A 72,089-nucleotide genomic window follows, 5' to 3' on the forward strand; every position below is an offset into this window, starting at 1 on the left:
ATGTTTTTTGTTGCAATGTAAGATATGTAAATAGGTGTTAAAATAATAATATATGATGGTGAGATATCCTTGTAAAATTCTGTAAATGTGTACATTTGTAAATGTAATGACTGGATATTTTTATGCATAATAAAATAAACCATAAAGAAATTGAATACTGCTGTGTGTATATTCCTTCAAACTCAGGGGAAAGCCTTCCTGATGCATGACAGCAATTTTTTTTCGCGTACTTCTCATCTGTGAAAACTGACATCTGTTGTGATTATTTATTTATTTATTTTTTGTCTAACTTGCACCTTGATTGGATGCAGGTGGAACATATGCTTTGCATGCTTCCTTAAGAGGTTGACCTCAGCTACTCTCTTGAGTGAAATAAAGCTAATCCACCCTGGTGTTTTCTGTCTGCATGTGGCTCACGTTAATGTCTCTATAAGCACCTCTGCAGCGGCCCACAACAATCTTTTTAAATCAATGTCTTGCTTGGTTTACTATATCCAGCGTTATAGTTTTTTTATTTTGTACTACAATGTCATCGCACATCTGCAGTCAGCTCCTATTCTAGTCTATAGTATTATAATAATCTGTTCAACTGTTTCGATTTGATTTTTTTTTTCAATTTTCTTTTCAGCCCAAGGGTTACCTGCCCCCTCTGTTTCAACCCTCCCACCCTCATTTAAAGAGCTTGACAAGGGGAAGGAGACCCTGGTCTGCCTGTCCAATAAGCTGTCCAAGGTGTTTGCTGGCATGAGCTGGACAGCGTGTGGGGCCACCTTGACTGGGGGAAGCCTCCCGTCCAAGGAGAGTGACGGCACCTTCAGCCTGAGCAGCTACCAGTGTCCAGGCTTCAGAATCTGGTAAACTATGATAATAAATCTGGCAGCAATAAGTTCAAAGCCATTTATTGTCATTTATTTTCACTCCACATAGTAACGTCGGCACTCAGATATACAATTTAAAACTCAAAGTCATATAGACCAATGTGGACCCCCCAAAATATTAAAACAAACAATACAAATAGCCAATACCATCCTCTAATGTTTACCTTCAGAACACTTCCAAAACAAAGAAACCTTTATTCAAAACATGCCAACTGGTTCTAAACACACAAATAAACATGTGTCATGTATTTATTAGGCTTCCTCAAATCAGACAACTCAGGTGTCGAGATGGGGAGAACACAGGCAAGTGCACCTCGCAGATACAAATTGTGAAGGTCTTTCAGCTCTGATCAGTAACCCTGGAGTGCAAGGGAGAGCTGCCATACTGCAAGCTACTTCAGACAAATTAAATCAGTAAGAAATTAAAAATATATATGTTTTTTTTTTAATTGAGATGCAGCAGCCTTTGTTGCCATAGTTACAGAGACAACCAGTCCAATATTCTCATTCCATAAAATATATTTTTTTAAAAATCTGGATGTAATGTTCTCTGCTGGTTGCACTTAACCCACGCTAGAGTGTCCCTTTTGATAAATAGTCAATAAGGCAATATATATGCATCAGGAATTTGAAATGTTGGTTTTGGTTACTGGAGATAGAGGGTAGACAGTCACTCCATGCCACTGGCCATATTGAGCAGTTTGTTAAATAGTTGATGTAAAACTGTTTTCTGTGATGTTATTTCCTCAGGGAGTGCATTGCTTTTACACCCATAGCCAGTCTGCACAGGATGCAACCCCTATTCTATATATACTGTAGGATATCCCACCCTACTGAGTAAATAAATGGATTAGGAAAAATAATCCACTCATGACTAGGAGCATTGCCCATAGTACAGCCTACCCTCGATTTCACTGCTACATCCACACACACCCCCCCACCTTCCCACCCCCCCACACAGCTAAACCACGAGTCTGCTTTGCAACACCTGGCCCAGTGTCTCCACAAGCAAGCCCCATGTCACATCCTGCCTGCTATTCATCCTTCTGCTGTGAAACTGAATACCATGACAGACGCTGAACCAATCAAGGACTGGTAGAATGCAATCACACGCTGACACAACTGCAATGTCATTTCGCTCAAAATAAGTTAAACACACAAATAAAATATAATAAATAACAGTAGATTCTATGTATGATTCTTGGTCAAATCAAACAGATGTCTGCTCAATTAAAAAATGGAAAGGTTTGCAGATGACCCTGTAAACAGGATGCCGAGACGAGAAACCCAGAGCACGTTTTTCGTTACTAATCTTAGGACTGGGGAAATGACTTTTGTAGGTAAAGAGCCCTCTTTATACAGCAGTAAGCATGCAGTTTAAAAGAAGCCTGATTAATCAGCTGGTATACATGCCCAACAGCAATATCTGCTGGTGACTTAAACACAACGCATCTACCACATGTCTTAGTGCTATATACAGCGTATACATATATACACATAGATATACAGCCATACATCCAAAACTACTTCAGTAAACTGTTACACAATACAAATACAAATCTATTAAAATTACAAAACAGGTTCTGTGAAAAATGGAACACAAGTCAATCATGCAATTCGCTTAAATTAATAAGATAGGACTGCAGCATTGCCTTAGTCATGTAAGCGAAGGAGCAAGGACTTTCATAGAAACAATTACCCTAGTCTTAAACTTAGCAGTTAAAAAAGCAAAACGCTCCTCTTAACAAAACCCACAGTCAGTGTATATAATTTCAGAGAGAGGCTCAAACTATCACTTAAAGTAACAGATAAAAGACTGTTCTTCAGATAGAGGCAGACCAGCACCCCATCTCACTTCTGCAATGTAAAAGCTATGGAAAGAAAGATATATATATATATATATATATTCTTTCTTAATGGAACAGAACAGTAATGTCCATCTTTTAGTTAAAATAAATGAATCAGGAGTCATGGTAACACTTCATTTTGACGAGACCATTTTAAAATATATCAAGAGCATAGAGCAAACTTTTTACAGTAAACCAAAACAGAGTACATTGTAAAGAAAACATCTAAAAAAAAAAAAAAAACACTAGAAGTAATCCAATATATCAAGTGAAATTGTGTAATTTTAGTTCATTCTTCCCTCTGATCAAAAAGTCTAATATTTTGGGTTTGATAAAGATATAAAGTGATGAACTAAAGCAGTAGTAATATAGCAGTCCTCTTATGCAGTGGTTTTGACAAAACCCTTACAATACCTGTGATTGTCCACTAGATGGCGAACTTGCTCTAACTCATTTTAACAGTGCGTCTACTACAGTAAACAGATACTTCTAAATAGCAAAATGTACTAAATAACACAGAATTAAATCATCACCATCATAATAATAATAATAATAATAATAATAATAATAATAAATTCGCCATGGCCAGGTTCTCCATTGGTCTCAAGGTAAATTTCCCCCCATTCGACCCTTGTAGCCTCTAACCATGGGCAAGGGATTATCATTTTCATCACTTGTTTAAAACACTGTTGTCAGATGCTTCTGGTTTGTGCCGTCTAAACGTTTTAGCAGTAAAAGCATTTTTTAAAATCACGGCAGGCAAGTAAAGATTTAAAAAGGAACGCTCTGAATATTTACGAGGTAGATCCACAGTAATGATGTTAGTGTCGGGGTGCACGAAACATTCTAATGCCAGCGAATGAAACAAGGACAGAAACAGGACGGAAACACGTGGATCACAGCCCTTCCCTTTGCCAGAGGTTCATTTCACTGAGTACAGCAAGGATCTAAAAACACCGGGACCTGGGATACTAGCTTGCGGGTTTCAATACATTCCAGTCTCTTTCTAACCGGGCCCCTTTGTTATGTTATTTAAAACGTTGAGAATGGATCTTGGTTTCTTTTAGTTTTACTACAGTTTTAAAATGCATATGGAACAATGATTTCATTTAATACTTTCAGGACGTGGAGTGGAATGGTCAGCCACAAGCCAGCCCCTGTGGGGAGTCCAGGATCTGTCAGATGGGCACAGCCTTCCCTGCAGAGTGTGTTGGGTGTTGTTCTGCTTGCTTGTGACAGGGGCTGGGTGCTGCTGCTCCTGACGGCAGAGCCTCACATCATGGTCTCGCTGTTGCGGTGTTTCTGGGTGTCGTTGTCCTGGCAGATCAGCTGATAAGGCTTCTCGTTCTCCTCGATGACCGAGTTGCCGATCTCGGTGTCCTGGGTCTGCAGTTCTTGCCGGGAGAGGTGCTCTACAATGCCGGCGCCGAGCGAGTCCCCCAGGACGTTAGTGGTGGTCCTCAGGCGGTCCCTACAATCCCAATGGACACAGCTTTAGGATGAAGCACTTTTTTGTGGGATTCATTTAATAATGAACAGGAGCATATCCATTGAAATTAAAACAGACTGCAAATTTATAATGCATATCACCGCTGTGCCTTCATTAGGGTCCTTTTGTGTGAAACTAGTTGTTTTTTGATAGTGTAAAAATTGTCAGAATAAGGATTAAGTCTGGTGAAAATAAAACAAGATTTTGTAATTTTTTTTTTGTTTTTTTACAGTAACCCAGCTGATTTAGAGGGCTTGGGTAAAAACACAGTGTGTCAGCTGTAAGTATTTTACACAGAATTGAACTATCCCCTGCAAGAAGGATTCTAAGGAGCTTTTAAATAATGAAATCTATTCAGGTTGGATGCTATATGCCTGGTCGGGAGGCTACTTCCTGATGTAAAACTGTTGAAGTATTTCAAATCAATAAAGCTCACATGGGCATCGTTACCCTTTAAGAGAGTATGTCGACCAGCAGCAAGCTGAGGCCACAGTGGCATCAAGAGAACTTACAGGAACCAATCCACCGCGAGGATCAGGGTGATGTCCTCAGTAGGCAGTCCCACCGATGTCAATACGATCACCATGGTTACCAGACCAGCTTGAGGGATCCCCGCGGCCCCAATGCTGGCTGCTGTTGCCGTGATACTAAAAAAATAAAAATAAAATCTGCTGAATACAATATATTGGTGATGAAATGCACCAGACTTTCCCCACTGGAGGCTACACTAAGAATAAAGCTTTAAAAAGTGTTTTTCACTTAGCTTTCTTCCTCTAAAAACAACCTGCAATCACTCTGGTGGCCTGATCACTAGTAGAATCTTTTTTTCTGGCGATGTCATATTGAAGAGTGATGTCACATTGAAGAGTGATCGCCTCATTGGACGGTTGAAGGGGTAGCCAGTAGAGCTACAGTACAAGACTACAGCTATGGCCAAAGGTTTTTCAAAATCTAACATGAAATGCTGTGCTACTGTTATGGCTTCTGGTAAACTTTTGCAGCCTCATTTAGTAGTTTCTTTAATTACGTGATGTTAAATAAAAGATCTAAATTAATGTTCCTATAGCTTTTTAAATTTTTTTTAATTACGTCTCAATCCTAAAATTCTGTCGGTATTGCAAAACGTTTGGCCCTAGCTGTGCAAGATGCTGATTTCCACAGTGCTTCTGGGTTACCTGATGGTTATGATCTGTCCGAAGTTAAGCTCCATGTGATTGACCTGAGCGATGAAGATGGCGGCCACGGCCTCATAGAGCGCGGTGCCGTCCATGTTGATGGTCGCGCCCACGGGCAGGACGAACCTCGTCACGCGCTTGTCCACTTTGTTATTCTCCTCCAGGCACCGGAAAGTGATGGGGAGCGTCGCTGAGCTGGAACACACACAACACACCTGGGTTTACAAGGAGCCTATAGCCACACTTCGACAGACCGGACTGATCGAAAGAGGGCTGAAAATAGCTTTCAAAAAGCCAGATTAAGTAGCGTCGAATGCACTCAGAAATGTGTCATTTGGTGTAAGCCTCGGACGCATTTCAGGAATGCATTGGGCGTCAATTTTAGCAGTCTCCCCCCTGAAAGAAAGAAAACGACAGTTTAAACAGAGTATTCCCAAATCTCACTCATTCGGACCCTCTGACTTCGGCATCTCTGCTTACTGCAATGTGTTTAAATTATAAACTGGATCTCAAAAAAGATCTCAATGACAGTCTCATTTTCATCATTGCATGGACCTGCATGTCTCTCTGCGTACAAGAGGAGAAAGAATCAAGTGTTTGCCGACAAGAAGCTGAATGAACTTCGAAATGAGTCGAGGAGCATACAGCTATGGCAAAAAGCCTATTGAAATGTTACCAAAGCACTAATGTGTGCTATTGTGTTTATTTTAAGGTGGTAGCAGAAGCTCTGAGAGCCCGCAGTGTGAGGGTTCAGGGCTGTTTTACCTTGATGATGTCCCCAGGGCGGTGATGAGTGCTTGCAGTAGCCCCCCGATGAACAGGTAGGGGTTCTTGCGTGTGACGATGAAGTAGAGCAGTGGAAGCACAAACAAGGCGTGGATCAGCAGCCCCACGATCACCGTGACTGTGTACATCCCCAGCTGCCCGCCCATCTGAGCCAAATCCTTCATCTCCAGGACCTTCCCAGAGATCAGGAACATGATCCCCACAGGAGCGTACCTGAGAGGAGCCATGCAAGTCACAACCAAATCAAAAGCAATTCAATCAATCTTTATATAGCGCCTTTCATAGTGCACCACCCTCGCAAAGCACTTTACAAGATAACAACAAGAAAATCCATAATACTTTAAATTCAGAGAAATTCATAATACAGGCTATACAATTTTTAAAAATTGCATAATACATTAAATGCAGTGGTAAGTGCAGAATACATGATAGTAACATAATACGTGAGACAATAGCAGCAACACAGCAGATATTAGGCTTAAACTACAAAGTGGTGTGTAACTCGATATGTTAACTTAACACTGTTCAGCAGGTTTTCATTCGACTTTATGAAGCAAAACTAGTTAATTCTATATGGTGATGCGAAACTTGTGACCAGAGCTGTACTAACCCTGTTTCAACCTAAATATCCGTTAACCAGGTAGAGCTCATTGAAATCTCAATTGTTAAGATTCTCCCACAAACAGCTTCATTCTGCACAGCGGGCCTTATTTTCAAAGCGTTTCTTACAGTCTTTAATTAACTCCTATTTTTTGAATAAAAAAAATAAAACATCTGCTAACTTCTAACTTTACAAAACTAGAACCTAACAACTAAGTAAAGTAATCCATAGCCGGAGTAAAGACCGGGAGGGAACGCTTTGAACGTAGGTCCCAGCGGACTCTTCCGTGTCTAGGTAGATAAGCTGAAGAAGGCGTACCATATGATGATTGCCACCAGTCTCATAATGGCCTCATTGAGACAGTCAAAGAACTCCAGCAGTGCCTGGCCTTTCTGTTTCATTTTCCCAATTACCAGGCCGAAGCACATGGAGAACGCCACCAGTCCCAGCGCATTCACCCCATTGGAGGAGCCTGGCCCAGGCACCGCCTCCTCCATTGTGATGGTCTCCTGCAGGGTCTGGATGGCTTGGCTGATATTAGCCAGAACGGACGACTCAGTGGCGTTTGTGTCATCGGTGAAATTTGCTGCTGTCGTGACGTTCCTCTTGACAAGCCTCTTGGTATACTGGGTCTTGTACTGAAACAGACGCAGAGATATAGTTTAGCTTTCTTCTAGACGAGGCAAACTGGTGCTTCTACAGACGTGTTAAGATTCTTACCTGTTTGAAGCAAGCTTCCACCAGGTTTGGAGGGAACATATTCCTGTAAGGGGGGGGGGGGGGGGGGGGGGTGGAGCAGGGACAGAAAAATCGTCAAATAGCAGTCTGTGTTTACATTGTACTGTTTTCTGTAGATATTTCACCTCTGTACAGGTTTATAACCATCCTGGGCTATTCTGCTCATCATTGTGACTTATATGGAGTGGCTGGTTTGAAGCTCTCTAGGGGTAATAAATAAGTACCCTCTAGGGGTATTTCTGCTCTTAGATCTCAGACTGTTCCAAGTCTTTCTGTTCCTAGTGTTCGTATTTGGAAAAAAAGGCTTTCAGTTGACGTCTGTGGAGTTTTAGCATGTTTTTGTTTTGGTGCTCCTAAATCGTTTCCTACAATTTAATGATCTTGTTTGTATTGGTTGTGCTCATTTGGGTGTGTGTGTGTGTGTGTGTGTGTGTGTGTGTTTGTTTATTATATGCTACCTTCTCGACCAGGTCTCCCTTGAAAAACCTCAACAGGACTTTCCTGACTAAATAAAGGTTTAATAAATGGGTGCATTGCGACTGTTTGCAAAGAACATGCCACACATGTCTTAAAAGAAAGCACAAAGCCACTGCTGACCGGATGAGGTCCAGGAAGGCGTCCACAGCTTGGATCTGCTCTATCTTGCTCTCCGTCGGGACAGGGCTGTCCCTGTGCCCCCCTCCAGGCCGGATAATCATCACCATGACGATGCCAATGAACACGGCGATGAAGGTGGTCACCATGTAGTAAACCACGGCTTGCATCCCCATCTTCCCCGACGCCCTGCTGTCCAGAGAAGACATCCCTGGAGGACAGACAGACTGCATTAGTGCAAGGGAGTACAATCCCAGACCTGGAGGGCCATTCCACTCCAGGTTTAACAGGGTAAAATGAGATTACAGGGAAAAGGGCTGAAATACAAGGGCCAGCTTTGGACACCCCTGCATTAGAGGAACTAGAAGTGTCCCATTAACATCAAATTGACATCCAAAGGCAACTTCATTCATATTAAATACAATGTTTACTGCAGTAAAAACAACCTCTGTAGACAACTATAGCAAAGCCATAAATGAAATTGCATAAAGGCTGTGTTTATGGCTTTATTAACTGCTTAATTGACTGAGAAACCTCACTCCGTCTCCACTGGAAATAACACTTGATCTAAAATAATTCCAGCCTCACCGGTCACAAGGCTGGAAACAATGAGAGGCAGGACCAGCATTTTCAGCATCCTCATGAGCAGCTCTCCGGGGAAGGAGAAATACTTAATCTCCCTTAGGGACATGTCGTACCGGCGCAGACCAAAGCCTAACGCCACGCCTAAAAATAAATCAATAAATCAATAAATCAAGCAAACATAGAAAAGTCCAGTTACTTCATTGATTTGTTGGCACTAAGCTTGTTTTTCATGGCCAGGAAACCCCACTTTGGTTGCACTAAAACACTTTAAAAATTCTTTCCTTGTTCAGAAAATTCAAAAGGTTCCTGATGTTTCTTCTGCTCTTATGAAGAGCTGTTTAACCCCCCCCCCCTCCACCACGAACATCACACAGGCTCCCATTACCCAACACCACGGCCGCCACCGTGAGGAGCACGAAGGCGTTCCTCTTGAGAAAGTTCCTGACGCTCTCTCTCGTGACGAAGCTCATCCTCTTCTGAGCTCGGCTCGCCTGCTTCTGCATGGCTTTCTGGAAGCGCTGCACGCGACTCTCTGGGATCCGGCACTTGCCTGCGTCTTCGTCTAGGAAAAGGCTGTTGGAGTGGGTCTGACTCTCATTCATAATCAGATCCAGCACTTGGTCCAGTAGACACGACTCGTGCGAGACTGAGGAGAGAGGAGCACACAGGCAGACAAACAAGCAGCCCCCTTGAGTCTGGGTTTTCAACTGAGGTTGGATTTATACAGCTGCGGCCAAAGGTTTTGCATCACCTAGAATTTTAGGATTGCGACATAATAAACTAACAAAAATATAGCAACATAATTTAGATCTTTTTATTAAACATCATGTAATCAAAGAAACTGCAAAATGATATCGCTAAAGTCTACTGGAAGCCATAATAGCAGTACAGTATTTCATGTTAGATTTATGGAAAACTACAAAGTGGTGTGTAATTCAATATGTTAACGTAACATTATTCAGCAGGTTTAATTCGCCTGTATGAAGCGTCGATTCTATAGGGTGATGCAAAACTTTTGGTCCTAGTTGGAATGTCTACATTATTACTAGAGGTGTTCAATAAGGGTGATTATAGGAGTGCCCAAGCCAAATCAAACAGCTGGGCTGATTTGAATATCTTTGTTCAGGATAGCCTCTTTCGGGACCCATTACAATACAAACGAGAGAGACCGAGCCTTAGAAAACAGATATTCAGAGAATACCGTATTCCTTCGAATTTAAGATGCACTTTTTAAACATTTTTTCTTCTCAAAAATAGCCTGCATTTTAAATTTGAGTACAGTACAGTGTTTTAAAATCGCCAACAAAAGACGTGACAAAAGAGTACACAAACAGCAACGTGACTGACTGCCGAGGAAAGACGAACCAAAACGTCACTGCCTGATCTCGAATCATCCATGACATACAGGCAGCCATTCTCAACAGTACCAGCTAAGACAGAGCGGAAATGTTGATCAGACCCCCATTTTTTTTGACATGTTGGGAGAAAAACAGATGTGAGTAATCACCACTAGAAATGAGAAACAGCGCATAACTGCAATGCTCTGTGTGATAGCGACTGTGAATTTGAGCAATTCAATGCAAGAAAAGACATTGTTTATAATAACTGCAGCGGTGGTTGGAATCAAAAGCCATTCCCTACCAATTACAAAATATTTCATGCAGCTCGATAGCTTATCTAGCACTGGTGGGGGTCCAATTAATGATTCAGTGAGGTACACTGTGTTCCTATGGTGGAGAAAAAAACACACTGACAGTCATTCGAAATTCTGTTTCATGCATTCAGGGGTGGTATTAAATATGCATCAATATCTCAGCCACAGACACGCTGGTGAGCTGCGGTAACAGCAGAAAATGCATTGAAAATGAATTCAAAACAGAACAAAATGCCGGGACCACCAAATTCATGTCACTTGTGACCTGAGACAGGTTGGAACCCAGGCTGTGGGAACGAGAACAGAGTGGTTTGAGATGCCAGCTGAAGGCGGGCAAACACAGGCAGAAGAGCGTTTCATTGTGATCCTTTGCAGATAACAAGCGTTGACCTGCCAGTGCAGCAAATAGGGTTCCTGCCTATTTGTAACAGGTGGCCTGTGAGGGTGTTCTCCTCAATGTGGCTGGAACAGTATTTGGGTTGCATTTAGCAGCTCTGCCATGATAGGTTAAAATGATGGTCTACAGTTTTCACGTATCTATTTTTGACGGTCGGCTGTGCTTGTGATTCCAGTTCCTTTGGAACCACTGAATGAGCTTTGAGCCATCAGCAAACCTGATTTAATAAATCAAAATGGGCATTAAAAAACCTTAACAAAATTCCTTAAAACATTCCTTAAAAAGTTCCTTAAAACAGTCCTTAAAGTTTTCTGAATTGGGCCTTAAAACATTGATCGATCGTGCTATAGTGATGCCAGCTCCCAAGCCCTGGGTACTCACCACTCATGGTCCCAGTTTCCTGTGCTCCCCAGCTCCCACTGAACTCTAATAATCCTGCACTGGTTTCCTTCAGTCAGAGGGACTTGAGCCAAACTGAGAACTGACGCTTCAGCTCAGCCCTGATAGCCTGCCAGACATGAAAGGACTCTCGCATCGCTCTCCCCTGACCTTCAAGAGTGCCATCCAGCTCCTCTCCTGGAGAGCACACGCTGGGCACAAGACAACAAAGTAACTGGGCTGCGGCTCAGACGCCGCTGCCCCCCCCCCCCCCAAAACATCAAGCCCTGCAGCTTACCCAGCACCCCCCTGACACTACCACACTGTTTCAGATGAAGAATACAGAGCTATTGAATGTGCTATTTCCCAATTCTTTGGGCGGCATTCAATCTGTATTTTGTATGGAAATTGGGCGCCATAGACTCGCACGCTACAAAGGACATATTGTGTGCGATGTTTCCCCTCAGCACTCAAACATTTGAAATGTCGATACGTTTTCAGGACAGATCAAGTGGGGAACATCTTGAACACATTTCATCTTTGATTAGGAATCGATAAGCAATATTAATTAAGCAAGATCAAAATCACGAAAAGTGCTCTATAATTGTTGTTAAAGAAGCCATTGACAGTCTAGAGCAGTTTCACGAATATGAAAAATGAAATACTTAACCTTTTGGACAGAGCGATAGATAACTATTTACTAACTTGTTATTACAAGTACTATACAGTAAATTCAATTTAGTGACCTTTCTTATGAGTTATTCCACAAGAAGTATGAAAGACCTCTGTTTCCATCTACTGGCAGGAATGGTTAATGGTAACTCAGTAAAATACTACATGGCAAATCACAGGTTAAAAAAACACACACGCACGCACACACACACACATGCACACACACACACACACGAGCACACAAAGTCCACGGTAAATAAAGCCCTGTAAATGCATAGGTCACAAACTGTAAAGCCAGGTACTGCAGATGGCCAGGTATCCCAATCACAAACACTACATAGGGACCTACTGTACATTAAGCACTGTGTAGACCTCTGGGAATGAATAGGAACCCTGCTGGAGGGAAGTCCCTCAGTGTGGGGTCACTCACTCTGTGACTGAAGGTTCAAGGACTGGTGAGGTGGCAATGTGCTGTACATTGCATCCTCAACACTTCAGATTTACCAGGCATTCTTTGGAGTTTACTGTCAATCCACATATGGTTGCACTGATACAATAAGGTAATTGAGAAGTTATTTCACATGCAAATTCCCCTTAGTAAACCTGACCGTGGTAAAAGCATAGTAAAGTGTAGTAAAGCATGGAGAAGCAGGTAAAGGCAAGCATGGTAAATAATAATAATAATAATAATAATAATAATAATAATATAATAATAATAATAATAATAATAATAATAATAATGGCAAACGTTTTGTAAATGCATAACTTAAGGGAAACTGCAAAATGAACGTGCAAATATGGTAAACTGGCCCAAAATGTTCAATTACGTTATCAGCATTTCAATAGACAGCAAATTACTTTTAGATCAATCAGTGCAGCGTTATCTTGTTGGTTGAGTGAGTTTCGTTGTCCAGGTCTAGTGGTTTATTCTTTATGCAATTCCCTATTTTACTATAGGTTTCTTTGTTCAAGTACTTGGCTGAAAGATTATATCACTATTTCTGCATCTACTGCTATATATATAAAATAAAAACATTGTATTTGCTTACCGTCTCTAACAAAACGTACCAGAAGCAGTCTGACGGGATCTGGTTTAGTTCTGGTTTTCTTTTCTTAGAAAATCCTTCTCCAACTCCCCAAAAAACGTCCAGTAATTGTTTATAATAATATTAAAAATAAAGTATTTCTGAGTTTTGTATCTTTTTGAAAGAAGATTACGTACCCCAGCTCTCGATTGAAAACGTCTCGTAAAGAAGCGGCGCGTACAAAGAGAATTTGAAGAAACCCTTTAGAATCTCCGCGCAGGGAAAGGATTGAGACAACTGCCGTCTCAACGTTGTTCCAGTCTTGTAGGAGGTTAGTATGCGATAATGACGTGATACAGAGCAACATTTATAATCACATACTCAAATAACCGCTTCAATCTGGTTAGTATTCATCCCAGCCCGACTTCACAATTAGAATACATTTACAGATGACTACATCATTTGCCTGCATTTTCAACGTGCATTTTCAAAAAGTGGTTCCTTACTGCTTCAGGATATTACATTACATATATGCGTGTATAGACCATATTAGTCTGTTTTCATGAATAAAATACAGTTTGCCATTCATGAAAGGACTCTCTAGAAAGGATTTATGAATACTATGGTTTATTAACTGAAGCCTTTGCTGTAATGTTAGGAACCCATTCATTTGATGTCACAATCAGCCCTTACAGATTTTTTTGAACAATATGTAAAAGCTGCATCTCCCTGCTGCAAGTCAGATATAGTCAAGATAGTAAATCAGTTGACTAAACCAAATACTGTACTTATTCTTGAATAATTAGCCATTCTAGAGAACTCTGCTGCAACCTCTAGACAGGTGGACACCTAGAATCCGAGCTGCCCTGGCTGTCAAGACAACAACCGATTGACAGTGATGTGGCAGGTGTTTCTAATTTGATGGCCCGCTTGCATTAAGCTAGCACACGGCTGAACTGAGTGGGAAGAGAGCGGGGGGCCAGGAGGTGAAAGGCTCCATATTCCATTCCCATTCCCATGGCAACCTCAGGCACATATGGATTTTTTTTTTTGCGTGGAATGGTTCAAGTCATGGCTTTGCCGTTGCTTCTCTGGGGGAAACTGTATCGCTCTCTCTATGCATATCTGCCCACGCATCCTCCTACAGCTCTTCTCCAAATCACGATTGCTGGTGATCAATCTGCATAACAGATTGGTGCATTATCTTCCATTAAAGTTCTGAAAGCGTTTCCAACTGCTTTCCACGAGAGCAAAGGCGACCAAAATTGCACATTGTCCAGGAGGATTGGATTTTTCCCAAGCAGTGGTAAACATTAACACAACGTTAAAAGGATTACCTGGCGCTAACTTTTCATACAGTTTTATAATGGGATAATATCCAGCATTTATTTTAATAATCCAAACAGGTGCGCTCTATTTATTAATCCGGCATATGTTGGTATTGATCCTCTTATTAACATCGCTAAATGCATTACAAACCTGTGGGTAAACAAGCCTGCAATGTTGCAAGCTAGCCAGTTGTAGGGTGGCGTTATTGAGACTATTCCCGTCCTGACCTGAGTTTGAACGTATATTAATCGCAGTGTTTCCCATTCATTCCCCAGGCTGTGTATAAAGCAGCTGCAGGGTTAAAGCACTGTCGTTGTTTCTTAGTGACAGGATTCTCTTCCACAGCAGGTTGCCTTTTAATGAAGCGTGGGTGCCAAACGAGGCACTGTCAGTAAAACCCACAGCCCTTCATTTAAGAGAACAAGACTGATCAACACAGACCACCCACACACAAAAACACATTCACCAAACCTGCTGGATAATTGCATTTAACATGCTCTCCTCATTCTGCCTGTCTATCTGCCAAGCTGTCTATCTGTCTATATGTATTTCTCCCCCCTCTCTCTCTATTTCTCTGTTTGTCCATCTATCCATCTAGATCTTGTAAATGCTGCCCTTTATTACAGCATTGCTGAACTAAAAATCCTATAATTCTCCAACTGCAAACCATTATTACCATGGCGACCTAGCAACCATTCCTGCCCTCTCCCCCAACCTTTGAAGCGAGTTAATCCTGTGCTTCTGCTTCTGAGATTGTACAGTAGTTATCTATCGCTCTGTCCATCTAAATGTCATCTTCATTGACACTGACTGCATACATGTTCATTTTCAATGCTACTACTAATAATGAAATACCTGCCTGTTCTGGATGAAGCTTCCGTTGATCCACTTCACTGCACGGCGCCTCTTGGTTAAGCGATGCCCAGCAGAATGCACTGAGGGTCATGCAAAGTTCTGTGGTGACAGTGGTAAGCCAGCTTCTGATAGAAGCTCAGAGCTCCACATGTTGCAATTGGCATGCTGCATAGTTTATGGCCTGGCGGTATAGTCTGGCTGCCTACCAATGAATAAGACAGTTGCTATTCGCTTGAACTACTGTAATGGCAAAACTGAGACACGGTCTTAGTTTCTTTTGGCTCAACAGCAGCTGTGTATGGTGAGTGTCCATCAACAACTCATACTGTACAACGCCTAGTCTTAAGTTTAGTCATAAACATCAACTGCTGTTCCCTACGGGCTTTCTGCCATGCCTGAAATAACAATTGTGTAATTTTATTTATAGAATTGCATGCTGTAGCCTAAGCCAATAAGCAAAAGGGCAAAAGAGGAGGACCATGAGGAGGCAGTAGCTGGGGAGGGGAGTGAGGAGGGAGTAGCTGGGGAGGGGAGTGAGGAGGGAGTAGCTGGGGAGGGGAGTGAGGAGGGAGTAGCTGGGGAGGGGAGTGAGGAGGGTGTAGCTGGGGAGGGGAGTGAGGAGGGAGTAGCTGGGGAGGGGAGTGAGGAAGCAGTACTCAGCACCTGATCTGTGCACCAAACCTGACGTTGAATTCACTGCTTGGTTAGTTCAAGTGCACAAACATTAATAGGCACTGGATATTTTCATTTCAGATTTCGTTAAAGTTGTGGCTTATTTGCGACAAGCCCATTCGTCAGCTAGAAGGATAGTAGAGTCTGCATCACGGAATATGCAGGGATCATGCATCAGTCTGTAGCTGTTGTATCAGAGATAAGCTTGATGAATATTATCACTGGGACTCCTGGACTCATTAGCACCATGAAGTAAATGAGGAATCAGGATGTTGCATATACATACAGCAAATGGTTAACTTAATGTAAAAATGAAGATATTATTAAAAGGTGGTTTTATTTAAGGCAGTGGCGGGTCACATAAATGCCAGACCACACTGCAGTAATATGCACATGCAGTTATATGGTATTTACTGTGTAGTTTCAAACCGCGTTTGCAATTTCAACGGTTTTTTGGACACGGGCACATTTGTGTTTTTTGCAAATTTAAACGACAAATAAAATGCAGATGCATCACATGGCAAGAGTACAAGCAGTAGTAGATTGTAAGTAAGTTTACTATTACTTCAGCATTGCAGATGATGTCAGATGGACACACATTTGCCCACATGCACAGTTTGAGGAGTGTTGGTATAGAAGCTGGTGAGCCAACTGAGTTCAAAGGTCAATGTGATTTTTTTCTGGGCTCAAGAAGCACAGACACTAACAAATGATCAGCTGTCAGCACTGGAGCACTAGAACTCAGAGCAATCAAATCAAATCAGTGAGCCAGGGGTTAAAAAGGGCTCATCCCAGCATCCCTAGAGATCTTTCCCAGCAGTTCAGCCTGTGGATTGAAGCATGCCTCCCTATGGAGCTCCAGCTGGTAACATCCTTCACATTCACACACTACTCTCAGGGATAGGGTCCAAAGTGAGCTGCTGTTTTGTCTTCAGTTTTTGAATGGCTGTAATTAGGCAACTATAACCAAGATAAAAGAGACTCAATTAAGGTATTCAGCAGGGATAGCTGTGCATTTTATTTAAAAAGGCGTCTAATTAAATGTCTCCCTAATTAAAGATGCCACAGCGAAACTCTTCTGCTTCTTTCATTCCAGCTGTTCATGTCTTGAAAAGGTGAGAAAGGGAGGGTCAAATATAAAAGTCATTCCAGCAATAGAAATGAAGACATTTAACCAATTCAAAAGGCCTCTCAGAATTGGAAGCTCTTTCTTGTCCATTCCATTGTTGCCTTGGTGGCTGACAGGATTACAGGACTGTAATCACAGCTGCCTCATTCATTCATCTGACTGGTCCAGGAATGTCATGTGATGAGACTCTTAATGCCACTGTTCCCTGTGATTATACACCTGCTTGGGCAAGGCTGTGGGTGGGTAACACTGGCTGTGCATCATTTTGAAGGCACTGCATGGCCAGAGGTCGTCCAACAGAGCCTATGAATATGCATTAGTGGCCCTACTCACAAAACATGTGAGCTGTTTAAAGAAAGTATGAATAAAATATACAGTTTCATGAATATCAAACTGTATTTCATTAATAACAACAGACTGTGAAAACTGTTTTTTTGGTTTTATTTTAATAACCCATACAGTTATAACTTTGTAAACAGGGCCCTATAACACAAAACAAAATGACACAGGCAAATAAGCTTCTTATAAATACACAGACAGACAGGCTCATAGTCAAAGCTCTGGTCTAATTGACCTGACGGTAGGTAAGGTTTATTAACACAAACAGCCAGACAGGCAGACAGACAAGCCATCACCAGAGTGCTGGTGTTACTGACCTTGTAATGATGCTGATGAATACAGACACCAAAAAGACAGAAAGATGGATAGAACCCTGGTATAATAATAACACACATCGGCACACCTGTGACCTTTCTGGTGTAGGGCTGTGTCCCTTTGATCTGCCCTGAAATCCCCTCTGCCCACAGTCTCCCTGATCCGACCGGCTTCAAAGGGAGTTCACTTCTTCTAATAAAGAAAAAACACACAGACACACACAGACACATGCACACACACACACACACACACTCTAAAACTAGCAGATTGGAGGAAAGGTCAGTTTATTTTTTTTAGGTCAGGACAAACAGTATATATATATATATATATATATATATATATATATATATATATATGTATGTGTGTGTGTGTGTGTGTGTGTGTGTGTGTGTGTGTGTATATATATGTTTATTAATTATTTATCAAAAGGGACACTTTAGCGTGGGTTTAGCACAACCAGCAGGGAACATTACATCCATTTTTTTTTTTTTAAATTCATTTATGGAATGAGAATATTGGACCTGTTGTCTCTGTAACTATGGCAACAAAGGCTGCTGCATCTCTATTAAAAAAAAACATATATTTTTTTAATTTCTTACTGGCAGTATGGCAGCTCTCCCTTGCACTCCAGGGTTACTGTTTAGAGCTGAAAGACCTTCACAATTTGTATCTGCGAGGTTCACTTGCCTGTGTTCTCCCCATCTCAACACCTGAGTTGTCTGTTTTGAGGAAGCTTAATAAATACATGAAAGCCAAGAATTTCTTTAAACAAAAATCACTGAAGCACAAAAAAAGAAGGTCAAGTAATAGATTCTCTGGGCTTTGATATTTGACCTGATTATTAGTTCAAAGGCAATGAGAGAAATGCCATTTTATCTGAAATGTAAATAATAAATTACTAGATTTCTGTTTACCAGCTAGTTTACCATAAACACAATAAAAGGAGGCCATTCAGCCCTGTGTAAAAATATAAAATGCTCATGGAATTAAGCATCACCAATACATATTATTATTATTACTATTATTATTATTATTAGTAGTAGTAGTAGTAGTAGTATTACTACCAGTACTATGACTACTATTACTACAAGAAGAGGAAGAAGAAGAAGGATCTCCACTATTCCAATACAGGATTATCAGTTTTAGCAGAATGAGGATCTGTCGCATTTTGAAAAATCACTGTATGAAGGGTTTTATTGCTAGTCTGTGACCCCCATTGCATGTGGGGCTATGGGACTTGGTTATCTTTCCCAGGATAAAGTCGATTGAGTTGATTATAGTTGGATGTAATTTTCTCACTTTGCCGTCTCTGTTTGAGTGTAATTAGCAGCTCCGAATCTGTGATCACCACCTGCTCTGGCAGGCTTCCTTATACAGTGTGTGTGTGTGTTTGGAAGTAGAGTGAGAAGTGCGTCATCCTCACAATACATCTGTTCACTCTGACTTCATTCTTCGAGCCTGCGTTTTAAGTAACCACTGGGAATAAATACTACTTACTTTACTTGAAAAAAAAAAAAACACATTCAGTTTTATGCTTAAAAATAATTGCTTTGTGTCTCTGCACAGGACTGCGATTAAGACTCCTGTTGCATTGTTGTGCTTTACCAGAATCATGCTTCTATGCTCCTGTGCTTTAATATAATTTCACAAGCATGTCATATCAGACATGTGTGTGTGTGTGTATGTATGTATGTGTGTGTATGTTTGTGTGTGTTGTTCTATGTGTGTATGTGTGTGTCCCTGTGTGAATGGGTTTTCAGAGTTTCAAAGTTCATTTCTTTAATGCTTCTTATAAATGATATTAACGATCTATTATCAAGTCAAACAGACACGCTGTAACTGGACAGCAATGTCTTTTTCTGCGGTATCCATCACTTGGAAGGAATGTGCATGGCATTCGGTAGCACTGGGGTTTGGATGACAGACAAAAGAAGGATTTTACAGGTACAGGTACAGAAACACACTCCCAAAAGAGTCTGCTGAAGAAGACGGGGCTTCTTGACAAAAGTCACCAAGCCCCTGTGAGGCGTTTGTGAAATTATAAGCAGAATATTGAGTCCCAGTTGAAAGTTATCAACCGGGTGCAAACGTAACAACAACAACACTAATAATAATAATAATAATAATAATAATAATAATAATAATAATAATAATAATAATATTTAAAAGTCAAAAATCCAAAAAGCGAGAGACGTGGCTGATGTGCTATGTACGCAGAACTCCTTTACAATGTAAATAATAAACATTACAGCGTCAAACTCAACACTCACAACCACGTTTACTGTCCTAACGATCAGCAATACTGATATTTATATTTGTGACAGTTTTTAAGTCGGTGGGGGCACCTCCACAGCCCCCGCTCCCTTGAAATAACACGCATGCGTGGCGCGGGGGGTTGTGGGGTGAGCGAGGGAGTAAAATGGCGGACCTGGCAAACGAAGGTAAGCACTCCCGGAGAAGTGACGAAAACAAAGCGGATTAATGGGGAGAAAAGCGCAACTTAACGTGTGATAACCGAGGGAACGACAGTGCGGCGCCGGGGGTGAGGGGGGAAGCAAGTCCCGGGGCTAGAGAGAGCCAGAGCGGGCGAAGGGAGGGAAGGATGCGGAGACGAAGCTTCCCGGCCTTTCTAATCTCCTCCCGAAGGGGAGGAGGCGGGGGGGCAAGCCGAGGCCCAGCCGAAAGGGAGCGGGACGGTTTGGGTTCGTAAACCGAGCACGCCAGCAGTCTCGTTGCCTGGGTTAACGAAAAGTAGCGCCCTTGGCTTGAAACATCTCGGTGCTTTTGATTTCAGAGCTTGTAATGTAAACAGTCCAGGCAGTACATATTGAGCGATTTGCAATCGCACTGCCAGACAGCGAGGGCGAGGTGCATCACCAGTGTCTGGCTGCTACAATGCACGTTGCGATGGCGACACACATTGTGAAATAACTATATCCCTGGTAACATTTCCAAACTGACGGTTAAGTTTAGATACCGGATTCTCTAACCAGCAGTGATCGATGATAATAATAATAATAATAATAATAATAATAATCATAGAAATAGCGACAGACGCTGTGACAGCCGCTGGCAGTGGCCCCTGATATTTGCCTTGCTTTTATTAATAATAGCGGTGGTCGTTATTTTTAAATCGCCCCAATAATGTACCTGGTAGCATGTGGAAGGCGTTACTTGTTTGTTCATTATTCCATACCTGTTTTGCAAAATTCATATCATCCATAATATCATCCAATATCATCAACTTATGTGGAAGATTGTCATAATTAAAGTTTGTGAAACCAGCGCAGTGAGTTATAAGCAAGGGCCATTCGGGTATTGTGTGAGGAGGTAAGGCTTTGTTCACAGTGCTACAGGTTTCCATTGCGGGAAACCGATTTGAATGCTGATTTTTTTTTTTTTTTTTTTTTTGCAACCAGGTATGTGCTGAATAGATCTGATTTGCTTGCAGACAGTAAACGGATCTAAAGGGAATGTTGTAAATATATAACATTAGACAAACAACATTTCCATTCAAAACCAAATAGAAGCTAATGACGTGTAAAATTATTTTGAGATTCTGCAAGGTTTAACTCGTGAGGTGTTTTTCCAGTTGGATTTTTAACTGTTCGTCAGCAGCAGTAATTGAGGTCATACAAAAGGCAGACAGGGGTGAAAAGGCAGCCCCCATACATCAACGTGGTTTACTTCTAATTTAAAGCAAAAAATAAATTAATAAACAACAAAACATTGTTGTTATTACTTAAACAGTTCTGTATTAAAGTATTATCTATTTTAAAAAATGCTACAAACACATGACTACGAAAAAAAGCACATTACATAGTACTTACTTAACAAAACGTTTTTAAAAAGCTGTTTGTCATATCACATCTGTGTGGGCCCATTTACTCTGAATTGCCTATTGTCCCCCTTAGGCATGGGTTGAGTATTATCGGCAGCCTAGTGAAAGACATATTTTTTTGCAACCTGCAGAGTAAAATGATACTTTAGCAACAATACGGTTGGATGTAATTAGCAGGGTACTGTGAAGAATGCAGAAATCACACACTGCATTATACGCACATAGATGCTCATTCTAAGATAGGAAACTGAAATAAGTAAATCTGTAGGGCTTTAATTAATAAATTTAGAGGCTCTGCGTCTTTTCTGGATCTATCCAAGCGCCCCTGCAACTCTCAGTACTCTGCTCTGCAAATAAACAGGAGCTGTGATTGTGGTATATGAGAATCCTTCCTCGGAACCATGTGCGTTTTGAAGAAAGGTTGCTCCTGTAAGCCGGACAGGATATGTAAGGGTATCTGGCAATCTTCAATGAGTTGTGAGATGTGTTCATGTTAAACACACAGCATTGCATTTGCAGCCCTTGCTGCTGTCAAAGGGTTAATTGTAGTTTCATCACTTACACAGGAATCATTTGAGTCACTGTTGCAACACAAAGGTACACCTCTTCAAGTGTTACATTGTCGAAGGTTCAAGCCTTTTTTTTTTTTTTTTTTTTTGCATTTACCAAAAGTTACAAAACCTTTATTGAGGAAAACCTGTTTTCATGTTTTTCGTCATAGGTTAAAATATAAGCTGTTTGTTCTAGGAAGTTAGTCAGTGATTATCGTAACAAATATTCCAAGGCAATGTTTAAAGTAGAAACTGTATTTGGCTGCAGTTAAAAATAAACTGAAGCCAGCTAAAATGATCATCTTTACTTTTGTGTTTATAAACACAAGTCAGTGAAGGGGTTTAGAGTGTAGCGCCATCTATCTGTTCTAACCAGTACTTGCAATGGAATATTACCTGTGACTTACAAGTTAGTGAATTCCTTGAACTAAGTCTGTCACAATTTCAAACACTCAAAGATAAAACAGGAATGGAAATAAGACCCCTATTGCATAGCAGTTTCACCCATTCCAGGTTTTACGACCAGCTTAATTAGCCACAGTGTATAGGTAACAATCTCAGGTTTGTCAGCTCAGTGTTTTGAGACATTTTAAGTCCCCCCTCGCTTGCAAGCAACAGTTTTGAGTGGGTTAAAATGAACATTGAGGGATTTAAAAACCTCCAGTTTTGTTACTGTCTTTCCTTGCACATATAAGCTTTTCATACTACTAACTACAAAATTTGTTCAGAACGCAACGCACATTGAAGCCGTTTCATATTGAATCCCCCTGATCTGCAGAGCACATAGCACCCATTACAGAAACATGAGGCTAGAAGCATGGCATCCTCCACGTGTCAGCTGGATGACAGTCAAGAAGCCTCTTGATTTTAACAACTAGGGTTGAAAGTGGGTGACAGGTACTGAGTGTGCCCTAAACAGCTTGGAATTCCTTCCCTAGTGGATAGCAGTAATGTTTGGAATTGGAAATCTCAGCGGTTAGAACTTGGGACAGGCCAAGACTACTAAATGTCAAAGTAGTTTACGGCTATGACATGCTGCAAGATCTTGAGTCGTTAAACCCAGTCAATGACTGTCTTTCTAACCTACTATGCAATGAAATTGCGGTTGAATAAAGAGATATATTTTTTCTCATTAAACATGAATTCCAGGTCTAGGACTAGGTCTTCATGAGGATGTAGTCCTTCAATATTTCAGTATAGTTTATTTATTTATTTTTTAATTAGAGAATGAGTCCAAGTTGCATGCTGTCTTACTGCAAGTCAGAGCAAGCAATGTCCACGTGGGCATTGAAATCTAAGAAAATGTCAGCAAGTCTTGTATTGGTAAGTTGAAACATAGGCATGCTAAAAATAGAAGCAAAGACAATCCTAGAGGTGCTTCTGTTGGAAGTTTACTGCATCCATTTGATAAGAGGGTCTTTCATTCCTCTCCCTTCAGCAGCAGCAGCGGTGCCAGGTAGGATTTGGGTGAAGCAAGTGTTTGATTTGTAACCCCTTGACTTGTAGCCAGTGGTAACCCAGTTTAAATAATAAACATTAGTTATTTTAAAGATAAGTAGACTTGCTTTAAAGTATGATCCATTTGTTTAATTATTTTAACTTCTACACACTAATAAAAATTAACAACTGAATAGAGTATGTGTCCTCCCCGTATGTCGTTTCAATCTGAAATATGTTTAACATTACTGTTACCGTTTTATTTCGAAAGCGTTTATTGGATAAGGATTCTTTCATTTTTTTTTCGATTTTTTTTTTTTTTTTTTTTTTTTTTTTTTTTTTTTTTTTTAATAAGTTGTTTAAGCATTCAGTTTTAAAACGTGGAAACTGAAAATAAATAGCTTTAACTGATGTGACTTAACCAATGCAAATCCAGCGAAGCGCTGACATTAGCTACTTGCCATACTAGCACTAATAGGAGCTCAGTGACATAACCAGTGTTTTAATGCAAACTGCGAAACTTCAAACCGGATTCTATTTTGATGCATCAGTTCACCAATGTGTAACCGAAGCGCAGAGTATTTAAGGTTCAGTAATCGATGCATCTATTTAATTGTTGCGTCTCGAATTATAACCTTGTCCTCATTTAATTTCAGAGCTAACTGAATAAAAGCTTGCTCATACTGTATTTCAAAACTTTTGGAAACTGCAGCTGTGTCAGTCTACAAAAATGCAAAAAGCTGCTTCTTTTGTGTTTTACAGAGAAACCTGCCATAGCTCCACCTGTGTTTGTGTTCCAGAAAGATAAAGCACAGAAGGTAGGAACAAGACCACTCCTTCAGATGACTTTGTTTTGTATAGAGCAGTAAGAATTGTAATGGAACCTCAAGCTTCCTTTTGGTTTAAATGACTTGTATTTAAGCAATGTTGCTTCAGTTACCATGGCTTGGCACAGTTACTTTGACTGGAAAATGTACGTGTTTTGTTTCAGAGATCGGCTGAGGGTTCCAGCCCAGAAGGTGGAGAAGGTAAAGAATTATATTTTGAATAATTTTCTTTTATGGCATGTGTGTGCTGTTGTGGAGCCTAATTCAGAGTATTGTATGTTACAGATTCAGACAAGGATGATGGCAATTACTGTCCCCCTGTGAAACGAGAGAGAGCGTCATCTCTAACGCAGTTTCCCCCCTCGCATTCTGGTACAGATTCTGCTTACTTGCGAAGGAGTGGGTTTGAGGTTCAGGGATGGGAGATTCTGTGCCAGGTTTATCATGCACTTTCATTTGGTGCTGCTTTTTCTTTGAATTCATCGGGCTCATGTTGTTAAGTGTCCATTGTTGTTTTGTTTTTGCAGTGTCAAAGAACAATGTGTTTATGCCCTCAAGTTTCTGCCAGTCCCCAACAGGAAACTCCGACTCGGAACCTGGTAAGATCACGTCATTTATCTGGGAACACTCCATAATTGGAGCTGGTAACTTGGTTACAATTTAAAACCCACTGTCTCAAAAAATATCCTTCTTGTTGCGAGTCGCCATTTGTTGTCTCACAGTTTAGCTAGTCACTTGGTACCTACCCCAGGTAGGGGTTGATGGTTTACACTTTGAGATAATTTCTCCCAAGTCTCAAGCACTAAACAAGTGGCACTGTAAAACTGATGATGGGGAGAGTTCATATTCAGATTTGAGTTTTTGTTGTGTTTGTAGAGGAGAAGACTGTTGGGTTTCGTCTGAAACCGCCTACCTTGATCCATGGCCAGGCACCAAGTACAGGTTGGTACTGCAAACTGGTGGCACGTTGAGATTGAGCTGGTACTGTTAAAAGCACTGGGGGTATAGTGGGATACCCTTCTGTAATTTGCTGTGTTTTTTGGGTCCATTTACAAGTGGTGGTGGTTGCTGTTTTTTTATGTATATTGATTTGGGTGTTTTTTTATTTGCTGTAGTGTTAGACAACAGATTGGACTTCAGATGTCCTGATGGGCACCTGGCATCATAAAGTGGGGCAGGGTTAAACGCTGTCGCTCATTCCATATGTTTTGGAGATGTGATGCACACTACAGTGTGAATCGCAACACGCGAAACAAAACCTGCCAAACCTGGTAACATGAAAGAAACTCCTGCCAACTGGTAACTTCGTTCAGATCACACCAGAACTTTGCAAAGCCAAGTACTGACAGAGCAGCACGGCTGTGAGATGGATTTGCGTGGGCTATCACTGTGTGCCAAATCGAAAAGGCAGCTGAAGAAATATACATGTGGTGTCACGTGCAGCATCCTTGGACTAAGTGGCGAAAATTCAAATTGACCCACAATGCTCTGTTTTAAAGCAGTCCTCTGCATTTCGTGTTAACAGGTTTCCACTGTATTTTGTGCCACACTTGTAACTGCTCAGTCAGACAGGCAGGCTTGTTGCTTCAGAACCAGGCTATTGTACAGGTTATCTTCCAGGTGTCCCAAGCCAGAAGCCTAAGGAGCAGCATCGCAGCGTCCTTCGCCCAGCACTCTTGCAGGCCCCGCAGCCGAAGGCTTTCTCACAATCTAGTAAGTAAAACTCTTCTGTTTTATTGAGTTGGTTTTAACGCTGAAACAAGTTTTAATACTAATTGTTTTTTGTTTTTTTTTTGTTTATTGTATCCCAGGATTTCAGTGCTTGGTTGAACTGTGATATTTTCTGAAATTTAAATTTAGTTACTCTGCTGATAAATGGCAAAGACTGATGCTTTTAACATTTTCCATCAAATCAAAATATACACAAATTGGTTTGTACTAATGCAAAATTATCCTGTTCACTTATTTTAAACTGTGTAATACTGATGTCATAATTGTGTGATTGGATGAGGCGTAAAACCCTGGTCTGATTGAAAGGGACTCGGCAGTTGTTGGTGATGCATAGTTCACCCCCTAGTCTCTGTAAGTAGCTTTGGATAAAAGCAGCTGCTTAATAATTAAGTCAGTGTGTGTGTGTTTATATTTTGTTTAAGTGGATTTGGCATGTGAGTAGCCTAAACAAATAGCAGGACATAAGAGTTATCATAGGCCGTCAGGGTTGATTTTCTTAGGCATGTGAGTATCCATTTTAGACTGTGATGTTTGAATTTTTGATCTGATTTACATGGTTTTATTTTGTAGGTTCCAGCAGTGGAACCAATGGTGTAAAAAAGCTCCCTGATTCCTCATCTGAAGGTTCGTCTGCATCCCAGAATAACACAGAGGCCTCAGAAAGTGCAACAGCGGAAGCATCAGGAGCTGCAGTAAGTATTGTGAATATACAGTGGGGTAGAAACTGCAGGGAAGCCCTGGTTTTTATAAACCACCTCTTAACCAATTTTATTTTAAAATCCAAGACTGTGCCAAGGAGTCACCCGTATATTTTTACTGTTAAGTTGCGTTAGACAAGACAGCAAAGCAAAGTCAAACCTGCCTTTTTCCCAGGAGAACAAAAAGGATGCGGATGGCGTGAGCAGCGCCAACGAGGATCACGCAGAGGAGAAGCAGCAGCGGGCACCTGAATCAGACTTTGTGTTTGGGCAGAATGTGGAAGAACGAGCAAAGGTTTTGCTTTTTAAAAATAAAACGGCAAAAACAAACTTTTTGTTTTAAGTGAAATACTGTATGTTAACGACATAGCCAGACACTCTGAAAAATAGTTTGGGTTTGTTTTTTGTTAGGTTGAAAGCAGAGCTCCCTCTGTAAATACAGGTGGTGGTTCCTCTGGTTCTAAAACAGCATCAGGAGCAACAAACTACTTCCTGCATTACAGCAGCACCTCCAGGTCAGTCCCTAGAGTAGACACCTCGCCCGGGCTCAGAATTACAGTTCCAATGACAGCGGAATGGTTTGCTGACAATGCTATTTTTTTTCAATTACACTTACAATTCTGCTGCAGTAATAGCAATTCTAAAAAGTTACATAAAGAACTCTGCACGTTGACGTATTTACTCTGTTCTAAATAACCTCGCAATAATCATAGGTACACACACAAAAACATACTAGGCAATTAGTTTTTATTGTTTTCAAACGCATGGTGTCACTAAAAGCGGTTGAAAATATAGGACAAATGTGTGGTATAATTACAATTACAAAATTGCACAGGCGTGCCGAGGTTCAGCTGCAGTTACATTGTAATTGCTGTTAATTACAAATTGCACAATTGCAATGTGATTGACCCCAGGACCTGTTACACACTCAATGATATTGTTTGAATGTCTTCTGCTTGTTTTGCTTATTTATGTAGAAACATTTTCCTTTTTATTTTTTTTTTTGTGTTTTTGAAATTGCTCTATATTTGTGTTAAATCACAATACAGGCGATTTATATCAACTGTCCGTTTGCTCTTCCAGCACGCTGGGTTCTGCAAACAACAAAGACACAGAAGCAAAGTTTGTTTTTGGACAGAACATGTACGAGAGAGTATTGGTAAGTGCTGGATTCACACACATCTTGTAACCTGTGTTAATGGCTAAATCATTCCATACATTGTGTCTTGCACACGTGGCTGTGATGCAGAATGCCAGTTCTTTTATATAAAGGGAATAAGCATTGACTGTTTGTACAGAGTCCCCCGAAGAGCAGTGACTCTGTTACCGAGAGTAGCAAGGAGAGTGCTGCTGGATCGACCTCGGAGCCTTTCTCACTGGACGCCACTCCAGAGAAACGTATGTATCCACAGGCTCGGTCAGATACAATCTTTGTGGGATAGGATCTTTATTTTTGAGGGATGGAAGAATTTCCTATCCTTTTATATGTTTATTTTAAAATATTGGAATGTTTTTTTTTTTATACTCTCTCTTGGCTTTGCACTTATGTTTTTTTTTTTTTTTTTTTTTTTTTTACAGCTAGCAGTGCTGTGATCGAGTCTTTGGAAGAGTCTGCAGCAGCTTACACCAAGGCAACAGCAAAGAAGTGTTTGTTGGAGAAGGTCGAGGTTATAACAGGAGAGGAGGCAGAGAGCAACGTGTTGCAGGTAAGCATGCAGGCTTTACTGAGAGATTTCAAAGCTGAGGCAAACCTCCAGGTTAATCGGGTTGCTACCTGCCAACTCTGTGTGTAATAATCATCCCAATCTTGATTTTGCTTTTTGTTATGTGATATTTTCACAATGTAGATCCAGTGCAAGCTGTTTGTTTTTGACAAGAGCACCCAGACCTGGGTGGAAAGAGGCAGAGGGCTGCTGAGATTAAATGATATGGCATCTACACAGGATGGGACTTTACAGTCAAGATTGGGTATGGAATAGGATTTCAGTACCTAATGTCAATATATAGGGGTATACATTAGTGCCCTACACCTTCAACAGTGTAAGGCTCGAGTCTTTGTCGAATACTTTAAATTCCTATTTTCATGATGTATACAGAACATTTATCAAAGCTGGTGTTTCTTCCTGGTGAGGGTCGGGGGGAAAAGGTTTGAGTCCATTAAAACAAAAAGCCTGAGCTGTTTGTTTGGTTTTATTGTAGTTATGCGGACGCAGGGCAGCCTGAGACTAATTCTCAACACCAAGCTTTGGTCTCAGATGCAGATCGACAAAGCCAGTGAAAAGAGCATTCGAATCACAGCCATGGACACAGAGGACCAGGGGGTGAAGGTCTTTCTGATATCGGTAAGTCTGTTTGGAATAGGATATTTTCTGTACGCTTAAAATAATTCGCAGTGCTGTGGCACGTCATTATCTTCACACCTCGGATTCAGACTGCTTTTGCAGAGGTGACACAAAAAGCTTGCATCTTTCTTACTCGTCCCCTGGATTTTGCAAGCAAGTTTAACACGCGCCTGCATGTCTCCACCCACACAGGCAAGCTCGAACGACACGGGCCAGCTGTATGCAGCCTTGCACCACCGAATCCAAGCGCTGAGGAGCCGGGCGGAACAGGAGCAGGAAACCAAGAGCGTTCCGGCTGAGCCCGAAGTGCCCCAGTTTAACGAGGAGGACAGCGACGAGGATGATATCCTTGCTCCGGCAGGCTCCACCACAGCCATTGGTGAGTCGCTGCTTCTGCTGCTTTCTCTTGCAGCCGACACACATCCCCTAGGCTGGGGGGTGGCCAACCCTGGTCCTGGAGAGCCGCAGGGTCTTCTGGTTTTCGTTCCACCTGAGTTCTCAATTGCTGAATATGTCAACACTAAAAAGAAAAAAAGGCCTCTAGCCATTGAGTTATGCTGAAAACCTGTAGGATTGTATCTCTCCAGGAACAGGGTTGGCCAACCGTGCCCTAGGCAGTGGTAGGGCAGTTGAATATAAATTGTGTTGCGCTGGCCGCATGGCGAAACAGGTGGCGTCTGAAATATGCTGTGTTCCTATTTCTCTGTGCACGTCCAATATAAATGTACTTATTTAACTCCGGAGAAAAAAAAGACTAGAAAGCAGATACACCTCCTCGTTTTATCTGTAGTTTGCAGGAAATAAAAAAAGTTCAATGGCAGTCTGATGTATTTTGTTAAGCAATGTTTAGTATTTAACAGATTGCTTGGGTAGTAGTTTCAAGAAATAAATTGCAAATATTAAGATGCAAACCACTTATTTTTGTTTAAAAAAAAAAAATAAATAAATAAGTGCTGTATGTATGTGACAATCACAACCAAGAGTTTGCAGTAACGTACGGTCTGTGTTCATTTGCATGCTCGCTAATCTACAAAATACAAATCTCATTCACCTGACCTACATACCCAACACGTAAATGCTGCGTGCAATTTACCAAACCACCAAACAATTTACAGATTCGTGCAGATATTTGTATTTTCAGTGCATGACGTACTACATTTTCATACATCCATTTCCAAGATTTCACTGACTTTTGTTAAAATTCACGATTTCCGTGACCTCCATGACAGAATCGTATCCTCAATTAGGATACCTCCTTCAGTGCTTCATCAGCTACTTTCAGTTCTTATGTTTTAGAGTTTCCATCAGTCCTGTGTGTAAGTGGCAGGGCAGGGCTGATCATCTTTCTTCATCTTCTTTCCTCTGCAGGTTCTACAGATCCAGGAGAAGCCCAGACTGGTGGAAGCACATAGCGCCCCCTTCACCAGTCTGCTTGCAAGGTGGCTGCTGCTGTGGCATCTTTGTTGCAGCAACTCTCTTTTTTTTTTTTGTTTTGGGGGGGGGAGGGGGGGGGTGGAATAATTTAGAAGTCCAGCTCCAGGATGGACCCAGCACAGATAGTGTTCATTCAATCTGTGCAACTCAGTTCTCTACATTAAAGAATCTGGAGTAGTTTTTTTTTTTTTTTTTTTTTTTTGCGAAGACTTTACGGCTTTGGTTTGGGACTTGGAAGCTCATCATATTGATGAGTGAGAGAGGCGAACGCGGTTTCCTCCTCTCCAGTAGACATGGCACATTTAAGACTACAGTTTTACCACGGGACCTTTATATTCAGTGCAAACCTCTGGAATCTCGATTTCCAAGAGGGCTTTTAAGTTTTTCTAGGAATCTAGTCCCCTGACTAGCAACTTTTTGTTTTACTTTGTTACTCATTTGTAAAAGGTTCTAGTGTTCAGTTCCATTGTCTGCGGAATCAATCTCTCCACTGACCTGCATACAAACACACACTAGCCATGGTTGTCTAGCAGACAGTTCAGTTGGCAGCAGTAGAAGTACCCTGTTACATATGATACAAGTGTGCTCTGCTCTGTTGGGTCTACCACAGAGGTTTAGCATAAATAACTCCAGGAAAAAAAGTTTACAAAAGCTGAGGAGGCTGGTATCCATTAGCTGAGTTTTTGATTGTGTGAGTGTATGTGTTTTTTAAGAAACAAATTCTTGAAACTAAAGCATTCTACAACGTATAGTTCTATTTCCAATAGGTTTTGGGGGTTTGTATTGTGCTGACATTATTTTTTATTCTTTTTTTTAAAAAATTTCTTTGGATAATAAACTCTGGAGTGATAAGAGTTTTTGAAAGAGAAAAAAAAAACGTGCTTTTTTTGTACACTTATTGTAATTGTTTTGCTTTCTCGGAAGGGCAGATAGACTTGACTTGAAGGGTCAACAGGCTATTGTATAAAATTCCACAAATCTGTGGGGGCTCCCAATCTCATAAGATTGCTGCAATCTTGTATCAATAAAGCCTTGCAACATTTTGCCAGTATTACTAACAACGTTGTAAACCTGTAGCTGGCAGTAAACGAAGGTCAGCTGCAGAACCTCGGAAGTTCACTGCTTTCTACGCAAACAGCAGGATTGTCAAGCTGTCTGATGCAAATTTGAAAAGGAACGCGGTGTCAACCACATCACCCTTTAAGAGCAGACAAAGAGCTGCATTGAAGTGATTGCCCTGTAACATCAGCATTGTCACATGCTTATGCCTTCTGGCCCTCCAATGAAATTGAGCTTCTGTTGCAAATGTCAACTCGGAAGGGGGTGGGGGAGATATTTTTATTGTCTTTAAAAGCAAACCAAGCAGGAAGACCAGCTGAATTGATAATCTGTTGCCTTTCAGTACAAAATTGGTCTGCTTAGTTTAAAAAATAAATAAATAAATAAAAGCATTTCTCCTGTTATCCAGTCAAGTTTAGCAGCCCTTTTAACTTTGTTTGTCCCCTGTCCCCTCCCGCCCAGTCCCCCCCCCCAGTTGGATTAGTAAACTATACACTGTAATAGTAGTGTGCTCCTCCTCATCTTTCTCTTGTACTGCAGGAAGCCTTAGAATTGGAAACACGTATTTAAAAAAAAAAAAAAAAATACCCTCAAGTGTGATGTATTGTTTGAAAATGTAAAAAGCCCAGTTAATATGTATATTCTTGAACAGTGCACTGCCTCGACAGGCTGATCTCCCGTTCTCTCTTTTTTCTTATTTTTAAAATTTTACATTTTGGTATTTTTCACTGCATTGTTGCTGGGAGTTTTAGTGGTTCGTTTTCCCATACTGATAAGTAGGAAAATGCATAAGAGAACCCGACCAGTCGCAGGGTTCACAAATGAAGGTATGACCTTTCTCGTCTTGTACTGGGAATGTACGTTCGGCGCTTCTGCCATAGATTTGGATGTGAAGTAAAAAAAATAAATAATTATATATAAATTCAAATACCAAACTGGGATATTGTTATGATGACCAAATAGCTAATTGCAGTATCATTCATTATATATATATATATATATATATATATATATATATATATATATATATATATAAAAAAAATGTATGCACTCTGTTTTATTGAGCTTTGTAAACCTAGCCTGCATGAGGTGTAGCGTCTGTGTGTTTGGCTGGGAGGGGAGGTGGGCTGCTGACCTGCTGACCTGCTTACCATCCAGTGTTCTAGCAGGGTGGGACCAAAGTATAATGAGGGGAAAAAATGACTCAAGTGGTCACACAGCGAGTGACTTGTGGCTGATATGGGATTCAACCCCAGGATCAAATGGCTCGAAGCTCATTGCAAGTACCTACCAGGTTGTAACGTGAATTCTGTGCAATTGCAGTACTGCCAGCTCTATAACAGATTTTTGGGTTCGTTGGGGTGTGTATATAACAATAATAAAATCTGGTTACCTGTGACTAAGACCATTTTTATTATCTGTTTCATGCTCTGATTGTCTTTGGTTTAAATTTTGGTTTTTTTTTCTTCTAATGTCTAATTTCCCCAAATGATCTATTTGGGATTATAATGAAAGTTTCTGCCCTTTTAGTAAAGGCAACATTTTAAAGTAATTTCAGTAAACATATTCCAAGGAATTCGTACAAGTGTAATTCAGACTAGATCTGTTTTAGGGGGTTAGGGATTGTCAAGGAATATGTCATTGCAAAAATGTATTTTGAGCCCTGTCTAGCTGGATAAAGGTGAGCACGGAAGAGCTGAAGACTTGTTCATTTCTGCTTTCAGCTTTAGTACAAAAAAAAAATAATTAAAAAAAAATTAAAAAATCTAATAAAAATAATTTGAAAAAAAGGAAGTGAAAAATATGGCTTGTTTCAAGAAGGTTTATGTAAGATTTGTCATATCAAATATGTATCTGAGAATTACATTAAAACTTCAACAGAACGCATTGCTAGTGGTTTGCATTTGTATGAAAATGAACTTGGCTACTTGTTTTACATAATAACAAAGCGCAGTTTTGTTCAGATGCGTGTTTGTGTGCCGTTTCCATTTCTTTTATTATTAGCTACAAAGCCTCGTACTATTTACTAGAAAGTTGTTGCTTCACACCTCTTAAATTGCAACAAGAAAACATATGTAGGAAATGTTCAGAGGGTCTGTGCTGCTGAAGACACAAACAAACAAGGTCTTCTCTTGCATGCATTCACATTTTATTTTTTACATTCCATTAATTCTGTCCCCAGTTGACATGCAAGTTGTATCTAGTCTAAACAAATACTGATCATGAGTACAGTTTTTCCATAACATACTCTTCAGTATTGCCAGCAGGTGGCGCAATTGGACAAACAAAATGGGAACACCTGGTTATGAGTAACATTGCTTAAGATAATACAATACTGTTTGTCAGTTGCAGATGAGTTGGGGGGGTAGTTGTTTTTCACCCCAGTCTCTAAAGTCCCCAGCTGTTTTTCATGATCAAGATAAAATAGACGTCACTGTCCAATGAGGCACTAACTCCTGAGTAGTAATTAAAAAACTCATCCTTTGACACCTAGAAAAGAGACAATAGAAAATAAAATGTGTACATTTAAACCATCTCAAATATTAGAATAATAATTTCTTATACATGAATACCAGGGCTTATTTCTGGCACGCTGAAGATGTGAATGGATTCATTAATGTTGGAGAATGGAGTAAGAACTTAAAATGGCACATTAATAATAATAATAATAATAATAATAATAATAATAACAATAAAAGTTTGGCATATTGGAATATTTATTTAACCAGGGATTATTTTATTTATTTATTTTTTGTATAGGACCTGGCTGTAAAACTTTATTTGATTCCCTTTATTGAAAAAGTAATGATTTTACGGGAGATCTGTGAAACTGACGAATGTAAACTGGCTTTACATTCGCGTTGTCTTAACTACGTTGTAACACTTGCATGAGTGTTTGTCTAGCAACAATGCAACTACGTGTTTGATTACATAACTCCTAGCAGAGCTCTGGTCTGATATAAAACAGAACCCACAGCAGTCTGGCCCTGTGTTGCTGTGCAGTGTTGCGTGTAGGTGGAACAGAGGCCCAGGGTGTAAAAGCTGTTTGCCCAGGGCATTGGGGTTTGAGGTGAAGACTGCGCTTTGATTAACCCACAAACAGGATTTCACGTAGAAGGAATAAAATCTCAGTTGAAGCCACTGGAGTTTGTGCATACTGAAAGGTCGCTGTCCTCCTCCAGCTCATTTAGATAACCGCTCTGAAGAGCCTCACCAGACATGAATTCCTGGCTGAAAACCAAGACACGCATCACTACCACGCTCATCCCATTTCATTTCATTTCGGAGTGCAGGTTCACATCGATTACTTGTTTCAAGTGGCCGGGCGTTGTATTTAGAAGACATGTCCACCCCAGACCTTGTTGAGGCAGAGCTGGGTTTGCCTGACTGTAAACACTCACTCTTTCAATATCTCCAATCAGCCTGTGTCAAGGCTTTAGGAATATTTATCTGGCTAAGATGCTGCCCTTTATGTCTTGAAATGTTTCCTGCAAGTTGCACAGCAGTGTGTAATGTTCTGCTGCCATCATGCTGCAGTGGATTTATCTCACTTCTATTCCAATCCAGCCCAGTCCAGTAATTACTGCAATATAATGTGAACTCTGTGTATAATGAGCACCCACATCCTGTGTATAATCTGCATTAGGTGCCTGCTTTTATGAATAAAATAGAGTGTGGTAGCATTGGTCAAAGACAATGGAGTATATAAAAACCCAAGATAACACAATAGATGAATGATTTAGCTATACAAAAACATATTTCGAACTCCCAGGGGGTGGATACATAATGTTTTAACCTATAGGAACAGGAATAAGGGAGTGGCTTTAATCAATGAGATAAGACATTACACTATTGTATTATATACACAAATGCAAACTGTAAAAATGCATTATAGCAGTGATTTTTGGATGCAAATAAAGCTAAAGCTACCAATCCTTTTGCACAGAACACCAAACAGTAACACTGAACATACACCAATAAATAAAAAGGTGTGCGTGTAAAACACGTTCTCTGCGGGACAACGTTACGATGGGGCATTTTTTGGCTGTTTATGAGACAGCTGTTGTTGGTATGTTTCTGTGCGATGTTTAAAGTAAGCAGCTTTAAAATGAATGTTCTACTTTATGATCTTTTCAGTCATTGTCTGTGGTTATAATTAGAATGGCTGTTTTATTGTGGTACTTCATAACTGTTTCTGTGTTCCAGTTGTCTGTGATTTCATTTTCCTTGCAATACACTGCCGTGCACTAGATGGTACTGTATTTACGAACACAGAGACACTCTGGCTGAGTAAGCAATTGCAATACGCAGGACTCAGAATGACTGCATCCATCACAAAGTGGCACGGGGAGCTACTGTGCTCTGTCAAAGATGAACCTCAGTACACATTGAACAAAAAAAAAAAAAAGCTCATGCATTCTAGTTAGAAATGCCACAAGCGCCTCTGGACTGTATTTACACTCTGGGATACCAAAAACCACAACCAATACTTCCAAGATGAGCCGCGCCACGGCCAGACCTCAAGGCAATCATCACTGTCTGGTCGTGGACACTAAACACTGCTGGCTTGAATCCGATCTCTGAGAACCTTCCATTGCGGTGAAAAGCAGGGCCAGGAAACTCACTGTCAGCTGACATTAGAGACTGACCTTGATGTCTATATCATGACCAGCCGCTGGAATGCAATACTTACCGAAATCCTACAAGAAGTGTTATATCTTGGAATAGCACAGAATTGAGAATAAAATAGTATAAAAAGGATAAATTTGAGAGCCAGGTGGCGCAGTGTAGGGACGCCTTCTATTCACTACTGCAGTCTTTAATCCAATCCTGTTTAGAATTGCAAGTGTAGAATACGATAACCAGGGTATACTGCACTTCTAGAATGAATCTGTTTATAATACATAGAAACTCATTATAAAAAAGTGAACCTTATATGCTAAAAATTGCGGTAACTTGTGATGTGAACAATTGGGATTTAGTCACTAGTAGAGACATCAGCAAGCTGCTGGGGTATAGAATTAGCACACTGCAGTGCGTATAACTCCCATAAACCTTGTGCTCTGATGTGGGCAGAATAGACAGTCAGGTGGAAGCCGTCTCCATTCTCTTACATGGCCTCTGAAATTGAATCAGTTGCCTGATTAGCACCATAATGGAGCTCTTACATCACAGGCATCCCCTCTGCTGATTAAATAAACAATAAAGGAGAGAAAAGATTGAAGCACGCTGAGGATAAACTCAATACCGGAGTGGGGTGTCCAACTGCTTTCCCATCAAAAACTGCTTTCAACTTCCACTATAGAATTGATGCCACACCGGCAGCGACGTTGCTTCCCATGTTTCAAGTTGAAACCAGCCTATTCTAGTTGGAGCCTTATGTTTCCCAATATGTGTACTGCTTTTAATTTAAAATGCATGCTTCTCAGCTGTAATAGTTAATGTATGAAAGTTAATGTATGAAATATGTCTGCACCTATCTCTCTGATCTGAGGCTGAAATCATTTAATTTTCATTTCATTTAATCATTGAATTTCATTTAAACCACTTGTGAACCATTGCGTCACAGAGGATGCTCTCCTTTGCCATGCGCAGCTCATCTTTCAATCCTAAAAAAAATAGATAAATGGAATATTGATATACTAATTTGCAATCCACATGCATATTTACTGTATAAAACAAAGTAGCTCAGCAAGCAAGCTGCAAATTTGCATGCTGTAATAGGTTATATAAAGTGCTGCTATTCACACTTACCTAGTCTTAGTTCGAAACGTACAAATTGTAGATGCTGTTGATTGATGATCGCCGCAGATCTGGGTGCACTGCCAGCCCTGCTTCCCTCATTGTCGTACCACGGTTGATGACATGGTCCACAACTGTTGCTAGGATTTCATTTCTACTCAGTTCAATACCTCTAGTTCAGTTTGATTTTAAGTCACAAACTGCCACAGCATTTAATGCAGCCAGCCATGTAAAACATTGTATACAAAGGTGTGTAATTCTCACAACTTACACTAGATGGCAGCCACTGGTGGAGCCAGTTTAACGAGGTACAGATCCGTAACCCTGCAGGCGGCGCTGTGTTAAAAGCTGTAAAGCTGCCTGTGTAACGCAGCCTGGCTCTTGTGTGGAGTGGTGAAGGTGCTTGCTGTGAAGAGCATGCTAGCTGCCTAGTTTCCCAGCCTCTGTCCAGATTCACCAGCTCATTTGCAGTGGAGTGTACAGGGTTTATGTCTCACGTTGCTTGTTGTCACAGTGGGTCAGAGACTTGTCTAAGTTTTGTGTTTCTATACCTCAAAAATATTCAACAGTGGAAATGTCACAACGATTGCATTCTGTCTGTCAGTCTGCCTTAAAAAAAGCAGTGCTTCTTATAACCCGTAAAACGGGAGTCAAAGAGAAATACACCCAGTGACAAATATACCATATGCAGCTAAATGAGCCTTAGCATTGCTAAATTAAGCACCAGAGGTTTTTATTTATTTTTTAATAATGACTCAGTGGAGTCTGACAAAAGCCAGGAAATTGGTCGTTTAGTTTGTTTCCTACATTAAAATTCCCCAGGCAAATGTAATTGACTAAATAGCTCAGTTAATTACAGTAATTACTGACCCAGTGTCATCAGGCTACTGTCAGAAACATGGGATTTACACACGGGGCACTGAAATCCACTCAAAAAGGTGTTTTAGTTTTGCATCAGAAAAAGAAAAGACCTATAATCTACATGTCCTTTCCTATGGTAATCTTATAAACTGGAAAACATACCATGGAGATACATGATAATAGCAGTAGATTGATGCCATGGCAAAATATTATAATCTAGGCACTAGTGGTCGTGCTATTGTAGATTCGCTTTCCCTTTACACCTTAGAGGTGAACCATAACATCTTCAACAGAAGATGATTTGATCAGTGAAATTAGACAGACTTTGCCATAACAGCCAGACACCAAACAGCAACACTTTCTTGGACTAGGAGTGATTTAGGAATTGAACACACAATCCCTATATATTCCGCTCGGAGAAGCTTCCCGTTTAATCAGCAGTTCTTGTAGAACACTCAACTTTTGTATGCTGCTGTATCAAAGACACTGCATTATATTATTTAGAATACTATTAGCTGAGAATACAATGTAGCTGGTATAACCTGTATGTAACAGAAATTCACCTAATATATATGAAAGAGTGCTTTTATATTCTGTTTGGTATTAGTCACTGACAACATGGGTAAAAGTCCACAGTGATTATTAACCAGCCTCTCTGCTCAATTTCTTCAATTACGATCAAAAAGAACAATGAGCCAGTTTCTAAAGAAAAACTCGGAACTCTGTCAGACAATATCTTTTTCTTTTTTCTTGAATCTCCATAAATTTAATCTAATTTAAAACAGATCTTTATGGCATTCCTGCTTGGACTCTATATGGTTTGAATGTGCTGTCCACATTAGGGTTAGGATTGCAAAAAGATGTACACATTAAGTACATTGTAACTATGCATAATAACATTGTAATTATGTGTAAGTACACATGCATTTACTAAGTAACTCCTATGTAAATACACAGCAATTAGAGAGACTTAATGTAATGTGTCCACCGGATAAGAAAGTTGAAGAATTCCTCAGTGAAATAAGTACGCTATCTTCACAGGCAGTTCCTTCACAATCACAATGCATACATATCAACTGCAGCAACAGACCGCACAAGGATTTAATGTTAAGTAATGGTTCATTACAAAAAACAGATTCTTCATCAATTCTGAAATGACACTAAATCTCTGCTAACATTTCCTCAGTGGTGGCTAGCATAACCGTTAACATGTGAGACTTAGGCCTGTGAGCGGAGTATGGATCATTTCTGGGCCTCATCCCATAAAACCTCCTCCAGTGATCTAATGACTCCATGAAATCTTCACAGGGAGGTTCAATAGTGAAACGTGAAATTGCATCACACAGATGCTGCTTATTACCAATTGACTGAACCAATAAGCTGGAAATGTGAAGCACATGGTAGCTGTAGTGCACTGGCAGCGCATAAAGCAGAACGATTTAGGAATTTGAACGCCATCAAATCTTGTCACAGTGACAAAGCACAATGGAATGCAGATCAGCCAGTGGCACTTGTCTGTTTGTAGCACCTGGCTTCAGATAAGACACGTTGAAATTTATTTATAAAAGATGATGCATGAGATGCTGAGTTAACAGGACAGGAGTGTCGTTCTCCCCTACAGCATGCAGATTATTGAGGACTTCTTGGAGCTGGTGCATAGCGGCATGATGTCAAGATTCTCATAAAAGGAACCTAGTTCTGCTATACAGTGCATGAGTAAAAAGAAACCCTCAGTTACTTGCTGCTTGTGTATCAGGCAGTGTTGTGTAATACAGATTCAGTCCTGTGCCCTGTCGGTGAGCTGAGATTGAGGTTAAAAGCTCACAAACCACAAAAGCACGAAAGCCTCTCGCTTGTGGTGCACAGGGTTGCCGGCTCGAACCCAGCCCCTACCCTGTTACACTTTGAAAGCTGTAACAGTTGTCGCAATAAAATATCAGAATGAAAACAAATGGGGTAGTTGCTTTTATCCTTTCTAGGCTACCTTGCATTGGCCAGCTGTTTCTGGTATGTTGAACAACCACTTAATACTGGCTTTCTGCTGCTCTGTGTAGCAAAGTGTTGGGAGTCCCTGTTTTTCAATGACATGAAAAGCGTTTAATGGTCAGCCAGGAACTCATGCCAAAATGAGTTATTAGCAACCATATGCTAATTCTCTTCTTGTAAACACAGATGCAGACACACACAGAAATAAATAACTTTACACTGACTTTTGCACTTGTATTAAGAGTGATTCTAAACACGGCCGTGGATGGACACTGTTTTAGAAGTTGAGGTTAAACTAATCCCTCCTGCTTTCAAAGTTTTAGATCAGTTTTTAGGTTGATATAAAAAGTAGCTGAACACTAATCACGTTTCTTATTATCATCCTGAGGAGGATCAGCTTGTCCACACAGTGTAGATTACACAGACACGAACACAAGCAATTATCTGCGTCCTACTGCATTCTGCTGCTGCCAGGCTGTGTGACAGGAAGCTGCCAGCATCACCTGTCTCTGGCTCTGAGTTGTTGCATAGTGTTGAAACCAGTAGTGATCTAACAGGCAGCTAGTGAAAACAAAAGAGGAATGGGGTCATGCATGATAGTAGACCTTTGAAATAATAATTTGTTTACATGCAATTGATTAGAGCAACTTTACCGTTGTAGAGGCTTTTAAAAAAAAAGTGCAGAATAACAGAAAAGGCACTAACTGTGATAAAGGTTCCCCTGTCGTTGAGGCAAGGTTAATAGAGGTTAATGTGCTGCGTGCATGGCCTCTTTTGTGCATCCTCTATCCTACACTTTGGGTGCTCTGCTACCACTTTATAGTTCTCGTGTTCACCCAAAATGCTCACTGCCTACTCTCCCCTTTCAAAAGCAGTAACTGAAGTATTCAGGGTGGAGGCGAAGAGCACGGCACAAGCACTTTCCTTTAAAGTCACTTTCCTGCCTGTCTGATCCTAAAGCAAACACTGTTTCCGAACACGTGTTGAAATAGCAGGAGGCTATTAATAATTTCTTTAGCATCAGTATAAGCTCCTAACCGCAGCTGTAAGGAGTGTACATAACCCAAGGGAAGGGTGCTGTCATTGGGCAGGGATGTCATGTGCTTGCATATATGTGCCTGTCAGCACATCAGCTTTCTTATCCCAGGCGTATTGCTCTATAATCTCATCAGTAAACAGTGGTTTTCAAGAGCTGTCAGCATGCAGGTGGGAGTCAGATCACTGTTGCACTGTTTTGGACTCAAGCCACTGTTGCTAAGCAATCGTAAAAAATGACACTTTCTCCTCCAATGATGTCTTCATTGAGAAAAAAAACAAATAAAAAAAAAACAAGGAAAATCGGTGCATTGTGAGAAGAAATTACAGAAATGAGCAAACGGCATTTTCAGTGTTGGGAGACCGTACTTACTGTGTGTTAGTAGTTGAGTCTGGAACTGAATGTACAGTTCATGTATATACATGTTACACACTGAATTCAATCAAAAGTGAGTATTTAACAGTTTGCTGTCAACTGTGTGGGTTTAAAATCTTCCAGAAAATTCAGGTCAAAACCCTTATTTGGGATGTGCTGTATCCTTTTTTCACATGTTTTTTTTTTTTTTTTTACAGAAACCAAGTCATCATAATCTATTTCAAATAGTACTAGTTTCCTCAAGATTGAGTCTCTCCCTTTGTAAAACCTTTTTACTGCATATTGCGCATAAAAACACATGCTGTACATTACATACCATGCACAGGCTCACCACTCCACCTGCACCAAGCTACAGCTCTGGGCACAAGTTTTCCAGCACCTAGCATTTTAGGAATGAAACACAGTTTAAATAAAAAAAACAACATGAACATATTAGATCTTGTGTTTATCGTCATGTAATCAGAGAAACATGTCACAGTTTTTCGTTAAGCATATGGAATACTGCAAAGCGGTGTGTAATTCAATATGCTAACGTAACATTATTCAGCAGGTTTCATTAGACTTTGAAGAAACATCAATTAACACTATAGGGTGATGCATAAATCTTTGGCCACAGCTGTAGGTACAGCATGGCATGAGCAAAGTGTGTGAGACTTTGCCTTGCTGCCTTGCAACCCACTCAGCAGTAGAGTCACCCTGCCAAACGCAGTGCAATGCAATAACAAATCCAGCATGAGACTGTTCCGGTACTGGCCAGGGGTGAGATCTAGACCCAGATAGCGTTTGTTTGTGTTTGGGTAGGCTGTTTCATAATAAACACTTAGGGCTCCATGTTCATGGCAGTCAATGTGCCGCCATGTGCTGCTTAGTTGAAGTCTTTAAGGTCGCTTGTTGTGTGTTGAAGGTTCAAGTGTTTGGTCTAAAGAAAATGAAAACCGGATCTTTGTTTGAAGATAGTGAGGAAACAAGATAGCTGAAACTTAATCCAACAGACACCCTGACAAATTTCTCCCAAGCTCAGCATTCCAGTAGAGATACAGCTGCCACTTCTGTAATTAGCTGCTTTTTAATGGGATTTCTAATTATTATAAAGGATACTGGTTAGCTACAGTTAGGGCTTGAACTTTGAACTTTCGGGGGGGGGGGGGGGGGGGGGGGGGTGGGGTTCCAAATCTCCCATTCCATTACCTCCCGTTAAATGTTAATTAGTTGTTAATAAGCTGTCTCTGCATCTTAATAAAAAGAAAACTACTACAAACTGTGTTTAAGATGATTTTTTTTCTTTGTGACAAGTCCAGGAGATTTTAAATGATGGCCTTGCTATCAGTGTACACTCTGTCCTGGGTATTTAATGCTGAAAAGGAGATCTGTCAGCTCTGTAAACGATTTAAAATAAGAAAGCACAATGATAAACTAGGCGACTGCAAGAACGAAATGCCATTAGGGTCAGCGATGAACCTGTTTGTGAAAGTTAAGCGAAACAGAATCAGATTTAGTCAAGATATGAAGGTAAAAACAAGTGGCATTGTGTTGTAATTTACAGCTTTTTTGAGTTTAAACAGGATTGGCTCAAAATAAGTTTAAAGGGACATCATGTGATCAAAAATAAAACCCCAAAACTTCAAGCCCTATCTACAGTATACAGCTGTGGCCAAAAGTTTTGCATCACCCTGCAGAATGAACTAATTTTGCTTCAGGAAGTCGAATGAAACCTGTTGAATAATGTTACATTAACATATTGAATTACATTTGCAGTTTTCCATCTACTTAACAAAAGACGAATTGAGAAATGTGACATTTCCAAGTCTAACACGAAACACTACTATTCCGGTAGACTTTTGCGATATCATTTTGTAGTTTCTTTGATTACATGATGTTAAATAAAATATCTTAATTATCTTCATTTTCTTAAATATTATACCTTAATTCTAAAATCCAAGTGATGCAAAACTTTTGGCCAGAGCTGTAAGTAGTGAGTCTTAATAAATAATCTAGCGCATGAGTTTCCTGACTGATCTTAAATGAACAGAAGGAAATGTATGAATGAGAAGAGCCGCTTCCCTGACTGGATCCAGCTGGCTGATTGATCTCAAGACTGTCAAGCTGGGTCTTAAAGGACATGTTTAGCACTAATCTAGCGTTAGCCATTGTGTACTACTTTCTGCCAATCATTCTGGAGTCATGGGCAACCATGTTATTATAGTCTGGCACGGCTGCAAAATAGTGTTATCAAGATTGTTGCGTGGGAATGTGGGATCTGTGCTTAGAAAGATCAGGCTATCTGCTTGGGTTTACAGCTTTAATTGACAGGTCCAGCTGCCCCAAAACTTGATCAAGAATCTCAATTAGCACTCTCTTCTCCTCAGCAATAGAAAATTGATCTTGGAGGACTGCACTAGGGGTTTTTTGGGGGGAAGTTTTCAGTTTCAGTAAAACTCTGTTCACATCCCAAAATAGAGACACTTTGTCCCATTTCTCAAAAAAATTTAAACAATTTAAGAAGCCTCAGTGGTTAAAGGCATCTCAGCTGTCGGGTCTCAGAGGAAAGTATCTTTTGTGTTCTGACACATTTTCAAGGATGGAGGCTTGTTTGCGGCCGTGACAAAGAAGTTTAAGAATTTAAGTTCATTATAACAATCTTATACCTAAAGTGAACTCCCCATCTGTTTAAAATAATTAAAAAGCTCAGATTAGGCAAATTATTAGTTCAATTAAGGGTTCAATTATGTAAATGAGGGCTTGGTGGTTGGAACAAAAACCAGCAGGGTAGTGTTCCCCCAGGATCAGGATTGAGAGCAACTGCTCTAAGTCACTGTCGAGATGGAAGCCTGTGGATGTCCCTTTGCTTGTTACATGTGTAATGCAATTCTGTTCTCTTTGAATGACAGCAGGGATGCCCTGCACATGCCCCGGTTTCTGAGATCTGAATGAACGATAGTTCTTGACGACAGAAACCTCCAACCCAAAAGCCAAGAAAAGGTTCTAATCAACTGAAGAGCAGGCTTGCATTATATTCCAGTTACTGCTGGGTATATAATAGCGGGCTCAGTGAATGGACGGGGTAGGGAAAGAAGAACATAGGTGCTGAACATAAATAAGCAGCTTAATAAGAGCTTGTAGATCTAGTAAATGATAGCAGACCAATAAAATAATTTGAAAGGGGGAAAACAAACGAGGACTTGGGCTGTGATAAGAATAGCTGATTAAGGTTACCTATATGAGCAGCTCTAACGAGATAGATCCTAGAACCAAATACATCAGCAGCACTTTTGATTACAGAGCAGGATAGCCAGGTAATTACATTGTAATAAATGGTTAATTACCAATGATTGCTGCTCTTGCACGATAACCAGAGTCAATGGAAAAGGCTTTGTAATGTAATGTAATGTAATTCCCTTTGCAACGTTTATTACTTTTCCACTACTTACCCAGGATGTGTGCCACTTGCTGGTTCACATTATTTTTAAACCTCATTTTGCCCTAGGATTGTTTTGATGTATGGCAATGGCTCCACCCTAAAGTTAAAAAAAAAAAAAAAAAAAAACATGTATAATAAATGTATACGTTAACTTGTTTTCCACAGTTTCAGCAGCCAGAAATCATGTCCAATTCACGTAACTGCACAGGACAAACTGTACCGTGCAATAAGAGAAGCCTACAACATATTCGCTTAAATAAACCAGCTTGGGGAATTGCTCCTGCCGGATTTCCACTGACCTCCACTGAGCCAGTCTTCAGAGAAAAGCGTTTGGTTTCTAAACTGTCTTGCAGCTACAGCAGGTCATTTCAATATCCCCCCTGGTCCCTCGATACCACTGCTGGAACCTGCTTGAGAACACCAAGGGACCCGACACTGCCTTCCTTCCATCTCTAGAAGGTAGTGCCGGAGTCAGGCATGGCAAGCTCTTGGCACTGTCTCAGTGGGCTCAGATTTAACTGACACTTGATGCCGGTATTAGATTTTATACTGATGTACAGTATATATTAAAGAGCTTTTAAATACTCTGCTCACCTGTCATATTTTCTTCAATTGAACCATGCACTGTAAGAGCTGTAAAGATGTAACATTTGATTGCTGTAAGGATTGCATGCACACACAGTCAATTATAACTGGGCTAGCTTTGCAGACTAGCCATCACTATGCAGAGAAGTTTATCATTGCTGTACCAGTTAACTGGAGACAATATATGTATGTATGTTCAAATATGTATTTTCAACAATACTATCACTGCTGTTATATTAGGATCAGTTGGAGTCATTGCATATGAATGCAAAATTGCAGTCATGTTTTTCTTACAATCACAGACTAGTTAAACTAGTAAAACCACCGCTGTGTGGTTGGTTTTGTGATGAGTTTTACAGATTAATAAGGCCTGATCACCTGGTGCTTCTGTTTCATGTTTAGACTGTTCTCCTAGCGCAATTTATCAACCTGCAATGTAAAACAAACACTGCTCAGAGACATTTCAAACACGTTTCACAAATTCATTTTTTACAGGTATGTAGATAATAAAATTCTCCTGCGCATAAGAAATGACCACTCAGTCTCGGCATCAGTTAGCGAGAGCAGATCTAACAGAACGATCTCTAAATATTTGGAAATATTATATTCTACCATGAACTATTTGTTAATATTTCAGGATGGTGTATTAAAGATGACAGCCTTTGTATCATTTACAAAGAAAATATACAGTTTGTACATTTCATACAAGCTTCTGAGTTACTGTGTAGAAAGAATTGCTTTTCTATTGTCTATACTAATCTTGTGTTCTTGGTGGCAAAAAAAAAGCTAAAAATACATTCCAAAACAGCTGGTTTATAACCATGCAATAGCCATAGATGGAATTACAGTTTTATAAAGGGGGCAGTTCTTAGCCACCTACTGTTCTTTGGGATGTTTAAATGTACCTACTTCTATGGCTATTGCATGGTTATAAACCATCTATAATGCTTTATTAACACTCTATTTAGTATCTATGATAAGCAGCACCTTAATATAAAGTGTTACCTGAAATTCTAAGCCACGCCATTGGCTCTAAAACATAACAAACCCAGTGCTGCGTCATAAGAAATGAGCTGCAGTTGTCCCTCCCATGCCTAACCCCCCCCCCCCCCCCCCCCCCCCCCCCCCCCCTGCTGCTGAAAAATAATTTCTGTAACTATACGTACTCTCAGACCATTCCGGCGAGGCTTGAAACCACTGCACCGACTAAATGAAAAAGAGAAACCGTTTGCAATGGAATAAACCTTTTTTTCCTCTTGTTGAGTTCTTGTTTCATTTACTAGGAATCCGTTCTTTGTTTTTAATTGAGGTTATTTTAAAATTCACTGCTTATACCGTGTCTGCCAAGTGTGAACAACCTTGGAATTTGACACTTTGTAGAAGTTACTGGAACGGTTATGTTTCAACAGTAAAGAGATACGATAATTGTGTGTATTTTAATGTAACAATACCTGTGAAAACAACGCAGTTGTGCTGTTGTGTGACGCTGGGGTGGAATCTACAAAGCAGGATAGGAAACAAAGTTCAGGCTGAAAAACCTGCCGTCAACACTGACAGCACACAGAGCAGAGCCCCTCTTAAAGGCTGCGCTAGGATGATGATACAGAGAAAATATTTGAACATAACGCTAGACAGCCCGGCTTACTAACTAACTCCTGGGCCCTGAATTCAACCCTTATTAGCCAGTTAACACCCATTACCATAATGCATTTCTCGCTGAATAACTTGCATGGGTCTGGGTTTGGCTATTCCACACCAGAACCTTTGCAGTGACTCTAAAAGAAGTGCACTGGATCGTCACAATATCATCTGTTATATGTAATGTGCTGATGCTTGAGAAAACTGCAAAAGAAAAAGGATGCAAAAGGGGTTTAAATGAGAAAGAGTATACCTTCAGGTAAAGGGCTTCATTATCTGACAATAGAGGCCAGGGGCGCTGGAACTAGAGGTGCTGGGGGTGTGGCAGCACCCCCTGGATTCAAGTGCTGTCCAACTGCTTCCATAATATACAGGGGTTGCAGTTTTCTTCAATGGCTTTCAGCACCCCCACTCTAAAAATGGTTCCAGCGCCACTGATAGAGGCTGTTACTGTTGGCAATAACGCCTGCTTCCATAACAAGTGATCCTTTTATAGAGTACTGAAAATTAAAAGAAATTCTCAGAGTTCCTAACCACTAGTTCAGTATAGAGCTTGAATTTCTACTGGTGGTACAATCGCCTCTAATGCTTTTTTTTTGTGTAGTGCTGCTTATGTCCTTTGATAAATGAAGTCCCATAGTGTTTATTGGACCTTCTTGTGATTTGTTACCAATTGGTTCCAGCTGTGCTATGCTGGTGTACAGATGTGTCAGCACAGACAGATAGCTCCCCCCCCCCCCCCCCTTTGAATAAACTCGCTCAGCTGAAAAGTAAGCAGAATCATCATCTCTATAAACACAGCAAAGTGATTGATATGATGAGTTCAGGGTGGCAGCCAGGAAACAGCCAGGAGTCACACATTCCTGCTGTGCAGCCAAGTCTGCTGGGACCGCTGGCATATTTCATCAAAATAGCCAAAACGCTGCTGATGAATTAGGTTGCCGCAAATCAGCTTTAAGAAGCACGAGGAACAGGCTGGGGGCACTGCGTTGAAGTGAGGTACAACACGATAAACTTACACAAGATTGACAGACAGTCACGTTACTGGTTAGCGCGGTGCAGTACGGCCATGCAAAAACACGACTACACGTGGAAAAGGCATTGCATCTGGGTTCCCGATAAGCAACCATGGTGACAAAAGTGAGGGCAATTAATGATCAAGCACGTAATGCATTTTTTTCCCCAAGTTAATTGAATCACATGGGCCATGTTAGCTAAGTGGACACATTACTAAAAAAAAAGCAGGTGATAGCTTTTAAAATACCAAGCTAAAAAACAGGGAACTGTAGAATAAGGCATTCTATGCTTAAATATGGCTTAGCAAGCCTGGGAAGTGAACATGCAGGTCGTTTGGAACCTGGTTCAACGTGAGCAGCAGCAGCCCATGTGCTAATGCAGGGCCTGTGGAAACCCTCACTAACACCACAGATACAGCTTTCTGATTGCAGGGGAATCCAGTCATTCACACCCTACAGAAAACATGCCTCTCCAAACAGGCTCTCTGGGTTGTGTCTGTTTTACTTTCCGTTAATTAAATCAGGCTCTGCGGCTTGCTTTTTAATTTATTTATTTATTTGACTTGTTTTGCTGAAATCATTTGTATTTCATTCAACTGCCAGGCATACTTGATACTTCAGTACTTCATAAAAACCTGCTTCTGATGTCATGAGCCCTGCCAGGAATTATTCCTATTTGTTATTTAAACAGAGCTGTGGGCTAAAGCTCGGGACTCACTCTTAGACACACAGCCAACATTAAATAAGTAAGTTTCCAGTAATCAAATCAAATAAAAAAAAGTTATCTTTATCCAGCGTCTCCCAAATGTAACTGCTGTTAGCGCCCTTCTCCTCTCCAGCAGTCCATGCTCCCCCACCTTTATTTTATTTCTAACCCATTAGCACTAAGTTTCCTTCCATAAAAGCTGGCAGTGAGGTGAAGGGGGTGAAGGAGGTGGAAGATAAGACCCAACTTGAGCCACAGTTAAATCAAAGAAAATGCTATCATCAGACAAGCTTTGGCAACAAGGCACGGTATAGCTGTTAGATAACAGCAAATGTGAAAATCTCCAGCAAAACTTGATATGATTTCAGCATTGTTATATTTCATGCTTGCCTAAGATTGTTACACTGAATAATCCAGCTACATTCGCCTCGTTCGTTTCTACTGGTCTGGTGAAAAGCGATTCAAAGTGGAACATAAACAAATAAAGATTGTCAAACAGTAACTCAGGCAGAGATTTCTTTTCTGAATTATCAGATGACAGATCTGTGCCTCGCAATCAGCTGCTGTTTCCCACAGATGGGAGAAGTGTCTCGGAGCCATGACATGGGATACTGGAACTTGATATGCTTAAAATGGGAATACTTCCCAGAATCAAGCAGTGATCTGGCGATGAAAAGTACCTGGACAGGATTCTCTTTCTCCGAACTCTTAGCATTGGCACACTATCTGCAAGATGACAGATAAGAGTCTCTGTGCCATTTCTATAAGCTGGCGGTTGAGGGATGAGATGTGTGAACTTGGTTATCTGGGCTTGTTTGTAGCATTTTGAGATACAAGATCTGTGGTCCAACCTGTGCATAGAGCATTTCGTTTTAATGTGGGGTTTTAAATAACAGGAACATTGAGAAATCTGCACTTTATAGATTTGGAGTAGTATTTGTAACAGCAACTACACATAGAATTTTGCTGAGAGTGTAGATCTGGCACTTAGAATGTCATTGTAAACGTTTAAGCCACAACATGTTCTATATAAATAGATTCAGTCCATTAATATCAGGGTTCCTTCTGTTTTTTATTTAGATTTAAATACTTATGATATGTTTCTAAATGTCTGGCAGCTACCTCAGTTGAGAGTGTACTTTCTCTGGACCTCTTTATATGACATGCCCGTGAGCGAGTCGTGCGAGAGTGTGCGAGAAACACCCGCTCAACTTGTTTAGCGGTGAGCACTGAAACACTTAGAAACATACAATAGAAGGAAGACGTAGTAAGTTATTGGAGAAAAAAAAACCAGAGCTCATCAGCCCTAAAAGTTTCTGATATCTCAGTTACGTGGTTTCTACAACCTGGGTGCCTCGGTCTAATTATTGTGCAGCACCAATATCTCTGAGTTGAACTGTCTCTAGAAACTGTTCTGTCTATGTGCTTCTGTGTTAAATAAAAGCCTGTCAACCACAGCCTGCGAGAGGACCTTTAATTGTCTGGTTTTCGGTTCTGAACTTGCGTCACACTAGCAGGAGTTAGGTTGGGTTACATTATTCATATCCTGTTTGAGTTTCACCAGCCTTGATCTAAGCACAAACACAGGCTGGCAAGCACGAAAACCTGAACCTTCTCTGATTGTGTTACCGCAAGATGCTGCAGTGGCAAAAAAATTACCGAAATCCTGCAGCTTTAAAAGTTCTCAAATTGTACATTTGAAATGTCTTCCTCACCCCTTGTTGTTTGCCTAGAAATGCCTAGAAAGAAAAAGGAACCCAACAACCCAACATTCCGTCTTTTGAAGTTGATAAATTTTATTCAACAGTTAAGTATTGGGTGTAGAATATAACACATGTAAACAGTTTGGCACCAATAGTTAAATAAATAAATGTGTTCTTTTTCTTTATCAATGACGCTATACCTAAATAAATAAACATAACTTACTTTTGAATAAATAGAGTGTATCCATAATACAGATGCATTGCATCAACTTTTCTGCAGTTGGTCTAAACAGTCCAACAATGCCAGAGCAGAACTCTAATGTGTGTTACTAACAAGTCCTCAGTTATATGTGCCACATATATGACATATATATTTAACAATTTTGCATATATATTGTAATATATGTTTCATATAAAATGGCCCTTACATACATTTTCAATGCAGATACGATAAGGGTCACTTTTCTGTACATATGAAGTTAAACGTATGCTAGTTATACAACCAGCATTTGGAGAGATCAAGCATCAAACAACATTTCATATTCAATGCAGCTGAGTATTTTCTTTACCCATATTTCTATGGGGTTTAGACCAGACTCAATTCATGGCAACAGAGGCACTCAACTCCTGACTCAAACCAGTACAGGTTAATGAGTGGAACAGGCTCTAGAGTGAATGGAACTGCGTACAAGATACAAGATATTTACACATGAAGTACATTGTAACTATGCATAATAACATTGTAGTTATGTGTAAGTACACATGTATTTACTAGGCAACTACTATGTAACTACACAGCAATTAGAGACACCATGTAAAAGTATTAAAAACTGGTGCTGACAGAAAGTAAGAAAAATGCTTTGGTTTTCTCTCCTTTATCCAACAGGGGAGCAAGTGTCAGGTTATAACATTCTATGGCGCCAAACATTTTCTAGTACATCGCTTTACATTACCAACATATGTCACTGTCCTGTACGTTAAAAGGACGCCAGATTCCGGATTTAGTTGAGAGAGTTTAACTTATTACAGACCTGCATTTCATTTCATTTAAAATGGTCTGCCGGGCAGGATTGGGGCCATTGCACCTATAAATTGAACAGCTCCCTGCACGTAATGAACAATCGTGTCTCTAACCTCCCCTAGTGCAGCCTGTGGAGCATAGTCGATTGAAGCTTCACTGTGTACCACAGACAGGAAGCAAAGTCACACTTGACTGCAAGCATCCTTCCCAAATGATTTTTTAAAAAAGCCACATGAAAACAATGCCCAGCCCATGCAGATAATGTAATGGTTTCAGCTGAAATTCATTAGAAACTGCAGTTTGTTTAGGGAAATGTTTTCCTTGAGCTGTAAACAAAAAAAGCGAAGAAAATACTTTTTTTTTTTTTTTTTTTTTCCAGCTTTGAATCATGTTGAAACAATATGGTAACACTTTAGTTTAAAGATTTTTCATAAACATAATTCATCTATAAATGTTTTTGGTCTTTTTAACATTACACAGTTATTAATAATGACCACGGGCACTACAGCATAAGCAAAAGTAACTAAATATTTTATAAGAAACCTTATTTTAAACCATAAGCTTAACACTAGTGATGTATAGCATATGCCTGAAACTATTTTAGTTAAAGAGTTAAAACTATGAAGCAGTTTCTGTGCACTGTTACTGTTATTAGCTGGATTTAAAATAAAGCATTTCAGAAAAAAAACAAAAACAAACAAACAAAAAAAAAACACAGGACGTCTTTGTTCTGCAAATTATATTTAAAAAAAAGGCTTCTAAAAAAATAATCAGAAATGCCGAAAACATTCTCCGCTTTCTGAATTCTTATCTACAGTAGAGTTTGACGGCCGCTTGCCATGCTGTTTGCACGTGCCAGGAATGTGCAAACGAATCAAACCATAAATCAAAATATACAAAAATAAATACATAAAAAAGCACACAATGCATGGGAAAGATTCCCAGTTCCGGTTGATTGAATTGATTGTTACTGGTCTGTGGTGGTCCCTGGACAGCTGTTGCCTGGGCATTTACAATTATATGTGTACAAGCTATTACACAGCAGGGAAGATGAGACTTGAAGCACAGGGTCATAAATATGAATTATGCAATGCTTAACATTTGTTTTCATTGTTTCATTTTGTCTGCCATGGGTAACGAGACATATATACAAATACATATATTGTGTTTCATTGTAACTGTGTCTTTGTTTGTCTTTGATACCAAGCCTGGTCTAGTCTACAAGCCTTGATGTTTTGGTGGATATTCTTTTCTGCTGAGTGTGGATCGTTAGTCCAAGCATGCTTCTCTGTGACTTCCTGGTTTCCAATGGCTGTCATTCAGTTGTGTTCAACTAAAATGAGGTAGATTGTCAGAGCTGATTCATTGGACAGTTTGAGTTTAAAAAAAATAAGTGGTCCATAAGTTTTTTTTCATTGATGGCCTTGCACACAGTACTGTGGACACACACGCGCACGTACGTCTAGAGATACACGACAAACGTTTGCATTCACTCCCCATCAACACAGAGGACGACATTCTCAAACTTTCTACGCCAAAAAGGCAGCAATTGCAATTATAAAACTGATGAGACAACCTGGGACTCTTAAAAAGTGCCTCAACTGCGTTAACAGTAACTTTATTGGGTGTGTTTCTTTTCTGAATGAACGGTAGCAATGCCAATGTGGAGCTTTGAGAATCTAGCCCCATTTCCCTTATTAATTTGAAGACAATGTTTTGTCAAGCAAAGTATCTATGTACACAGTCTTTTCCATCAGTGTGTGAGTGCTTGTTATTGTGTCAGAGAATGTTTTTGCCTGACACATTCCCTTGCTGGAACATTTGCTCTGAAGATGACCGCAGTCTGTATGTAATCAGCTCTCACACACTTATGGGAGAAACTCTTTAGAGTCTATCGTCTAACTATGACTGGCACAATACAGTGAAAGGTTGTGTCAATAGAGCGTCACACACAGCTCTTTATCTGGGACAGGCTTGTGAGTCACTGCATTAACATGCAAGTAAGTTTATGCTTCAACCCAATTTAGATTCTACATTCCAGCAATAATATGGATACTGGATTATCCAGAAAAGAATAGGAATACATTTTCAATGTCCATGATAGAAATCCTGGTCCTAGAGCCTCAGGTTGAGGTTGCCCGTTCTGGCGTTATCTCCACCACGTTAGATGCAGCCACACTCCTTGGCGGACACCTCTTTGATGGTGCGATACTCGTAGTTGTTGTCCAAGAAGGAAAAGTCGTCATCATAGGAGGTGGGCCGACAGCAGGGCTTGTGCCTGGCCTTGCCCTTCTTCACCTGGCCGCTCCGCTTCATGTGCTCCAGGGTGAGGTCGTAGTTGCGACGGCCCGCATTGCACTTCCCGCTGCAGTAGTGGAAGAGAAGCGTCTCGTCGCTCTGGTAGCCCAGGCCCAGCTCGCTCACGCTCACCTCCAGCTCCTTCAGCGAGCACGGCTTCAGGCCCTTTTTGGCCCTCTTAGTCCTCTTGCCTCCACCGGCCAGTCGGTGTCTGTCGATGAGGGTGCTGATCAGCTGCTGGACCTCCCCTTCTGTGTAGCTTTGAAACAAAGCTGTAACTAGGAGAGAAATAATAATAATAATAATATAATATAATAATAATAATAATAATAATAATAATAATAATAATAATACAGATCAAAAAAGCGTGAATAGTTTGTTGACATATATAATATGATATTTAGAATTAGTCCCCTAAAAATATTACACCGCCCCCTGCTGGGTGTAAGTCCATCTTTCCTGGTGTACAAAAGGCGATAGAGAATTTACACAGGGTAATGGCGAGGAACCCTGGAGAGAAAAAAGATCAGGAAAGAACGAGACAAAAACAAATCTATTTCTGTGAAAGGGTGGAATTTAATGGCATAGTTTTAAAACTGAGTTTTGACATATCTTGCAAAACCCTGTAATTTGCAATGTGCTGGGCTTTCTCAGAGTCAAGGGTTGTCATCTTCATGATCCATCCCAGCAGTGTACCAACCGACAACAGCAAAAACAGCGTGAAACAGAGATGTTGTATTTCAATGAATAATTCTGAAATATGCATACAGTAAAACCCATATATATATATATATATATATATATATATATATATATATATATATATATATATATTATATATATATATATATATATATATATATATTGCATTGCATTGCATTGCATTTTGTGAATTATGCCAGTCTTGCACAGATTATGCATATAGACGCTTGTAATATTTATTGTAAAAAAAAAAAAAAATTGTATTCCTATTGTTGTTGATTGTGTATTATGGACATTTTTCAAATTAAAAAAACATTATAATAATTTAAACAGAACACTAAACACAATGAAATAGTTGGAAGGCGGTTTGTGTCGACAGGAATTTGACTTAAAACAACCACATCATTTTAAACTAGGTCTGTTTCGTGCAGCGTTTTGACCCTATCCTGCAGCAGGCAGGACAAATAAACACTGTCAAGGTAGAAAATACCTGTTGCCCGAATTATTAAGTTGCAAACACATCTGCTTGTTAACACAGTGTCAGGAAAGGATTGATGCTCCACAGTGAGGGAGAGGCTATGCTTGGCTGAGAACGGAATACCCAGGCGGCTACTTAGCACAGGTGACTTTGAACTGAACCAAGGTCAAAGGTTGTACCCTCAGACAGGGTGGCTAACTCTATCAGCGAAACAAAGACCCCAGACAGGGAATTCCAACAGGGTGGCGATATGTAAGGGATTAACTGCAAGCAGTATTCAGTTATAATATCATTCAACCCTGATCCAAGCCACTCGAGAATGCATACTCGCCAGTATTTTACTAAGTTTTGCAACAAGTCTAAGTTATTTTACGACAAGTCAAAACATTAGCCAAGATGTGTGCATGATTGACTGTGTTTCGAATTTATACCTCAGAAGAATACATTTAAATGCTTTGTTATGAATGATATCGTACTTCTTTATTTAAAGGTGCTTTTAAAACATTTTCCACCCGCAAGGATGATTGCTGTAACCCAGTGTTTAGGAAAAGTGATTCCTATGATAATTTTAACTATTGAGAAATACAGCAACTCTTTTTGAGAGTCATCTGTAGTTAAACCAGCTCTGGTATTTATGAAAGAAAATGTTAAGCAGTGAGTGATAGCAGGTGAAGGTTATTTCTTTTGTAAAACGTTCTAGGAATTTACAACTAAAGCCTATTCTTGCAGTACTGTATATTTCTGTCAGGGTGGTAAAACTAAACACCAGTTTCAAGTGGAATCCAGTGTATTTATTTACAGCACCGGCTTCTGATTTGTACAGAGGCATTGAGACACTTTCGGTTTGCACTCTCCTGGAATCAACATGTAAACTGGTTCTTGTCTGGGGAGGTCCTGAAAAACATCTGTTTGTGTTTTTCTTTTTATTCTAATGCTGTTCATTGTCTTTCAGCGAGGCTGTGTAACTTTGCGTGTAATGAGCCCATGGCAAGACCAGAACAAACATCTAGAGCAAAACTCATTTTGGAGGGCTTGTATACTTTTCTGTTGTTTTTTTAATTCTTTATCGTTTCCAGCAAGGAAAGAGGCGGGTGGGAGAACAAGTGTTCCCTGTCGTGCAGAATGTTCTTAGGAATCGCGTTCAACAAGAACAGGTTATATTGAAACTCTCCTGTTATCAGCAACGTATATACAGCTATGGCCAAACGTTTTGCATCACCCTGTAGAATTCATTAATCTTGCTTCATAAAGTCAAACTAAACCTGTTGAATAATGTTACATTAACATATTGAATTACATATTGTGGTTTTCCATATACCTAACGAAAAACTGATAAAAATGGAACAATGTGACATTTCCAAATCCAAAACATGAAATACTGTACTACTATTATGGCTTCCAGGAGATTTTTCCAGCTTTATCGTTTTGTAGTTTCTTAAATTACATGATGTTAAATAAAAGATCCTAAAATACTAGGTGATGCAAAACTTTTGGCCAGAGCTGTACAGTCACCGAGCAGCACGGATTAACAGAATGACATTTTATTGCTGTGTACTGTGATGGGATATGTTACATGCAGCTTTAACATCTGTTATTGTTAAGCTTCTGATATTTAGGATGTAGTGCACAGACTCACAATTCTAAACGGCATGACAATTAAAGGTAGGCTAATAGTGTGCTAAAAGTATGCCTTCATTTGAAAAACATCATGAGAAACACAAGGGGTGTTCCCAAGAGTATCACTCACCCTTAAAGATTTCAGGAGGTGAAATACATGCTGTCATATATGTATAGGCTGACTTGCATACCTATTCTATGTAATGTCGTTTCTAAATACGTAACATACATATTTAATATTAAATATGTTAATAAGGAACAGTTATATACTAGTACAGATTGTAGGTAATAGGGAGCAATCTCTGCTGAGGTATAGTTCTAGCCCCACACACCTCATATAAAAGTTTACCATGCTGAATTTGCACTGTGCTGCAGTTTGTCCATGCTTTTCCCATGGATATATGCTATGCATTTACCAGAGCTTGCAATGTTTTTGAATAATCGTTGCCATAACTCAGTACAATGCTTACTTTTGCTTTCGCATGCTTTCTGTATGCCTTACGACACTTTGCTACGCTTTTAATATTGTAAACTTGCATAAGGGTTGCTGCACAGTAGTTGGTGTTAGGAGCACTTGTGCTTACATTCTCTTAGGAGGGAATTGGGTTTGCTTGCGTCTCTGGCTGCTCTTCGAAGGCCTATCGTTGAGGATGATGGCGATGACGACGATGATAATGATGATGAAGAGTTGGCTCTGGGTCCCTCTCCTCCAGAAATCATGTCTCTACTGAGTAAAGCTGACAGCACGACACTGAAGAGCATCAAGGAGATGGCTGCAAACTTCCATAACTTCATCTTAGAGCAAGTGAGAACATTGAAACCCTGCAAGAGAGGAGAGTCGTGAGAGAGTTCCGTAAGAGTGCTCTGCAAACAGGATGCTGCCCTGCCTGTAAAATGAACATCCAGACCATGCATCGCACACTGTGGGAACACAGGAGCGAGTCCATGCAATGCACCGCTGAGAACAAGTTATTATTTGCATACAAAAACTGAACTGACCGTTTTCAGAATTTTTAGGTTTGAGATTGAAACTGAAATTTGATTTGGATTCGTCATGAATTTTCGTTGTGTCATAACACATCACTTTGATTTCATGACAGAAAGCACTACAGAGATGACTTAGTGGACAGTGTGACTGGAGTTGGGAATGGATTATTGAATCATAAACAGCAGTTGTATTCTAAGCATAAGCGGTTGCAGTATATATCATTCTGTAATGGTTTTATTCAAATGTCATCTATAACTATATCTCCCATCATCCTCCTGCTCACATATGTAACCTAGATGGATTTACCAGTGAGCAGGAGGATGATGGGAAATGTAGTTCTGAGAGGTCCATGCAGGTACATGTGAAGCCATCTTGAGGCAGGGAATGCAATTAAAACATTTAGAAAAGTGGTCAAAATGTAAAAAAAATAATACACACACCTTACATAAACAGTTGTAGCAACACATGGGAACACAATGAAATAAAAAGGTCCTTATATACCCTTTAAGGCTGTGCTCCAACTATTTTGTACTGTACTTATTTTTCTTCAACCACTGTTTAGGTTAGGTTGTATTCTAATAAAGGTGGTACTCTAACACAAGAGTGTCCTGACTGAAACACTAATAAATTCAACGACCAGTGTTATCACTGGAAGTCTTCATTAGAGCCTAAGACTTCTAGTTGAAACGTTAGTCACTGAAAGTATTCAGTTTCTTTCAGTATTTCTCAAATGTAATCTGTGTGCTCTTTCCTGGACCCAATCTGAACCAGACAACTCATTTCAAGGTTCCAAACCTGAACCCAATTCCAAACTCAAACAGCGCGTCCATATTTCCCAACTGAAAGAAGAACTCGACTGGCTCCGTACAGGCCTCCAAACACATGTATGTTTAAGCCACACCTATTTACAAAACTGTGCCGGACCTCTCAGACTTTCCATATGTGTTGTTGAGTTTCAAACTCGCTTCCTCTGTGGGATTGTAGTCCTTGCTTCTATTTTGTTATTTTCTTTAGACCTTTACAAACATTTGCACACAAGTGACTTTATTGTTTTGGGTAGGTGGGAGAGGGGAGGGGGATTTTAAAATACTTATCCAGGACAGGAAATAGTAAACTGACAGGGGCTGAAGACATAAGCAGATGCAGCCTTGGGTTAGATTTTACTGAAGTCTCTGCAGACCCTCCTGCAAAAGCAACGTCGCAGGTGGGGGATTCAGAGGGGTTTGAATTGGATTCAAAGCCTTCCTCTCTCCAGCTACGATCTGTCTGTCAGTCTGTGAGCCTTTTCCTGTCCGTCAGCCAGTCTGGTGGTGTTTATGATTATTAAAACTCTAGAAAAAGCCCATACATACGGAAACGTTTGAAGGAAGGATTTCAGAAGCAAATCTGATTCAGATGCCATAGTGCAGTGTAGGTACAGCAAAAGGGTTTCGGTTTGGCTTTCTCTGATCAGCTGAATGCTTGTCGAGTAGCTCAACCAGCATTTAAACACAAAAACATTCAATCCTACAACGTATAGAAGCTAAAAGTAAGAACAAAGGATCTGTGTCATTGATGTATTTTTACATGAAGACATCGGTCATGAGTTCTCATCAAAATGAACTAAACAGAATATTCCCTTCCTAGAAGCTTGCCATGTAACCAGGCTGAATTCCTCTATACACCTGGCAGTTCATTCCAGCCAAAAAAAAAAAAAAAACAACTCTACAAAAAGCACACCCAGCTCTTTGATCTTAGCCTCTTTATTCCTGCCAACTGCCAGCACAGTTCTCCCAACAGCCCATGCTTTCTAACAATGAGCTGCAGCGCTCCTCCTCAAGATAATGCGTCTTCTGGTACCAGCAGGGTGGAACTATTGTACTTGGCAACTAAGGTATTTATTGAGTTGCTTCTCCCAGTGAACTTCTACTTGTCATGTGACAGAGGAGGGTTGCTGGTAATCCGACCTCAGCTTCTACTTGTCATGTGACAGAGGAGGTCTGCTGATAACCTGACCTCAGCGTGCTTCACCCCTTCACTTCAGTGAATTTGAAAGGTATTTTGTTTCAATGGCTTTTAATGTTTACTAGTTGACTGGGTATAGTACCCTTTGTGTGCATTACCTCATTTAAGCATCAGGGTCAACCTTCTACCAAATCCTTTTACCCTGCGTCACATGCTATGTATTGATCTGCAGTGCTTTAACTTTTTCTAAACGGAGTGCATGTGAGTCTCTTGAGGTTATTTTTGGTAAAGGGGTGTCCAGATCCTTTGCTGCCACAGGCAGTATCCTCCAGTGTTTCCATTATTATTCTGCTGTCGTTTTCTAATTCAAATAATGGTCCGCACGTCTTTCCCTGTGACCCCAGCATGCAGCACACTGCGCTCCACTGCGTACAGTTGAAAAGACTAAGGTTTCCGACAGCCGGCTTCCAAACGTTTTCCCCATACTGTTTAAGGAAAGATGTGTAAGCGAACATGACTTGTTTCGTGCACATCCTTAATCGTGTTGCCATGACAACTCCTAAGCAGACAATAAAATACCACTATGCATATTGTTACCACCTATTAAATGATTCATAGTTACAGTGTACCATTCATGGCTCAGTGGTTGCCTTTGGAATATATTTGTAAGAGAATCAAGTGCGCAGGCTTTGTGTTTCTCTGGCCTCTTTTGTCCTATATTGTTTGTTGACAGGTTTATTCCAGATTATACAAGAATGATAGGGAATGGATGGATTGTATCTTTAGTTTTATTTATCTGATACAAAAGACTCAAAGCTTGCTCTCCAAATTGCCATTCTCAATGTCTTTTTGTTCAGAAAGGAAGAACCACACCCGATAAAGTCCCACACGCAGCCCTTTCATTAAGGGGACTAGAAGCCACTTCAAGTTTTAACATTGGTTTTATCTTTCAGCATTTATTTTACAGATAACGATTTGGAGGGAAAACTACTGAGAAGGTGTCTAGTACAAATTGCTGAAGAGGATTGATCAGAATTGATTTTAATGTGTTTTTAAAGGGACTGTTCCGTCCAATTGCTCAATAATGACACATCTCAATTACGACCAAACCTGTCATTTGACTTACTTTTATAGACAGCAACAGCCTAAAGTGACGGTTAGAGAAATAATTAAACAATGTTTAGATCCACCATCATTTAGGTAATTACATACTATGTTTAACTTGCGTAAGTGCAAGTATGTGAGGCCTAAAACAAAATGGCGCTATTTTTTATAAACATACAAGAAATATCCCTATTGAGCAAGGCAGCCCAAAACTAGCAGCTCACTTCTTACCAAGCAATGGAAAATGAAACAAATGACTTGGGGCAAGGCAGGTCCCTCCCTGCAGATCAATCTAGACCCCGTCAAAGAGCTTCCGAAGAGCTTTGAAGAGGAGTTGCATAAGACAGTCTAAATAGAACTGCAGGTTGCAGGCCTCTTTGGTCTTCGCAGTTACAAAGGCCAACCAGATGAAGACTCACAATTCTAATTTGCACAGATGTTTTTGAGCACAATGAGGGCGTCCACCGCAATGGCATCACGAGAGCCGGGTGCCTGCCCGCACGGCTCCCTCAGGTGCTGGGAAGCTGGGGCGCGCACCGAGCACGCACACACACACAGAACACAGTTCGATAAGGATCGGAACAGGGTGTGGGTTCTGAAACGCACCCTCGTCTCCCGCTCCTTCCTCTGCTTCCAGTCCGGCATATGACTTGCTATTTATATAAAGTCTGCAGTTACAGAAACAAGCCTGCGGAATCAGGGTGCCAGACTAGCCATCCGAAACATACTGGCTGCTTTTCATTGAAATGAATCATTTCTGAGACCCTGAAGCCACTGCATTTAAAACAACCCACTCTGGTATGAATAGCTTTGATAGTATCTGTGCTTTTCCAGCTTCCATAGTTGAGACACCAAGCCTAGGTCATGATGGGTGGGAAGGTTGCTTCTTCCAAACTGCAAATTAAAGAAAGAACGTACTAACAAAGCTACTTAGAAGGTTAATTTCAGGGATGGAAATAAGACTCCCGTTGCATAGCATTCTTGTTTTTTTACTGTGCATTTAAATAGACACACCTGAGCTCGTTACTTATACACTAGGGCTAATCAAGCACATATTAAAACCTGGAACAAGTGAAACTGCTATGCAATGGGAGTCTTATTTCTATCCCTGCATTTATAACCTGGGAATACACGGTGAGTGTTTTTATCCATGACATTTTACAGGAGTCCTAGAAAATTAAACAATTCTCTTCAATATTTCCGACTCAAGTTTGTAGAGAGCTGATTGTTCGAGCCCTTCCCTGATATGAAATCTGTAGCTTTGTGTAAATAGTCCTGATGTGACCATATAAATGGTTCAGTGAACTGTCTTACAGGCAGGCAACAGCAAGCCCGTCCAGAACGAATTGTTCTTTTTAAGCATTCAGACCTTGGAAAATAGCAGAGGAGAGACGTATCTTTATAAATAGCTGTTCTCAAGGAAGTTTGCAATCTTAAAAATGTCATGTTTTATGTGTTTCATCCCCACCAAAAGGAAAGGAATTGGTAAACAATGGGTTATTTTTAGCATATGGTAAACACATTCAAGTGTTTCTAAAATGCTCAAGTAGGGGTACCCATTCTCAACAAGTCCAATAGGCACTGTGTTCGTTTTCCTAAACATAGTTTCCTAAACATGTTCTCATAATTGACCGTGAGCCTTCAAACATCTCGCTGTGCCCGTGAGATTGCAGGTAATTGACAGTTATTTTAATAAGCAGTTGATTTTTAAACCATAAAACTTTATTGGTACCAGTCTTGCAAACAAGGCTGACTTTTGTTAGGATGGAAGGAACTTGCCAAAATGTTTGTCTACTTCCTTGTGAACACAAGTTTTACCTTACAATTCCATTTGAAATGATGGGTGAACACCAAAGCTATTATTTCAAAAGAAAGTTACAACGATGAAACAGACCACGCAGTGAAGCGCTAGCACGGGAAAGCCAGGATTAGAAAGCCTTATTTAAACCATTGCAGCAGTCCTTCAATCAGGCAGCAGTTAAGGTTACAACACTGATATGAGCTACTGAGCTTTAGTTCCTTATGAGTGACTGTATAAAGAAGGTTCTATGTTTGAACCATGCTGTAAGATTGAAGAGTTATCTTGCTTTAAGGATCAAGCATGGATTAACGTTGCTACTACTCACTACTGTTTACTCCATTGCCTGTGTCTGTTACTGTCTTTTATTTTGAAGGCTGACGGGTTGACAGAGCTGCAGACCGAACCCCTGTGTTTACTCAAAGGCAGCTGTAGTTCACACTGTCAGTATTAAATCTCACATGAGTCAGACTGTTTAAAAAAAAAAGTTTGACGGCTTTTTTTTTTTTTTTTTAGGCAAACAGCATCCACTATAAATTTGTGAATAAGGCTTTCGCTCTTGTGTTTTTAGTTTGTTTTTTTTGTCACCAGAACTGCTTGATGGAACTACAGCCCGTTGGGTGAGCATATATCCTTATGTGATAATAAGAATATTTCAGCATATAATATAATACATTATTATTATTATTATTATTATTATTATTATTATTATTATTATTATTATTATTATTATTATTATTATTATTATTGTTTTTAGAAATAAAAGCTGACAGCACTGTTAAATCAAAAAGGGTGAGGTTTTGTTTTCCGCAACCACTTGAGATGTTTAACACAAATGCAAAATAAAATGGTTGCAGAAATTCCTTCCCACGGAACACTAAGCAACTGCCAAAACTCCCTGCAGATCATTCTGTATATGTGAACTAGTCAAGTGTGCATTCTTTAGTTAAATAAAGAATCGCTAGAGTCTGGCATTCATTTCAGAACAGCTTTGAATGCCCAGTCAAATGTATCCATATTCCTCAGAACTTGCTTTCAACAGCAAAAGTTACACAGCCTCAGAGCTCGCTCTCTCATAACTGCAGGATTAACAAGCAAATCAGATTTTTCAGTTCTTATTTGTTTTGGCTGCCAGGCATTTATCTTCACACATTGATGCTGGCACACAATCGTCCGCTGGGTTGTGTGCAGCAGAAGCAGACTGAGAGCCTCTGGATGTCATTAGCAGCCCAGTGTGTGTGTGTGTGGGGGGGGGGGGGGGCAGCTCTCTGGAGATGCCCAGGAGTTGTGCTGGCCATGTGAAAGGTCAAAGGACACCTTGCATGTGTTTCATTAGCCCCTGCATCCAGATCTGGTGTTCATAAGTACCAGAGGACAGTCAAAAGAGTTCAGCGAAATTCAGCTTAGAAATCAACCTGCTGGAAGGTCACGAGTTTGTGTTAAAGAACTGTGTTTTTTTTTTTTTTTTTTTTTAAACTCTGGGCTCAAATTCGGTCTCAGTTAGCACTTTGTGCACAGTGGAGCACATCGCGGATCCTAGAGATTGGATAAGGAGAGGAAAAGCAGGGGATTGGGTCAGCAAGGACGCTGGGGAAGCTTGAGGTCCACAAGCAGGGTGGTACGGAGAACCTCACATCACTTTTGCAAAAAAAGAGTCACTCCATAATGTTATACACAGGTTGTGGGTGATCTTTACGTGTCTTTCTCACGCAACACATTTCAGAATATTTGTGATCTTGGAACACAGGCTAATAGTCTGCATGACTGCAACATTTAACTTTTTCTTTCTTTGTTCTACCAGTTAAGCAGATGAACAATATATTTGATATAGACAGATCAGTAGATGATGGAAGGCTTGCATGCATAGTTAGAGAAAATATCAAATAGATAACCCTAATGATAAACTGTAATGTATAGGCCGCATCTATATATATAGATATAATATATATATATATATATATATTATATATATATATATATATATATATATATGCGATATTCAATTCCTTCAATGGTTTCAAGTTTACTTCTGTAGCGAGAATCAAGAAAAGGGCATTGTATTGTTTTGGACAGTTATACCAAGATTAATGCCTGCCAGATCTGTCAATAGAAAAATGACATATTGTTCCAATAAGTCACATTTATATAATCTCTAATGGAAGGGTTAGAGATCAGAGGAGACAAGTAACAAATAGTTCCACATTTTCCCTTGAGCTCCTGGCTCCTGCTTTTGGCCAACAGTAATATTTCTTATTTTGTTCTGCTAAAATAACATTGCACAACCTCGATTGACAATAAAGAGTGGCTTAAGTGGGGGGATTACATACTGAAAGTTTGGTGGTGTTCAAGTTCGGCAATTCAACCTGTTTTATTGAGGGAGCAGGTGAGTACACAGACTAGACAGCCATTAGCATGCATAGAGCACTCAACAAGGCAAAAATAGGCTTGCCATAGCTCCTCCGGTAACCCACGATCCCTGTAAACCCTCTCCAAATATTAAAGAAGTCATCATCTAGGAAACGGGTCATCTGCATGTAAACCAATGCACTTCTGCCCTGCTAAAGGGAGTGCCTTGTACTAGAAACGGTCAGAAACGTTTTAGAGGTTTCACATTATCAACACATTGTGTGTATTTATCAGTTTGAACCAGCATATTGTAACTGAGTTATAATGCAGTCTGACAGAGTTTGCTCTTGTGCATGAAACACAATGACAAAATGCTTTTGGGTTATCTATATACATTTCCATCCAGAGTTCTGTTTAGGTTTATCTAGTGTATTCTGCGTACTATCCCCATAGAGGAGAGTGGTGCCCCCTACTGGTAACCTCCAGTACAGGCACATCTCTGATTAACTTCTGAGGACTGCTGACAGCAGGATTCAAAGTGGTATACAATTGGGCTTAAGCAGCTTTGCTAAAGGACAGTTGACACGTGCGCAGCAGGTTCAGTGAGGGAGGACACTGCAGTAGGTTGGCACACCTAGTGGAAAAGGAGATCTGTTTCGGGTTTAGGGTTTAGGGAGGGCTCTCGTCTCTAACTGACGGCTGAACTAGCCCTCTGTTTGAAAACTTCAGTGGAACAAAACAACTTACTTACACTAACAAAACACAGCCACTGTCTATTCAATTAATATTTAGTCTCAGCACACCAGCACTGTATTTACATCTTAAAAACTCAGACCACTCCAAATACAGACCCCCATAGTCACTCTTGACAGCAAACCCATAATCAGGAATTCATGCAAGGTGCTCAGCATCTATTTAAGAAAAACAATGCAGATTATCAGTGTGTCGATATTTTTTTTCCTTAAAAACAGCCACCCCGACACAAAGAAATGTGCATACTAGAATATCAATTATGTTTGTCTAAAATAAATTGAAATATATTTACTTTTTTTATCTATTACCGCACATTTAATATATTCTACATATATATTGATGATGGCTGTGTGTAAAAATGATTACAGAATATATCTCATATATATTTCTACTCATATAAGCCACTACATTGGGGTTATAGTTGTGATATGTTTATTTGTCATATGAGATATAATATACTAAAGTTAGTGTCTTCCAAAGAGTACCATTGCCATGAAATAGGATAATTTATCTTTGTTGCTGCGCCACAAACATTTGCAGTGTTAGATTGGTTGCATAAATAAATTAGTGTTTGTAACAGATTTATTTAAAAAAATATATAGACAAATTGAAATAGATCCAGAAAAAGAATAGCAAGATAGTTTCAAGGGACCAATAATAGAAAACACTGTACATATTGTTTGGAGCTGAAACAGAGATGTGCAATTCCATCTCTGAAGTCATAAAAATTGATGTTTTTTTCTTTCTTTTAGTGTCTTTTCTCCTGCAGTCGCACTATAACCACTGTGAGCTTGCAGGATTAGCAGAAGGTAGAATTACCAGTAAACACGTCACACAGAGAGCAAATGCAGGACTAATTACAGAAGTCGTGGTTTTAGAGGTTGCAAAGCAATGCTTTTGTACCCCATTTTAACAACTAGATGAACTATAGAGGGAGAGTCGTGTCTGCCAGTTTTGAACCTTGGGATCTTCCAAGAGTACAGGTAGGGTTATCATGTGACTCCGTGTTCACTGGCCCAGTTCAGGCTTTTTAACTCTCACCCCAGTGCATTCTGGTAAGTGTAGGCCTGCTTCTCTTAAAGAAAAGAAGCAGGTGAAAGTGAGAATGTAAGTTGGAAAGCCTGAACTGTCCTTAACTCTCCCAGTGGACCCGGAGTTACATGGTTACCCTACATACAAGAGCCTTCTTTGGTTAGTTGTTGAATTAATGCCTCGTTTTTATGGTACATCCATATTTCTTCAGTATCTCCCCCTCACTCTTTATTTTTTGAGATCAGCAATAACCAGGTGAACTATTTTACTTATTTAAGAGTTTTTGAGTTGTATAAGTGAAGCGTTTTTGGCTTCAGCACTGAGATCAGAAAACCTGTTTATAACCTGAACTTGAAATCATCTGGACTAGTTAGTTTTTAGACTTGTAATTCAAAAGTGGAAGTAAAAACATTATATTATACAAATGATTTATAAGATCAGCTAATGTTAAAAAAAAGCACCCTGCCACATTTGACTCACTTCTATATTAAAACCACATGGCATCTTTCAAATACTTAATGACCCAGCCGGGAAACTTAGAACTTCAAAACCAGTGTACCTGATCCAGAACTGCACTCTCGAAATGATTGACAGCTTGTTTAATGAGACTCTGAATTTGACTTGGCTGTTCTTGATCTTTTTAATGACTATTAATACCATCAATGTCAGAATGATTAAACAAGCAAAAAATAAATTGCACACTATCAAACTGAAAAAGCCCATCAGGAACGAGAGAACATTCAACAAATTGTTCACTGTTAACTAAATGAAAAATGTCTTTTTAAAAAAAAAAAAAAAAAAAAAAAATATCTGCTTTGGTGGTTTGAATAATGCTTATGATCTGATTATCTGCCAGGCGACCTGGTCTAACCCCTTCTCCCATCACACTAATTCTGCACATTCACAGAGGCAGCAAGCAAACGCTTAAACACTGAAACAGTTACTTTTGTGACATGATTTTCCGTTGAGTTACTTTTATGATTTGCCATGTCCTCAGTTTGGATTACATTTTAACCAATATCAGTTACCCAGGCCAGATTAACACTGGTACACTGGGTCCCGAATATCAAAAAGTGTCTTAAAGGTGGTGGAATAACTATTCATTATTAAAATGAGAAACCAATATGCTAATGACGTTTTTAGGTCATGTCAGGATTTCAATCAGTGGACAGGTGGGATTGAAAGGTAGTCAAGACGGAGAAAAATAAAGCAGACGTGTGTTTCAGAACAAGAGGAGATACATTCAATGGAACACAATAATGAAACAAGTGCATCAGGACAGGGAGAGTTCATTTTAATGTAGCCTAACTTTGTAAATGCATGTTCTAAATTGTCTTTAAGTTCATCACAGAAATTCAATACAGAAATTTAAAACCCTAAAAAGCCCTCCCCGACGGTCGGAAAAGCTTTGCTATTCAGGGCCACTGTGTCTGCAGTAGGTGTCATCTGTCTTGAAATGAGCTTGTCATGAATTGGTATTTCAGCCCATTGAGCTGAAGGGAAAGGCAAGGGCCAGACACGAACCTTGCGATTCAAAGTCAAACGTTTTACAATTCAACTGAAGAGCGAGCTCTGAGGTCCAGAGGCCAGTAGGGGCCCTGTGTTGATGTCGAGATTATTAACTCATAAGCCGCTAGGAGGGGATTCATTACAAGCTCCTTAGAAACAGCTGTTAGAAAACCAGCAATGACAAGATTTTACACATCTGAAAAAGGTATTCTTTTTCCACACCATAAATACACTTCCTGTGCAACAGGTATGAGTCTCCCCCTCGTCACCCAACACACACCTGTAGAGTATTTATATGCTGCACAGGAAACAAGTGGGAGAGGAAAGACACAGTGGACAGGAAGTGATCTTAATAGTGTTGTGGGTGGATAAATGAGCTATCTTAAAAAAGGTAACCCTGCAGCCTATAACAAAAAGCGTCTGCTTGTTGCGCTACTGAGAGGTACGTTTCAGTTGTTACCAGGCTGCAGGCACCAGCTGGTAACGCTCAGAAAGAGCCATGAGTACTCTTGTTGATATGGGTGCCTAAACATCATCATAACTCACAGCTCTTTAGTTTATGTCCCCAGAGTTGATGTGAAGTAGTTCTGACTGGGCTGCTCCATGCAAAATCTGGCTCAGTGTCTGTTTTTAAAGCTAGGTCCTTTTTTACAGGATTATCTGTAAAACATTACAATGAATCCATAATTCATTTAATTTAAAGCAAAGGTTCTGTTTTGCTTAACCTGTTTAAAAGGAACCGTTCGCTAGAATACAAAGGCAAACATATGCGGCACTCCTGTCAAGTTGTATTTTAATATATAACTGTGTGAACCCTAATGTAGGTATCCCCTGCAAGCACAAATGACTATTTTTAAATGTGAAATGTTTTTTTGCCGCGGATGCAACCAGGAGATTTGCCATCGCACATCTGACCCTGAGTTCGAATTTAGTTTTGTTAATGTTACCAAACCGGAAATCATCCTTCAAAGATGTTAAACTCGTGAGAATGAGGGCGAGGTTTGAAGCCGAGGAATCTGTGTAAACAGCACCTGATGAAACTGGGAACTGACGCGCCCTAGTGGAGGACACTGGATACTGCAGCTGGTTCTGTTTTGTATTTGTGTTGTTGTTGTGTTGTTTTTTGTATACATACTGTACATAGTTGAATAGCTTTAAACAACAAGCGCTCAATTCCTTGTAAACCTGAAGGGATTAAAGTTCAGTATATGACAAGCTTCTTTATGTAATGTTTATATTGTATTGAAGACTGATGAAAAAAAAAATTACAATTTGTTCAGGATTTCTCAGCCATAAAAGTCCTTCATCAGCTCAACGCTGTGCAGTGAAGATTTTGTTGTAAAAAAAAAAAATGCATTTAGTTTGGAATTGTGCCATGTTCTGGTCGCCACGGTAGAATTCGCCAAAAGATTCTAAGGCACCCTATTTGAATATTCCGTCCTTCTGGCTTCCTGGAAATGTGTGTTCTACAGTAGCATGCAGGGATTCTACAAACAGTGATGTCATCAGCAGAATGTCCCTCTAAAATGTTTAGCTAAATATAAAAATATCTGTAAATAAATAATTATAAAAAAAAAAAAAAAAAAAAAACCTGCTGTTCATATATCAATTGTGTAATCCTTTTTACTCAAATTTGCAGTATTTGTGTTTGCTGCAAAGTGATGTGGGAACAGTTTAAGAGCTGTACTGCTAATGCCTATCCCATCCTACAACATGACCTGCGTTACCCTGATTAAAACACAGCCCTGTATCTTTTAATAGATTTAAACCGTTTGAGTATGAACTTAATCGCGGTAAATACTGAAGTTAAAAATGTAACAGTGTATGTGACTGAGTCGATAAGTGGATTGCAACTCTTTTCATTAAACAAAAACTTTCTAAAGCATAACTATCTTAACAAGCGCTTGTTAAGATAACAAAAGTCAAAATTTCATCCTTCGGTGGCAAATTCATTTCTAGGAGAAGCTTTGATGTTGAGTGATGTAACCCTTCAACACACACAATCATGTCAAAAACATTTCCTTTATCAGGCAAACTTTGCACTGAAGGAGAGACACAGCCAGTTCAGCCTTTAACATCAAGAGATACAACAAATAACGTGCTAGCAAAGAACCTCTTACCAGCTCAGCTGCAGTTCCCAACACACTGCAAAGGGAAAAGCTGGGATAGGGATCACATTATCTGATCCAGGTACCTTCCTTGTGCTTCCCAAAAACATTCCAAAACCTCATCATCAATTTTTTTTTTAAACGTCTGTTAAGAAGCAAATTAATAGTGATTGAATTAATCAGGGATTGGATTGTTTTAAGTTTAGTTCAGCTGTTCAAACTGTATTTGAATATATGGTATACAATATCGTAAAGAGGTTAAGCTTCCTAGTTACTGTACCTGCCTGTAATTAAATGATTTTATTAAAGTGTTCTGTAATGTTTCAACTAACAATTACATCTGTGTCAATCAATCACATTTATTTTGTATAGCGCCTTTCCTTCCCAGGCACTCGAAAGCGCTTATCAATTCTTACTGTTCACATTTATTTTGTATAGCGCCTTTCCTTCCCAGGCACTCGAAAGCACTTATCAATTCTTACTGTTCACATTTATTTTGTATAGCGCCTTTCCTTCCCAGGCACTCGAAAGCGCTTATCAATTCTTACTGTTCACATTTATTTTGTATAGCGCCTTTCCTTCCCAGGCACTCGAAAGCGCTTATCAATTCTTACTGTTCTGTGCTCAGGAGCTTTCTTTCTTTTTTTTTCATTTTTGTCAATTGCTGCCTTCCTCATAGGTAGCATCCTTTCATCCAGCTGTTCCATGAACAGTGGGTGTTACCTAGTGAGAATCTGCATGGTCAGGTATGGATTCTTAAATAAACTATATTTTACTGTGCACATAAAGGAGTTTATAAGATGTCGGGGGGGGGTTATCGGGATGCAAAGTTATCAATAACCTTTGAATGGTTTATACAATCCTGGTACAGTTTCATATTTAAGAGGCACAGGGTGTCCTTACCTTTAGCCTGGATAATCCAGACTTCTCTGTATCAAACAGTCTCTTTAATTGACCTCCAGGTAAAAGCAATGTCGATATTCCAATACCATGACAGGAAATAACAAACTGGGATTGATTCGGCTGCTCCCCAGACCATCCATAGATCAAGCCGGGATGAGGAATTTTTTCGCAGGGTGAGCAATGCGAATTTAAGACTTGCAGCTAAAACACCTCAGCGTCTTAAAACCGGAGAGGTATGGGGTACCTACCCACAGAAACAAACCAGAAATCCCCATCTTGCCCGGAAGGAAATGTCCACAGCGACCAGCCAGAGAAGAAGGAAAAAAAGATAGAAGCTGCTTTAAATCATATTAACACTCCTGCAAGCAGCAACAGAAAACTAAGATCCCTTCAAGCCTGTACCCTTGCCTTGCTAAACACCAGGCAGGCACTCAAAGGGGTTCGCAGAATAAAAATAAAAAACTATACAGAGATTCCTCGAGCACTTTGACAAATCGCTTGTCGTTAGGATAGTTTCAAATAGGCACACAGTGGTAAGAATAAGTTTATGTTGTTTTGTTTTTTTTAATCTCTTAATAAAAGCCTCTTTTCTGTCACAGTGAAAAGTCCAGATGCTTCTGTCTGTTTGACGGCACAGATCAGAATCCGAATCTGAAAATGTAAATCCCTTCTTAACCTTAGATCCCTCTAGCTTGAATCCCGGTTTAAACGTATCCCTGGTATGAGGTATTTAAAGCAGCTGTATGAGACCGGTCACTAGACAAGTAAAGTCTGTTAATATCACAGCTGCCAAAAAACACCTTCCTAGAAAAAAACACAAATGATCCTCATTCTTCTACTCAGCCCCTTAGCTCTAGCACGTTCTCCTAAAGTTAGATGTAGCCTTTGCTATTCCCCACTGCTCTGCACAGGTTCATTCCACGAATGCCTCCTGTAAGGTTAATCTACACATGGTGTTCATATTTTTTAAGGGATCGGCACAAATTTTGTGTCTTCTTGAAGAAGAAATTCTCTGTGTTGGTTTTTGAGCTGTCTTTATTTATA

General features: G+C 40.0%; 3 protein-coding genes across 5 annotated transcripts; 1 reads left to right on the forward strand and 2 right to left on the reverse strand.

Annotated features, from left to right (window-relative positions):
- Positions 1–3,030: 3,030 nt before the first annotated feature.
- Positions 3,031–9,337, reverse strand: LOC121301337 (excitatory amino acid transporter 1-like). Its single transcript, XM_041230645.1, has 9 exons — positions 9,079–9,337; positions 8,697–8,834; positions 8,112–8,319; positions 7,497–7,539; positions 7,095–7,414; positions 6,155–6,388; positions 5,390–5,584; positions 4,727–4,861; positions 3,031–4,196 (listed from the first exon to the last, which is right to left on the reverse strand). Exons 1-9 carry the CDS (start codon positions 9,293–9,295, stop codon positions 3,998–4,000), a joined length of 1,689 nt encoding a protein of 562 aa, XP_041086579.1. The 5' UTR covers positions 9,296–9,337; the 3' UTR covers positions 3,031–3,997.
- A 10,493-nt stretch (positions 9,338–19,830) lies between these two features.
- LOC121301433 (ran-binding protein 3-like) lies at positions 19,831–32,387 on the forward strand. Of its 3 annotated transcripts, none has more exons than XM_041230823.1 (17): positions 19,831–19,899; positions 24,050–24,105; positions 24,279–24,315; positions 24,400–24,486; positions 24,642–24,713; positions 24,991–25,056; positions 25,723–25,827; positions 26,416–26,537; positions 26,719–26,838; positions 26,955–27,058; positions 27,627–27,702; positions 27,842–27,941; positions 28,122–28,249; positions 28,391–28,511; positions 28,743–28,885; positions 29,078–29,264; positions 30,254–32,387. In XM_041230823.1, exons 1-17 carry the CDS (start codon positions 19,878–19,880, stop codon positions 30,295–30,297), a joined length of 1,590 nt encoding a protein of 529 aa, XP_041086757.1. In that variant the 5' UTR covers positions 19,831–19,877; the 3' UTR covers positions 30,298–32,387. The 3 variants fall into 3 exon arrangements, with proteins under 3 accessions (XP_041086757.1, XP_041086758.1, XP_041086760.1); XM_041230824.1 differs by having other exon boundaries at positions 25,735–25,827; XM_041230826.1 differs by lacking the exon at positions 24,400–24,486.
- A 19,837-nt stretch (positions 32,388–52,224) lies between these two features.
- LOC121301635 (neurturin-like) lies at positions 52,225–57,355 on the reverse strand. Its single transcript, XM_041231194.1, has 2 exons — positions 57,145–57,355; positions 52,225–54,041 (listed from the first exon to the last, which is right to left on the reverse strand). The coding sequence occupies exons 1-2, from the start codon at positions 57,353–57,355 to the stop codon at positions 53,629–53,631; spliced, it is 624 nt and encodes a 207-aa protein (XP_041087128.1). The 3' UTR covers positions 52,225–53,628.
- Between the last annotated feature and the right edge of the window lie 14,734 nt (positions 57,356–72,089).

The sequence above is a fragment of the Polyodon spathula genome, chromosome 27, assembly GCF_017654505.1.
Source record: "Polyodon spathula isolate WHYD16114869_AA chromosome 27, ASM1765450v1, whole genome shotgun sequence".
NCBI lineage: Eukaryota > Metazoa > Chordata > Actinopteri > Acipenseriformes > Polyodontidae > Polyodon > Polyodon spathula.

Bases quoted from the DNA above. Each gene is read 5' to 3' on its own strand.
- LOC121301337 (XM_041230645.1), bottom strand. From the start codon at position 9,295: ATGAATGAGAGTCAGACCCACTCCAACAGCCTTTTCCTAGACGAAGAC. The intron at 6,389-7,094 runs GTACGCCTTCTT...GGCTCCTCTCAG, and splicing joins CTGGTGGCAATCATCATATG to GTACGCTCCTGTGGGGATCA. The intron at 4,862-5,389 runs GTAACCCAGAAG...TTATTTTTTTAG, and splicing joins GGACAGATCATAACCATCAG to TATCACGGCAACAGCAGCCA.
- LOC121301433 (XM_041230823.1), top strand. From the start codon at position 19,878: ATGGCGGACCTGGCAAACGAAG. The intron at 19,900-24,049 runs GTAAGCACTCCC...TGTGTTTTACAG, and splicing joins GGCGGACCTGGCAAACGAAG to AGAAACCTGCCATAGCTCCA. The intron at 25,828-26,415 runs GTAAGTAAAACT...TTTATTTTGTAG, and splicing joins GAAGGCTTTCTCACAATCTA to GTTCCAGCAGTGGAACCAAT.
- LOC121301635 (XM_041231194.1), bottom strand. From the start codon at position 57,355: ATGAAGTTATGGAAGTTTGCAGCCATCTCCTTGATGCTCTTCAGTGTC. The intron at 54,042-57,144 runs GTAAGCACAAGT...TTTCTCTCCTAG, and splicing joins CAATTCCCTCCTAAGAGAAT to TTACAGCTTTGTTTCAAAGC.